This window comes from Ahaetulla prasina, chromosome 5, assembly GCF_028640845.1.
Source record: "Ahaetulla prasina isolate Xishuangbanna chromosome 5, ASM2864084v1, whole genome shotgun sequence".
Classification (NCBI taxonomy): Eukaryota; Metazoa; Chordata; class Lepidosauria; order Squamata; family Colubridae; genus Ahaetulla; species Ahaetulla prasina.
Window position 1 is genome coordinate 136,618,432 of NC_080543.1, and position 72,089 is coordinate 136,690,520.

The window sequence follows — 72,089 nt, forward strand, 5'->3', positions numbered from 1 at the left end:
AGTGACCTTTTATGACCTTTCTTGCCGGAGTTGTTAAGCGAATCACTCCAGCTGGTAAGTTGTAAAGTGAATCAGGCTTCCGCATGGACTTTGCTGGGCAGAAGGTCGCAGAAAAGGGGATCGTGTAACCTTGGGACATTGCAACCGTCCTAAGTACATGCCAGTTGCCAAGCATTCGAAATTTGATCATGTGACCACCGGGATGTTACAACGGTTGTAAGTGTGAAAAACGGTCATAAGCCACTTTGACAGTGCTGTTTTAACTTTGAACGGTCACTAAAGAAATCGTTGTATGTCAAGGACCTGTCTGTATAGTTTATAATTACTAAATACGCATACCCACACATGCACACTTCAGAAATTGTGCTTCCTTTTTAATTTGCATCAGCAAGCTGATGAGGCTGGCTTGCTGGCGAATATATCAGACAAATACATCGAAATATCTTAATTTTGTTGAGGGAAATTCATACTCTCTCAACAGCAGGCTGTATTGGCAAAGCACTCAAAAAATAGCTGATTATTTTCTCACTTGGCAGCCAATGAATTCTTCTCATTTATTTCATGTAACTTTTGGTCAGCCTCCCTTTAAAATATTTTTCCTTTCTGTGTTTGTTGGTGTGAATACATGAACCCTCCCAACGTAATGATAGGAAGGATCATAGACAGAGGAAAAACAGTAAGTAATATATCTACAGGGGAGATTTTAAAGAAGAGATTGGACAACCATTTCTTCGAAACGATACAGGGTTTCCTGCTTGAGCAGGGGGTTGGACTAGAAGACCTCCAAGGTCCCTTCCAGCTCTGTTATTCTGTATGTTTTGATATCCAATGCACTAACTTATTTTTAAAAAATGAGTATTTTGTATCGTATCAGATTTGCTCAGAGGGTGGCAAATGTGTTTATTTTTTAGCAAAATCTGCAAGACACATAAGTCGGTTTCAGATTCTTTTGATAGGTTGCCCTAAGATATAGGAAAGCAAAACTCACCCAGTCCTCTGAATTTTCTTTGAGTTTTTAGCTTGCTTCACCTCTTGAATCAACGGAAGTAGCAAATTTGGGGGCTTTTGAACGGACATCCGTTTGCCCCTAAATACCAGTATCCAAGATCCAAGGGGCTGGTGGTGCCAAAACCAGGGGGCATCTCCCTTCAAACTGCCACCTTTTTCTAACGGTTGAATTTCACAATGCCAATATTCTGTTTAGAACAGCTTGGCTGGCTGGGGAATTCTGGGAGTTGAAGTCCACACATCTTAAAGCTGCCAAAATGGAGAAACGCTGGAGTAGAAGTTTTAAAAGAGGGGTTTGTTTTTTTTTTACACCGACTTTAAACTGCTCTCCTTTGCAGGCTGGCATTGCATTGCCATGTTTTATTTATTTATTTATGTATTTATTTATTTTATTTATTTATATTTATTTATTTATTTATTTACTTACTTATTTATTTATTTATTTAGTCACAACAGTATATATAAGCACAAGCATGAAAGTAACTATATAATATATAAGCATATATATATATATATATATATATATTTGTTTTCTGAGGTTTTCACGGGTGTTTGTATGTAGGTCTTTGGTTGTTCGGGTTTTCTCCCGTGTAAAATTGGAAGTGTCTTGGCGACGTTTCGACGAAGTCTCATTCGTCATCTTCAGGCTTCAGCTTCGTGCTTCTGGGAGCAATGTGTGATCGCAGCTGTTTCTTCCTTTTAACTGCTAGTGGGGGTTTGAACTGATTGGGTGGGAGCTTGGCTGTGCTCTGATTGGCTGGGTTTTTTTTTGTGCTCTGATTGGCTGGGGGGGTGTCCTGTTTGGGTGGGGGCTTGGTTGTGCTCAGTTTAGTCTGTGTTGCAGGGGAATTTGAGCTGGTGAGCTGCATAGCTGTTGTTTGGCTTTGTGGTCGTGCTACATCTTCATAGTGGGTGTCAGTCTGCTGCATGTATGGATTGGAGGGGTTTGAAATGGCTAATGTTGCAGCTGCGGTCTGGCTTCTGGTCCTTGGTCGTGCTTCCTGATCAGTGTGGGTTTGGGTCTGCTTTCTGGGTGGATGTGCGGTGGTGACATCCTGTGTGGACCTCGTGAGTGTGGGTCTGGTGTCATTCCTCGTGTTAAGGACTCGTTTGTCAATAAGGGCGGGTTTCCAAATGGCTGGTAGGCGGGAGGTATCATCAATCACACATTGCTCCCAGAAGCACGAAGCTGAAGCCTGAAGATGACGAATGAGACTTCGTCGAAACATCGCCAAGACACTTCCAATTTTACGTGGGAGAAAACCCGAATAACCAAAGACCTACATATATATATATATATATATATATATATATATATAAATATATATATATATATATATATATATATATTGTTTTCTGAGGTTTTCACGGTGTTTGTATGTAGGTCTTTGGTTGTTCGGGTTTTCTCCGTGTAAAATTGGAAGTGTCTTGGACACTTCCAATTTTACGCGGGAGAAAACCCGAATTGAGAGTTGGAAGGGACCTTGGAGGCCTTCTAGTCCAACCCCCTGCCCAGGCAGGAAACCCTACACCATCTCAGTCAGATGGTTATCCAACATTTTCTTAAAAATTTCCAGTGTTGGAGCATTCACAACTTCTGAAGGCAAGTTGTTCCACTTATTAATTGTTCTAACTTATATATATATATATAAGTTAGAACAATTAATGCTTATATATATTATGCTTATATATATTAATGCTTATATATATTATATATGCATGCAATAACTATATTAATTGGATATAATGAAAGAAAACAATAGGACAGGAATGGTAGGCACGTTTGTGCTCTTATGCACGCCCCTTACAGACCTCTTAGGAATGGGGTGAGGTCTATGGTAGATAGTCTTTGGTTAAAGCTTTGGGGATTTTGGGAAGAGACCACAGTCAGGTAGTGCATTCCAGGCATTAACAACTCTGTTACTGAAGTCATATTTTCTGCAGTCAAGATTGAAGCGGTTAACATTAAGTTTAAATCTATTATTCACTCTTGTATTGTTGCGATTGAAGCTGAAGTAGTCTTCAACAGGAAGGACATTGCAATAGATGATTCTATGAGTTAAACACAGGTCCTGTCAAAGGCGGCGGAGTTCTAAGTTTTCTAAATTCAAGATTTCAAGTCTGGTGGCATAAGATATTTTGTTGTATTCAGAGGAGTGGAGAACTCTTCTTGTAAAATATTTCTGGACACGTTCAATTGTATTGATGTCTGAAATGTGGTATGGGTTCTAGACAGGCGAGCAAGAATTCAAGAATTGGTCTAGCAAATGTTTTATAAACTCTGGTAAGTAGTGTAGTGTTTCTGGAGAAGAAGCTACGTAAGATTAGGTTTACAACTCTTAAAGCCTTTTTTGCAATGTAGTTGCAGTGGGCTTTGGCACTTAGATCATTGGATATGAAAACTCCAAGGTCTTTGACAAGAATAATATATAAAATGTTACAAGAATAATATATTCCTCCTGGAAACTACAGGTACAACCACCTCAACATACGACCAATTTTCCGGTGCTGTTGTAACTTTGAACGATCACTAAACAATCTGTTTTAAGTTGAGGACGGCCTGTATAGTCCTGGAAAATATATCTTTTCCTTCGCTCCACACCCATAGAAATCATTGCTTTCTGGCAAAATTCTTCATTTCCAAAATCTGTTTTCTCTCGAAAGGTCATTTAAAATAATTATTTAATTGGCAATAAAAATATACTGAACTGTTTATTCATTCTGAATAATGGTATTCATGGATCCTGCCTGAGCAGGGGGTTGGACTAGAAGACCTCCAAGGTCCCTTCCAACTCAACTCTTCTTTTCTCATCTCCTTCCCTCCCCTCCTATCTTCTTCTCTCCTCCTCTCCCCTCCCCTTCCCTCACATCCTATCTTCTCTTCTCTTCTCTTCTCTTCTCTTCTCTTCTCTTCTCTTCTCTTCTCTTCTCTTCTTCTCTTCTCCTTCCCTCCCCTCCCCTTTTTCTCTTTTCTCTTCTAGTCCTCTTTCCTCCCCTTTTCTCTTCTCTTCTCTTCCCTTCCCTTCCCTTCCCTTTCCTTCCCTCTCCTCTCCTCTCCTCTCCTCCTCCCCTCCACTTTTTCTCTTCTCTTCTCTTCTCTTCTCTTCTCTTTTCTCTTCTTCCTCTTACTCTGCATTTATTCCAGATATCGTTGCCCAGGAAAAGAAACCCCCGTTCGGTTCAGGATATAAATGTAGACCAAAAACACATCCCTGGAATTTTATTAGCACTAATATGGACAAAGTTTGCCTTGGGTTTTTCTAAGTGATTTTTAAAAAATTATTTCAGCCTACCCTGGGAATTTCTTGATGATCTTCCATTCAAGAACTAATCAGATCTGACCTTGTATCAATTCCTGAGATCAACCAAGGTAAATTTTGCTGTCAATGGGGGCTTCTCAGCAGTGAGACCCTGGTTCTTAGGATGCCACAGTGAGGTCTTAGTTCAGGGGTCTCCAACCTTGGTCCCTTTAAGACTTGTGGACTTCAACTCCCAGAGTCCCTCAGCCAGCAAAGCTGGCTGAAGAACTCTGGGTGGAATCACAAAAGACATGAGACCTGGTCACTCTTTTGCATGCTTTTGGCAATGGGCCAAACCATTATATTTCCTCAAATTCAAGTTTTATTTTAAATTAAAAGAATTACTTACCATATTTCCTCAAATTAAAAAAAATATTTTACAAATATTAAAATGTGCACTGTTCCAAATGGGTAGATCTGTCTGTCATCTCTCTATCATTTATCTATCTATCTGGGTGATTCAGATATAACTATTGGAATATATATATATATATACATACACACATACGTAGGTCTTTGGTTATTCGGGTTTTCTCCCACGTAAAATTGGAAGTGTTTTGGCGATGTTTCGACGAAGTCTCATTCATCATCTTCAGGCTTCAGCTTCGTGCTTCTGGGAGCAATATGTGATTGCAGCTGTTTCTTCCTTTTTTCCCTTCCTTCCCTCTCCTCTCCTCTCCTCTCCTCCTCCCCTCCACTTTTTCTCTTCTCTTCTCTTCTCTTCTCTTCTCTTTTCTCTTCTTCCTCTTACTCTGCATTTATTCCAGATATCGTTGCCCAGGAAAAGAAACCCCCGTTCGGTTCAGGATATAAATGTAGACCAAAAACACATCCCTGGAATTTTATTAGCACTAATATGGACAAAGTTTGCCTTGGGTTTTTCTAAGTGATTTTTAAAAAATTATTTCAGCCTACCCTGGGAATTTCTTGATGATCTTCCATTCAAGAACTAATCAGATCTGACCTTGTATCAATTCCTGAGATCAACCAAGGTAAATTTTGCTGTCAATGGGGGCTTCTCAGCAGTGAGACCCTGGTTCTTAGGATGCCACAGTGAGGTCTTAGTTCAGGGGTCTCCAACCTTGGTCCCTTTAAGACTTGTGGACTTCAACTCCCAGAGTCCCTCAGCCAGCAAAGCTGGCTGAAGAACTCTGGGAATTGAAGTCCACAAGTCTTAAAGGGACCAAGGTTGGAGACCCTTGTTTTAGTTCACTCTTTTGCATGCTTTTGGCAATGGGCCAAACCATTATATTTCCTCAAATTCAAGTTTTATTTTAAATTAAAAGAATTACTTACCATATTTCCTCAAATTAAAAAAAATATTTTACAAATATTAAAATGTGCACTGTTCCAAATGGGTAGATCTGTCTGTCATCTCTCTATCATTTATCTATCTATCTGGGTGATTCAGATATAACTATTGGAATATATATATATATATACATACACACATACGTAGGTCTTTGGTTATTCGGGTTTTCTCCCACGTAAAATTGGAAGTGTTTTGGCGATGTTTCGACGAAGTCTCATTCATCATCTTCAGGCTTCAGCTTCGTGCTTCTGGGAGCAATATGTGATTGCAGCTGTTTCTTCCTTTTTAACTGCTAGTGGGGGTTTGAACTGATTGGATGGGAGCTTGGCTGTGCTCTGATTGGATGGGGTTTTTTTGTGCTCTGATTGGCTGGGGGTGTGTCCTGTTTGGGAAAGGGCTTGATTGTGCTCAGATTAGTCTGAGTTGCAGGGGGATTTGAGCTGGTGAGCTGCATTGCTGTTTTTTGGCTTAGTGTTCGTAGTCGTGCTACATACACACACACATACATATATATACACACACATACATATACATACGTACATACATACATGCATGCATATACATACATACATATATCCAATTCTGCTTAGAATCAACCATTCTGGGCAAATGGATTAGAATGATTACAAATGTGTCTTAAAACATTCATTTGCATTTAATGGGGCTCAAACCCATATTACAAAGAAGAACAGGAATAAAAGAAAGATTGTTAACGTAATTGGTGTTTTTAAATTGGTGTTGGTAATTTATATTAATTTAAACGGGTAATTTAATTGGTTTTAAGAAACATATTCTCAAGTGTTTAGAATGTGTTGCCTTAAAACCAATTAAACTGCCCATTTAATTTAAATTAATCTAAATAGAAATAGAATCCAAACAAATCACTTTCTGCAACAGACGCCAATAAGGAAAGGCAGTAGTCCTGGCATTCTAAATCACGTCGAGCTTCGCTTGCTGCTACTGCGCATGGGCGGCATCATCGGGCAAAACCGCGTTCCAAGGCAGAAGAACGCCCGAAATCCCAGCGAGACTTTCGCAGGGTCATTAATTTTGTCCTTTCTGACCTTCCGTAGGTCTCTCTTTCTCTCTTTTTTTCCCCCCTTCCTTCCCTTTGGGCTAACAACGATGGAGCGGGCCGGGAGTTCCGCGGAGTCTCTTCGCTACGCGGAGTACGTAGGCCGGAGCCGCGGAGACAGCGGTGGCCGAGGACCGGACATCAACTACGGGCTGGTCAGTGTCGGGAGGTTGCCTTAGAAAGAGAGAACCGGCCTATCGTTTAAAGCGTGGAAATTGCCGGTCTCTCTCGAGCATGCGCAGTCGTGTCTCTGAAGCGGCTTGGCGACTGCGTGCTGGCGCCGGGCAACGGGCTGGCAGATCGCTTTCTTTGGCGCATGCGCAGAGGGCTTCATTTAATGTCAATTCAGTGGCATCTTGGTGCTAAAGTCAGACCAGAATTTTTCTATTAATCAATACGAGTTATCTTCTTATGAAGATTCACAGGAGGCAATAGTGTGATTTAGGTATTTTAGATTTATTGTATTGTGCTTTAAAAAAGAAGAAGCAGCAGCATAGCCAGGGTCCGATCTGGTTGAAAGGTGGATGGGAGACCACCAGGCGATGCCCAGACTGAGAAATTGAAAAACGTTCCCAAAGGTGTGGTGACCATTTCTGTATTTATGGATGATACCTACGCCACTTAAGAGTTACCTCTGCTTGCCTATAGATCAGGTATAAACAATTATAATGCAGTATGGTCATTGAACTGTTGTATTAAACTTTACGCATACAAGAACCCATCGTATGTATGTGTAATTGCCGTTGGTTTCTTTTCCTTTCCTAGGGTTTTTATCTAACTTTGTTTTATTAAAGAAGTCATAACAATTGACAAGTTTGACTGGTCTCAGAAAGCAAAACGGGATCAGATATACTTCACTGGGTGTGGAGGCTTGATTGGGATGTAGAAAAAAATCATTTTGTAGGAGATGACATTGCAAAATTGTATTGCTTGTAAAAAGCGCTGAACTATATCCACGTAGTCTCTGGGACTAAAAGTCTGCTCTGAGATGATTAGATTTGACCCTCCCTCCCTCCCTCCATCTTTTTCTTTCTTTTTCCTCCCTCCCTCCCTTCCTCCCTCCCTCCCTCCTTTCTTTTTTCTTTCATCTTCCCTCCCTTCTTCCATCCATCCATCCATCCATCTTCTTCTTTCTTTTTCCTTCCTTCCTTCTTTCCCTCCCTCCCTCCCTTCTTCTTTCTTTCATCTTCCTTCCTTCCCTCCCTCCCTCCTTCCATCCATCCATCCATCCTTTTCTTTCTTCTTTCTTTTTCCTTCCTCCCTCCTTTCCCTCCCTCCCTTCTTCTTTCTTTCATCTGCCTTCCTTCCCTCTGTCCCTTCTTCCATCCATCCATCCATCCATCTTTTTCTTTCTTCTTCCTTGTTCCTCCCTCCCTCCCTCCCTCCCTCCCTCCCTTTTTTCTTTCATCTTCCTTCCTTCCCTCCCTCCCTCCATCCATCTTTTTCTTTCATCTTTCTTTTCCTTCCCTCCCTCTCTTCCTTCTCCAGTCCTATTTCAAGTAAGGGGGCAAAAACCTTCAATTTATATATGCCTGTAGGAATTTAGCACCCACCCCCCTCCTAGAAGAATGAAATATTTTAGAAAATAGTTAAAAGGCAGAATATATTTCCCTGAATGAGGAATGGTGAAACATGATTTAATGACAAAGCAGCTTCCTGACCCCCCCCCACCTTTGTCAATGGGCCATTAAAGCCTCAGCCAAGCTCACTCATTTCCCCCCACCTTTGTCAATGGGTCAGAGGTAGAAACTCATTCTCCCCACCTTTGTCAATAGGCCATCATCATCTGCAACATAATAGGACCCATCTAGCAACTGAAACTCACCACATGACACCTGGGAAGATGACATCAGCCAGCAAGGCTAGCTAAGACCCCCACCCCCTGGGAGTCTGACAGCCAATCAGGGTACTCTTCCTGTGATCCAGGAATTTCAAAGCTCAGAAAAAGCATAGAATAGAATAGAATAGAATTTATTTTATTGGCCAAGTGTGATTGGACACACAAGGAATTTGTCTTGGTGCATGTGCTCTCAGTGTACATAAAAGAAAAGATACGTTCATCAAGGTACAACATTTACAACACAATTGATGGTCAATATATCAATATAAATCATAAGGATTGCCAGCAACAAGTTATAGTCATACAGTCATAAATGGAAAGAGATTGGTGATGGGAACTATGAGACGATTAATAGTGGTGCAGATTCAGTAAATAGTTTGACAGTGTTGAGGGAAATATTTGTTTAGCAGAGTGATGGCCTTCGGGAAAAAACTGTCCTTGTGTCTAGTTGTTCTGGTGTGCAGTGCTCTATAGCGTCGTTTTGAGGGTAGGAGTTGAAACAGTTTATGTCCAGGATGCGAGTGATCTGCAAATATTTTCACGGCCCTCTTCTAAATAAAGCCAGGGAGCGCACAGGATCTCAGCCCCTTTTCTGTTCAGGAACTCAAGCCATGTGATCCTGACCATCATTAAACCATCTTTCCAAGCAGCCTCCATGTTTCCAGTGTCTTTGTCCCCACTTGGAACTGAACCCAGATGGATATTTCTTCCAACATGCCTAAGGAATTTTGTGTCACGGGGCTGAATGTTGTCTGTGATATAACGTGTTGTGACCCAGGTTCCTGGACCCGGACTCCTGGACTCGGATGATTCAGAAAGTGAGGGAGAAGACCTGGCAAGCCCTGTTTCTCTTGAGCCCTTTCCCTCCCTGGCACCCACTCAAAGGGAGGAGGAGGGGCCGGCAAGACCTGCTTCCCTGGAGCCTCCTTCTGATTTGGCAACGCCCCAAGAACAGTTTTGGAGTGATGCAAGACTGCGCAGACGTGATCGGCGTGCGCAGCAGCGGAAGAGTTGGGGGAAAGCCAAGTCATAATTGTCATGCAGTGACATCTGCAGAGACTATAAATAGGAGGCGGGACTTCCTGGTTTTTTGTCTTGGACAAAGCAATGAATTGGCGCGGGCTAACTGTCTCAATGGAGGGAAGAATATATTCGTGAGTAATTCTGGCCTTATCTATAATTTCCTCGTTATCTCCAGAAACTTGGCAGGCCCGTGGGTAGACGTGGCCAGGGCATTTCCTTTCCCCTCCTTTGCCCTGCCATTTCCCCCCCCCTCTAATCATGGAGAAGCTGCTGCTGATTTCCGCTGGGATTTTTGCATTGTTTCATCCAGACATCTGTACTTCTTGTTTTAGTTTCCAGAGAGATTGTCCCGTTAATTTACTGCAAGGATAGCAAAAAAAAAAAAAAAGAAAGAAAAGAAAAAAAGGGAAAAAAAAAAAGACCTGGCATGATAAATTCCAATCCACAGAAAAATTAATGATTAAAAAGGGCTTAATCCTTCAGATGCCTGTAAGCTCTTTTTAAGCTGTTTTGCTGGATTAGCAGGATCTGTCTATCCCAGCATTTCTCAACCTTGGCAGCTTTAAGACCTGTGGACTTCAACTACCAGAATTCCCTACATTGAGAAAAAACGGGTCTATCCTTATCATCACCAAGATGATTGAGAAGTGGGATTAAAGAGTGTGTGTGTGTGTGTATTAGATTTTCATTTTTGGTAAATATGAACTTTTCAAGAGGCACGTCTTTCAAAACATGTCAAGCCTACTCTAAACTTTGCACAATTATTTTCTTGTTTTCCACCAGAAACGTAGGAAACCTTATGAAGGTTGGGTGGGGAAGTAGGAGACTAGTTCTGACACCCTTTCCAAATGGGGCTGTAGTGAATGACAGCTGGGGAGTGCCCTAAATGCAGGCAGTCCTCCACTTAGGACCACAATTGAGCCCAGGACTTACGTTGCCAGGTGAAAAATTGGTTAAGCGAGTTTTGCCCCATTTTTTTTTTATTTGCATTTATATCCCGCCCTTTTCCGAAGACTCAGGGCGGCTTACACTGTGTTAAGCAATAGTCTTCATCCATTTGTATATTATATACAAAGTCAACTTTATTGCCCCCAACAATCTGGGTCCTCATTTTACCTACCTTATAAAGGATGGAAGGCTGAGTCAACCTTGGGCCTGGTGGGACTAGAACCTGCAGTAATTGATGGCAGCTGCTGTTAATAACAGACTGTCTTACCAGTCTGAGCCACAGAGGCCCTTTTTACGACCTTTTTACGACCTTTCTTCCCCCGTTGCTAAGTGAATCGCTGCGGTTGTTAAGTTAGTAACGGGTTGTTAAGTGAATCTGTCTTCCCCATTGGTTTTGCTTGTCAGAAGGTTGCAAAACGGGGATCACGTGACCCGGGGGGCACTGCAACCGTCATAAGTACATGCCGGTTGCCAAGCATCTGACAGTGAGAACAATTAACCAGTGGAACAACTTGCCTGCAGAAGTTGTGAATGCTCCAACACTGGAAATTTTTAAGAAGATGTTGGATAACCATTTGTCTGAAATAATGTAGGGTTTCCTGCCTGGGCAGGGGGTTGGACTAGAAGACCTCCAAGGTCCCTTCCAACTCTGTTGTTGTTGTTGTTGTTGTTGTTGTTATCTGAATTTTGATCACGTGACCATTGCGATGCTGCAACAGCTTCTAAGTGTGAAAAACGGCCGTGAGTCACTTTTCTCAGCATGGTCGTAACTTCAAACGGTCACTAAGCGAATGGTTGCAAGTCAAGGACCACCTATAATGTCAGTAGTTTAAGTTTTGATCTTCAGGCATCGTGGAATCTTGATTATATTTCCTAAAGCGGAGATGGGCAATCAGAGGCCCTTGAATTATTGATGGACTACAATTCCCAACATCCCTCACCACTGGCTGAGCTTGTCAGGAGAAGGAGGGGTGAGCGATCCCCCCCCTTCCATCCTTAATATGAGATATGGACCCGCATCTCCAGATAACACTGATAAGTGTGATTTGTTGTGGAGAAGGTCAACCTTCTGTGGGAAGCCTCCCCCACAAAGAATGAAATATTTTGGGGGGGTTATTAAAAAAAGGCAGAATATTATATTTTCCTTAAAGAAGAAGAGGATAAATTTGCAGAGATTCTCCGTCATCCAGGTCATGGTTGTCTCAAAGGTGCTTTTTTTCAGGAGGCAACTGGACTTTCTTTGTTTTTTTTCTTCTTTTGAAGGCGTCTCGCTTCTCATCCAAGAAGCTTCTTCAGCTCTGACTGGATTCCCCAACCATCCAGTCAGAGCTGAAGAAGCTTCTTGGATGAGAAGCGAAACGCCTTCAACAGAAAAAACAAAGAAAATCCAGTTGCCTCCTGAAAACAAGCTCCTTTGGGAGAGGAGAAGAAACATGTTCTTAAAGGCAGAAAGCAGCCCCAGTCTGCCCTGCTACATGAAAACAGCTTCATGCTGAACGCTGGAGGCTTTAGAGATGGATATTTTGTACCCATTTTTTAAAATTTGCATTTATATCCCACCCTTCTCCAAAGACTCAGGGCGGCTTACAGTGTGTAAGGCAATAGTCTTCATCCATTTGTATATTATATACAAAGTCAACTTATTGCCCCCCCCAACAATCTGGGTCCTCATTTTACCTACCTTATAAAGGATGGAAGGCTGAGTCAACCTTGGGCCTGGTGGGGCTTGAACATGCAGTAATTGCAGGCAGCTGTGTTAATAACAGATTGTCTTACCAGTCTCAGAGGCCCTAAGAAAGCCAGGCCGTCCTATTCATAAAAACACCCCCTTCAGCCACAACTCCCACCGAAGGCTGGAGCTGATGGGGATTAAAAAGTAGGAAAACAAAGAATAGCATAGCATAGCATAGCATAGCATAGCATAGCATAGCATAGCATAGCATAGCATAGAATAGCATAGAATAGCATAGAATAGCATAGAATAGAAGGGTTAGGGTTAGGATTAGGGATAGGGATAGGGATAGGGATAGGGATAGGGATAGGGATAGAATAGAATAGAATAGAATAAGAATAAGAATAAGAATAAGAATAGAACAGAGAAGAGAAGAGAAGAGAAGAGAAGATGGAGTGGAATGGAATGGAATGGAATGGAATAGAGTAGAATAAAGAATAGAATAGAATAGAATAGAATAGAATAGAATAGAATAGAATAGAATAGAATAGAATAGAATAGAATAGAAGCGTTAGGGTTAGGATTAAGGATAGGATAGGATAGGATAGGATAGGATAGGATAGGATAGGATAGAATAAGAACAGAACAGAGAAGAGAAGAGAAGAGAAGAGAAGATGGAGTGGAATGGAATGGAATGGAATAGAGTAGAATAAAGAATAGAATAGAATAGAATAGAATAGAATAGAATAGAATAGAATAGAATAGAATAGAATAGAATAGAATAGAAGGGTTAGGGTTGGGATTGGGATAGAATAGAATAGAATAGAATAGAATAGAATAGAATAGAATAGAATAAGAACAGAACAGAGAAGAGAAGAGAAAAGAAGATGGAGTGGAATGGAATGGAATGGAATGGAATGGAATAGAGTAGAATAGAATAGAATAGAATAGAATAGAATAGAATAGAATAGAATAGAATAGAATAGAATAGGTGTTGATGAACGTCTTTAAAGCGCTCCATGGCATAGGGCCGGGTTACTTACGGGACCGCCTGCTGCTACCGAATACCTCTCACCGACCCGTGCGCTCTCACAGAGAGGGACTCCTCAGGGTGCCGTCGGCGCGACAGTGTCGTCTGGCGACGCCCAGGGGAAGGGCCTTCTCTGTGGGGGCTCCCGCCTCTGGAACGAACTCCCCAGGACTTTGTCAACTTCCGGACCTCCAGACCTTTCATGAGCTTAAAACTCACTTATTCACCTCGCTGGACTGGGTTAGTTTTTAAGTTTATGGGTTTTTAATGGGTTTTATTTCTAAATTTTAATTTTGGCCAATTTAATAAGTTTTTTAATTGTATTTTAATTGTATTTATAGTGTATTATGTATTTTTACTTGGCTGTGAACCGCCCTGAGTCCTTCGGGAGAAGGGTGGTATACAAATTTAAATAATAAATAAATAAATAAAATAGAATAGAATAGAATAGAATAGAATAGAATAGAAGGGTTAGGGTTAGGATTAGGGATAGGATAGGATAGAATAGAATAGAATAAGAATAGAACAGAACAGAGAAGAGAAGAGAAGATGGAGTGGAATGGAATGGAATGGAATGGAATGGAATAGAGTAGAATAAAGAATAGAATAGAATAGAATAGAATAGAATAGAATAGAATAGAATAGAATAGAATAGAATAGAAGGGTTAGGGTTGGGATTGGGATAGAATAGAATAGAATAGAATAGAATAGAATAGAATAGAATAGAATAGAATAGAATAGAATAAGAACAGAACAGAGAAGAGAAGATGGAGTGGAATGGAATGGAATAGAGTAGAATAGAATAGAATAGAATAAGAACAGAACAGAGAAGAGAAGATGGAGTGGAATGGAATGGAATAGAGTAGAATAGAATAGAATAGAATAGAATTGAATTGAATTGAATTGAATAGAATAGAAGGGTTAGGGTTAGGATTAGGGATAGGATAGGATAGGATAGAATAGAATAGAATAAGAATAGAACAGAACAGAGAAGAGAAGAGAAGATGGAGTGGAATGGAATGGAATGGAACAGAGAAGAGAAGAGAAGATGGAGTGGAATGGAATGGAATGGAATGGAATAGAGTAGAATAAAGAATAGAATAGAATAGAATAGAATAGAATAGAATAGAATAGAATCTCAGTGTACATAAAAGAAAAGATACTTTCATCAAGGTACAAAACTTACAACAACACTTAATGATAGTCTCCTAAAGACTCCTAAACTCTATATCCCCCCACCCAACTCCAAGGACAGGGCATGACCACCCAGCCACAAAGGGGGGGGTCAGGCAACGATAATTAGAATACTAAAAAGGCACCCTCAAGCACAGGTCAAAGTACATTTCACAACAAACAGGCAACTCAACCGCAGAGCCCCCAAAAACCGTATAAAAGCTGGCCTACTCTCAACCCCCTTTTGTCAGCCACCCCATAAACAGGCTACGGCCCCTGAAGTTCCTGGCATCCAAATAAACAGAGGCCGTCTTTCATTGCATTTTATTTCCAGCATCTTTCTCCCAGCTTGGAACTGGACCGTTTTTTTTTTCTTCCATTCCTTCTGAAATTAGTTTAAAATCAATGTTAAGTTTATTATGAGAATTTGCAAAAAAAAAAAAAAAGCTTGTTATTCATCTTTCTGCATTGGCTAAAACATTTGCTTTTATTGCTCCGGCATTCATTAACAGATCCAGTAACAATTCAGCGAGGTCCCGAATTTCCAGGATCAATTCCTCCTGAGCCATTTTGGAGCCTAGCCAAATAAATTAAACTAGAAACCCAGAAAATGAGCACGGAGAAGAAAAGACACTCGTTGTGGCATCCTTGATGCCACCTGAAGCAGAGCTCAGACTGAGCATCATTTGCAAACAGGGCAGCTGTAGAGGATTCAGAGAGCCATTCCATGTCCTTGGTTTTGTTTTGCTTTTATCTTCTATTTTTTTAGTATGTGCTATCACTGTGATGGCAAACCTTTTTGCCAACACGTGCCAAAAGTGGGGGGAGCGAGGGCGAGTGGCGCATGAGCATGCCCACACCCATAATTCAATGCCCCTCGCCCCCCCCATGCATGTGTGCGCTCCCACCCACCCACCCGCATTTTCCCTATTTTTGGCACGCGATGGCACGGTGGGCCCTGTTCTGTCCCCCCACCTCAGTCCGGCAGGCACGTGAACTGACTCAGTTAGCCAGCAATTTAGTCCACGGAAGCTATCAGCTCTGGCAGCAGACCAGCGAACGTCTGCCAAGGTTTTCCCTGATGTTACCGGAGCAATCAGAAAGTCAGGAACAAACAGCAATCCAGGCCAAATGCTCAGTCAAATAGTTCAGCTCAATTTTTCTCCAGTCAGTTGGTTTGTCCGTCACGAAGTAGTAGAGCAGCCCCTCCTGCTTTTATACCCTGTGGGGTGTGGCTCCGTGACTCAGCACTCTCTAGTCCTGCTCCACCCCTTCTTCTGTTGTTCCCACCTTGTCTTGTCTATGAAACCAGGACTGATTGTCCACAGCTGGGTCTGGAAGCATTTCCTGGGCGGGGGGGAGATACAGGAGACAGAGGCCTCGTCACCACCTGGCCTGCCTGTGGCTCCTGGAGCTAAGCCAGAGAGGCCGGCCCTGCAGAGGGGAGCCCTGACTGCCCTTCCCTCTCATTCTCTGAGTCACTTTCTGGCAGGGGGCCAGGCCCGGGAGGGGTGCTGGAGCCACAACAGGCCCAGTAGCCCTGTTTTTCTCCCTCCCCAGGCTCCAGAGACTTCCTTGGAGCCTGGGGAGGGTGAAAACGGCCTTCCCCGTCCCCCAAGAGACCCTCCGGAGGCTGGAAATGTCCCCTTTTTTGACTTCCGGTGGGCCCAGAAGGCCTGAAAATCAGCTGGCTGTGCGCAGATGTTGTTGTGCCTCGCTCGCCCCCTCCCCCCCCCCCCGCCGCAGCCGGGCCCTTCTCATCTCCTGCCAGATACTGATAGTACAGGAGAATGTCCTGGCATGCCTCGAGCCCCCAGTCCTGGCACCATGGCCGGAGAAACTGAGCAAACAAACCTCCCTCCGATAGCATGTGCGCCTGAAGCCAGCCACGAGCTGGGATTACCTGCAGCTGGGGACGAAATGATGCAATGGACAGATCCTCGCTTCCGGAGAATGGAGAGGCGACGTCAGCAAAAGGAAGGGAGGGGCAGGCCTGGATAAGTGCTGAGTCATGGAGCCACACCCCATGGCCTATATAAAGGATCTGCTTTCTGGCATTCTCTGAGTCAGGCAAAGTCTAATCTGGATTGCTGAAGTCACACCTTGGATTCCTGCCTGCCCTGAGGACTCTGATAGGACTTTGGCAGAGCTGCAGAGGCACGCTTGATACGGACTTCCCCGACCCGGCCGTCAGAGGAGGAGTGGGACACGACAGATGTGCACTGGAGCTGAGCTAGGGCAATGCTTGCGTGCCCACAGATATGGCTCCACGGACCACCTGTGGCATGCATTCCATAGGTTCGCCATCACGCTGCTATCAGCTCTTCAGGGAAGCATCAGCAGAAAGGCTATGGAGATGGGAAAAGATTCATGTGCCCAGTTCTGAGTTTAATGCTGTCTGGTTTTTTTTTCTTATCTGTTTCCTTTTCCCCTCTAAACCTTAGAAATTCGGTGTCCTTTCCTTTGCCCCCATAGCTTCTAATTGAGGTTGTTTATGGAGACTTGCAGGCAATTTCGCATAGCCTGGTTATTTTATACAGGACTCGCGTTATTTATGTCTCTGGCAAGCCAATTTTGCAAGTTTAGTCAAGTGTTTCGAGAAAGGCTTTGGAAAAATTTAAAGGGACCTCGGAACTGTCAGCATTTGCTGCCATAATAACTGTAAATTTCCCAAGAGGTTTTGAGGATAATTGCCATCACACTTAATGTATATCTTCTGACGGTAATGCTAAATATTATGCCGATGGTTCGATTTTTTAATTTTATATTTCCGAAAAACACGTCAGTGGATTCTCACATCACCACTTTTAAACAAACAAGCGAAGGAAAAGAAAATATGTCCGTTGCAGTTTTTCCATTAGCCTAGTTAGGGTTTTTTTTTTTCCCCTTTTCTTTTTTTTAATATTAGGAAAAGAGCTTCATTCGAAGTAATGGAATAAAGTGCTTGTTTGTTTTCACCCTACAGGGAAGTTTCTTCGTTAGGATGATATCTCAGGAAGGCTTTCTGTGATAATCTACTGCTGTGTCGGAATAATTTGTAAGGAATCGGGTAATGAAAACGCCAGTCCCCAATTAAAATACGGGGAATGCGTATTTTAGGAATGCATTAGAGGAAGGCATAACAAGTTTTGAAAATGATTAGCCGTGCAGCAATACAACGTTAATCCACTTTTTAAAAAAAATTTTAGTAGTAAGGGGTTTCTCACGGCTATTGTATAAAGCAAGTGGGTGCATTTTTCTCTTTTGTTGTTGTTAGTTGTGAAGTCGTATCCAACCCATCACGACCCCATGGACAGCGTTCCTATCCTCTACCATCCTCTGGAGTCCATTGAAGCTCACGCCGACTGCTTCGGTGACTCCATCCAGGAACCTCGTTCTCTGTCGTCCCCTTCTTCTTCTTTTGCCCGCCATCACGGATCCAGGTTTTCAAACTTGGCCATTTTAAGATCTGTGGACTTCAGCTCCCAGAATTCCTCAGCTAGGAAGGTCACGTATTTTCAAATTGCCAAGTTTGAAACGTTGATCAAGGAGAAAAGGGCCATGTGTTTTTCCAGTCGCCATTCTGGTCTGAATTTGGGATAATCAAGATTGTAATATTTCTATTCCTTCACCAGATAGGAGGGCAGACTGAAGTGAAATGCTTAACGTATGAGCTGACGTGACTTTTCTGGGGAAACTTGACATTTTACAATTGCAATTTGTTTTAAGCAGCTTTCAGCCCTATGGGTAAGGGAACACGGAAGTGTGTATTAAAATGTGTATATTTTGTGCGTATTAAAACGTGCAAAACTTTTGTGCTGTTTGGTTCGTGCAAGCAAAGGACCGTAAGTTGGATTTTTAAAATGTGATTTTTGGGGGGGGGGGAGAATTTGAGAAAAATATGCACCACTCTTATTCTTGATATAATTTTTAGAAAATCACGTTTTCTAAAGTCACTCAAACCACGTTTAGTGGTTTGAAGACCATCTGCTTGGATTTTGTGCCACCAGAGTTGGTCATAATAGGCCAGCTTCTTCCGGACGAATATAGATAGATAATCCCTTTTACTCTGTGCATGAAGTACTCTGGAGCACATAGTACAAAAATCACAGATCTCTCTCTCTCATTTTGGGTGCGCGTCTTGCATGGGCGAGCAAGAGCAACAAACATCACCTTCCCCCATTAACGAAATAAGCAGTCTAATTACTGTGTGTCTTGTATTGTGAGAATTAATGTTTGTAAACTTACTTCAAGAGGCTTAGATTAAAGATGCTGTACAAGTGGAAAGAATTATTCTTGAGAATGAGGAGTTGGGCCTCTTGGAACAAGGCAAAACATGACAAGAATTCCAACAGTGAACTGTAATCACTTGAAGTGGCGCATCAGCTGGGCTCTTAGGAATATTAATGGGAGTTCGTACAGAACGAAAAGCGTGGCTCTGAATAATGTGCAGCACCTCGGTTGAGCACTGTGGAATAAGCTGGCGCTGCCGTCAGCCCTCGCTTCGACTTCATTTGTTTTTCTGTGCATCCATATGTTGGCGTTCAGGGTGGTTCAGAGTCGCCTCTGTTGAGAGGGACAGCGCATAAATTGGATGGATGGATGGATGGATGGATAAACAGACAGACAGACATCATAGATTAGAAGATAGATAGATGATATGAGAGAGAGAGAGAGATTGAAAGATTTTAGAGATAATGATAGATGGATAGATGGATTACAGAGAGAGAGAGAGAGAATAAACATGAACAGACATGATAGATTTGGATAGGATAGATAGATAGATAGATAGATAGATAGATAGATAGATAGATAGATAGATAGATAGATAGATAGATGTATATGTGTGTGAGAGAGGATAGACATAAAGAGACATGATAGATTAGGATAGATAGATTGAAAGATGATAGATAGATAGATAGATAGATAGATAGATAGATAGATAGATAGATAGATAGATAGATAGATAGATAGATAGACAGACCGACCGACCGACCGAAAGACAGACAGACAGATAGATAGATATTGGACATAGAGATAGAGATAGATAGATTTTAGAGATAATGATAGATGGATAGATGGATTAGAATGAGAGAGAGAGAGAGAGAAGATAAACATAAACAGACATGATAGATTTGGATAGATGAGATAGATAGATAGATAGATAGATAGATAGATAGATAGATAGATGATAGATTAGGATAGATAGATAGATAGATAGATAGATAGATAGATAGATAGATAGACAGACAGACAGACAGATAGATGTGTATGTGTGTGAGAGAGGATAGACATAAAGAGACATGATAGATTAGGATAGATAGATAGATTGAAAGATGATAGATAGATAGATAGATAGATAGATAGATAGATAGATAGATAGATAGATAGATAGATGATAGATAGACAGACAGACAGACAGACAGACAGACAGACAGACAGATAGATAGATATTGGATATAGAGATAAAGATAGATAGATTTTAGAGATAATGATAGATGGATAGATGGATTAGAATGAGAGAGAGAGAGAGAAGATAAACATAAACAGACATGATAGATTTGGATAGATGAGATAGATAGATAGATAGATAGATAGATAGATAGATAGATAGATAGATAGATAGATAGATAGGAAGGAGAGACCGACAGACACACACACACACATTTTTCACAGGTCCTTCTCACCAGCTGCAAGCAGAGGTTTTCTCATGGCCTTTTGCACATGCTCAGAAGCCCTAACCTTACAGCACCATCTGAAACCAATACATCACCTTGACTTTTTCCAAAGCTTTTGTTGAGTTTTGAGCTCAACGGTGTCATAATTCCCAATGCAGTCGAATTAGAAGTCCAAATTTTTATTGTTGGCATCTGAAGTTTGTTTTTTTTTGTTATTTGAAAAATTGCATCTCAATCATTGTGCAAGCAACGTTTTCATTTTTCTAGTGTCAAATTGCTAAATTTCTTCCTTCTTCTTCTTTTTTTTTAATAGGCCAAATCTGTCATCGGAGTTGGCCTGGGCATCGCAGCCGTTGCTTTTGGAGGTTAGTATAAATACGCTTCAGAATAAAATACCGTATGTTAACATAACACAATTTCTTAAGCAAAAAAGAAAAAAAAAATCAGGAATGCTACCTTTCATATCCGGCGAGATTACCAATCCACCAGTATATAAAAAAGTAAACTTCCCTTTGAGTTGACTCTGGCTTCTGGTGGCTGTATTGAGTGGCCTGCTGATTTGAGATATAATCAGGGACGACTTTAATTTTGAATAATTTGTCAATTGCTGGAGGGATTTTAAATCCTCCCAAATCACAGTATAGTATTGTTTGACAATAAATTAAAAAAACAAAACAAAACCATTCCCAAATTGACACAATGATCTATCTGGGCTTTGACCTAAATATAGTAATGGCCAAAATTGTGGAAACCTTTTGGAGAAAGTGCATTTTTGAGGTTTGATGGCTAATAACACCTTTTTTTTTTTTTGAGTTTCAAGATAATCCTATTCCCCTGCTGGAATGGCCTGGGAATAGCCCAGATCTTTAACCCAATTGAAAATCTATGGAGCCGACTAAAGAAACTTGTTACTCAGAAGCGACCCAGCAATAAAATCCAATTAATAGAAGCCATCATTCAATCTTGGTTTCACATTAGAACAGCTGCAGAACTAAAAGTTTACTTCATGGGAAGACGTTGTAAGGCCGTAGTTCATGCTAAAGGTTACCCAATTTAGGATTAATCCAACTAAGGATGAATTGACATGATGATAACTTTTGTATATCTCATTTTTTCTATGATTGATTGATTGATTGATTGATTGATTGATTGATTGATTGATTGATTTATTTATTTATTTATTTGAATTTATATCCCGCCCTTCTCCGAAGATTCAGGGCGGCTTACATTGTGTTAAGCACTAGTCTACATCCATTTGTATATTTATATACAAAGTCAACTTTTTATTGCCCCCAACAATCTGGGTCCTCATTTTTTCTACCTTATAAAGGATGGAAGGCTGAGTCAACCTTGGGCCTGGTGGGACTTGAACTTGCAGTAATTGCAAGCGGCTGTGTTAATAACAGACTGCTTTAGTCTGTTGAGCCACCAGAGGCCCTATGATGATCATTTTTGTATATCTGATTTTTTCTACGTGTTTCCCTTTTCTTCTTTATACTGTAACTGCTATTCTAATAGCAAATCCTTCATAAAGGGGTTAGGGTTAGGGAATGAAGACTATTGCTAACATAGTGTAAGCCGCCATGAGTCTTCGGAGAAGGGCGGGATATAAATGCAAATAAAAAAAAAAGTTATAGCATTACATTCCTGATTCAATTAGCTTTCCACTGATATATAATTTTATGGTATTACTCCCAAAAAACCAGTGGTGTTATTAGCTAGTTTTAGAAAATACACTTTTCTACAACTTTGGCCACTACTGTACAGGCAGCCCTTGACCTACGACCATAATTGAGCCCAAAATTCTTGTAGTAAGGCTTTTCTTACCATATTTCTTAAATCAATCGCTGACGTTGTTAAGTTAGTCACACGGTCGTTAAACGAATCTGGCTTGCCTGTTGACTTGGCTCATCAAAAGGTCACAAAAAGGGATCATGTGACCCCTGGGAGACTGCATCCGTCATAAATACGAGTCGGGTTCCCAAGAATTTTGGGAATCATGAATTTTGATCTCATGACCATGGTGGGTGCCTCAACGGTCGCAAGTGTGAAAAACGGCCCAGAAGTCCCTTTTTTCCGGTGCCGTCGTAACTTCGAACAGTCACTAAACGAATGGTTGTAAAAACCTGAGATTCCTGCCCTCATTTTTTCCTGAAATAAGTTAATACACAGCATTGCTTTCTGTGAAGTTCATTGAAGAGATGGATTTGGGAGAAAGAGAGCCAGACGTTAAAAAGAGTTTAGTATCAGTGTAATATTTTTGTGAGGGATGCAGTAGCTCAGTGGCTAAGATGCTGAGCTCGTCGATCAAAAGGTCGCCAGTTCAGCGGTTCGAATCCCTAGTGTTGCCGTGTAACGGGGTGAGCTCCCATTCCTTGTCCCAGCTTCTGCCAACCTAGCAGTTCGAAAGCAGGTAAAAAATGCAAGTAGAAAAAATAGGGACCACCTTCGGTGGGAAGGGAAGAGCGTTCCGTGCGCCTTTGGCGTTGAGTCATGCCGGTCACATGACCACGGAGACGTCTTCGGACAGCGCTGGCTCTTCGGCTTTGAAACGGAGATGAGCACCGCCCCCTAGAGTCGGGAACGACTAGCACATACCTGCGAGGGAAACCTTTACCTTTAATATTTTTGTGATGAGCAAGTAGTTTCTGAAAAAGATATCTTTTCCCCCTATAACACTGTAAAAACGAAGACCGATTTCACCTGCCAATTTTTCCTCCTGCCGGACTGGGCCTGCCTCCAAAACCAGCCGCCGGGGAAACCGTCTAAATCAAAAAAAAGGGCAACAGCTAATGAAATTGGGGGGAGGGGGGGGCGAAGAAAATTAAATACTCGGATTTCTGGCCGAAAGTGCTAGTGCTGCATATACTTCTATAGCAGTTATTCAGATGTTAAGTTGCCTTTGGTTTCAATATTTTATAGGTCGTTACGCCTTCCAACTCTGGAAACCTTTAGAAGAAATCTTCTCCCAGGTAGCAAAGAACATTTCAGCGACTGTAAGTTGAAATCTTAGATCCTTTTTCGTAATGTTAGAAGGGGGGGAAAAAAACCCACATCTTGATAGAGTTGGAATTGGGTGTGTCTAGTTTGATGAAAAGAAAGAGCAGGGGAGACACGATAGCACTTCCGATATCTCAGGGGCTGCCCCAAAGAAGAGGGAGTCCAGCTATTCTCCAAAGCACCAGAAGGCAGGACAAGAAGCATTGGATGGAAACTAATCAACCTTCCTAACAATGTGGACAATTAACGACTTGCCTGCAGAAGTTATAGGTGCTCCAACACTGGAGGTTTTTAAGAAGAGATCGGACAACCATTTGTCTGAAATGGTATGAGGGTTTCCTGCCTGAGAAGGGGGTTGGACTAGAAGACCTCCAAGGTCCCTTCCAACTTATATTCTATTCTGTTCCGTTTTATCTATTCTATTCTATTCTATTCTATTCTATTCTATTCTATTCTATTCTATTCTATTCTATTCTATTCTATTTTATTCCTGTTCTGTTCTATTCTATTCTGTTCTATTCTATTCTGTTCTGTTCTGTTCTGTTCTGTTCTGTTCTGTTCTGCTCTGCTCTGCTCTGTTCTGTTCTGTTCTACTCTACTCTACTCTACTCTACTCTACTCTACTCTACTCTACTCTACTCTACTCTACTGTCATGCATAGCTTCACAGATACACACACACACACACACACACACAGAGGTAGTATACAGCAGTGGTGAAATCCAAATTTTTTTACTACCGGTTCTGTGGGCGTGGTTTGGTGGGCGTGGCAGGGGAAGGATACTGCAAAATCTCCATTCCCACCCCACTCCAGAGGAAGGATATTGCAAAATTCCCATTCCCGCCCCATTCCTGGGGGAAGGATACTGCAAAATCTCCATTCCCTCCCCACTCCTGGGACCAACCAGAGGTAGCATTTGCCGGTTCTCCGAACTACTCAAAATTTCCGCTACTCGTTCTTCAGAACCTGTCAGAATTGCTGGATTTCACCCCTGGTATACAGATATATGGTATATACAGATAGTCCTTGAGTTATAACTGTTCATTTAGTGACCTATAGCTATAGCTTCACACACATACAGTACATAAACACAGAGATCCGTAATCATATTAAGCTTTTCTGTCTGTCTATCTGTCTGTCTGGTAGGATCTGTTTGCTGTGCAACTTACTTCCTTTTGAGGGCTGGGGAGGGTGCAAAAAGCGAGACCGGCCCCTCCTATTGGCTCTGGTGCGAGACAGAAGCTCCCCAGCTCCATCTATTATTAAAATCCTATTTGTCTCTGACCTAAATCCTCCCCCTCCCCTCCTCCCCCTCCCCCTCCCCGTTGGTCTCTTTGTGTCTGCCTAATCTGCCTCCGCTTGGCTGGCCTGCTCCTTTCCTTTTATTCCTCTCCCCTTCCATTCGCTCCACTCCCACTCCCCAGCTTTTATATACACACATTTTTCATACATATACAACGACAATAACAACAACAGCCCCACAGCCTTCTATTATCTATCCCTTGCCTATTTCTGTTTTGAATGAGTGGGTCTGACCGAGAGTTTAGCAACCCCGAGCATGGATTTGATGGATCGCTGCCTATTTTTTTTAATCTCCCACTCGATTCTGTAGGCGGTAGCTGTAGCTCTCAGAAATGTTAGACTAAAATTAGTTTCGTATTATATCAGTAAATGCGAAGGTGCTCAGAGGGATGGTTGATGTTGTGGCCTGGCCCCTCCACCAGCTGAATAAGAGGAGGAGGCGTGGGAGTCAAGGTCAGCATCAAGGCAACCTGAGAGCTCCGAGGGGGGAAGAGAGAATAGAGCTGTCAGAGAGAGAGAGAGCCAGAGCCGGGGCCGTCCGTCAGCCCTCAGATGGAGAGTCAACAGCCCCCAGGTCTAGAGGTGGCTGATGAGGAAGAGGAGGAACAGCTGGGTCCAGTGCCTGACACGCAGATATGCAGATACGCAGAAGGCAGAGGAGAGGAGAGCAGTGGAAATCTATGGGCCGGTCCTTGGGACGGAAGAGCCACTGCTGCTAGCGAAGCCTCACCCTAGCTCTGGGGATAAAAGGCAGGGGGTGGAGATGAATATCAGACAACTCTTCATGTCCCTGCCGGATGGACTTGTTAGCCTGCAGTGAAACTTTTTGCCAGGGCTATATAAAGGAATCTTTGAGTTCACTTCAGAGGGTTTGTCGTGTTCGGGGAGCTGGGTCAGAACAGTTGAGGAGCAGCAAGCAGTTCACAGTGTGTCTTTGACTGGGAAGATAAATGAGGATGGAGTTTCCTTCTCCGAGCCTGTGGGTCGGTTTGCGAACATTTCGTTACCAGCCTAGGTAACATCTTCAGCAGAGTTGAAGGGGTGACAGTGTTCCTCAGCTTATAAGGGCTTTGTGTGGTCAGTAGGTCTTGTGATGGGGAGGTCACTTCAGGTGAAGGTCTTGTGATGGGCCTTGAGATGGGTCAGGTGTGGGTCATGTCAGGTATGGGTCTTCTGATGGGCTTTGAGATGGGTCAGGTGTGGGTGTGTCATGTGAGGGTCTTGAGATGGGTCAGGTGTGGGTCACATCAGGTATGGATCTTCTGATGGGCTTTGAGATGGGTCAGGTGTGGGTGTGTCACGTGAGGATCTTGAGATGGGTCAGGTGTGGGTCACATCAGGTATGGGTCTTCTGATGGGCCTTGAGATGGGTCAGGTGTGGGTGTGTCAAGTGAGGGTCTTGAGATGGGTCAGGTGTGGGTCATGTCAGGTATGGGTCTTCTGATGGGCCTTGAGATGGGTCAGATGTGGGTGTGTCAAGTGAGGGTCTTGAGATGGGTCAGGTGTGGGTCACATCAGGTATGGGTCTTCTGATGGGCCTTGAGATGGGTCAGGTGTGGTTGTGTCAAGTGAGGGTCTTGAGATGGGTCAGGTGTGGGTCACATCAGGTATGGATCTTCTGATGGGCCTTGAGATGGGTCAGGTGTGGGTGTGTCAAGTGAGGGTCTTGAGATGGGTCAGGTGTGGGTCACATCAGGTATGGGTCTTCTGATGGGCCTTGAGATGGGTCAGGTGTGGGTCACGTCAGGTATGGGTCTTCTGATGGGCCTTGAGATGGGTCAGGTGTGGGTGTGTCAAGTGAGGGTCTTGAGATGGGTCAGGTGTGGAGCATGTCAGGTGAGCGTCTTGAGGTGGGTCAGATGCAGGTCACGTCACTTGAGATTCTTGTGATGGGTCCTGAGATGGGTCAGGAGTGGGTTGCATCAAGTGAGATTCTTGTGATGGGTAAGATGGGGTCACAACATTTCACTTATAACAGAATAACAGAATTGGAAGGGACCTCGGAGGTCTTCTAGTCTAACTCCCTGCTCAAGCAGGAGACCCTACACCATTCTGGACAAATGGCTGTCCAATATCTTCTTAAAAACCTCCAGTGTTGGAGCATTCACAACTTCTGGTGGCAAGCAGTTCCACTGGTTAATTGTCCTCACTGTTAGGAAGTTCCTCCTTAATTCCAGGTTGCTTCTCTCCTGGATTGGTTTCCATCCATTGCTTCTTGTCCTGCCTTCAGGTGCTCTGGAGAATAAGTTGACCCCTTCCTCTCCGTGGCAGTCTCCTTAGCTGGCTTTATTTATTTAGCTTGTTTTCTTATTTCGCTCGCTTTGCAGCTTCTCGTTATTAGAAGCTCAACCCCAAAAGTACTTCGGACAGATGTCACTCTTGCAGCTCTCGCTGTTATTAATTCCTGGCCACAAAATCAGTTTTATGCAAACCGCTTCCTGTTCTTAAATTTATGACTATCCGGAGGGAGGCCGACCCTCAAAGTGCACTCTTTCGGGACACCGGAGCAAAACAAAAATAAAATGAAACGGAGAAAGTAACTTGGGATTTGTCAAATGAGCATTTTCTTTGATGGGCACTAATTTGGAGAAACCCTTATCCAAGCGGCTTAGATATCCTGCTTTGCAAGAAGGCCGATGCGCCAGCTGTGAGCTTTTTAAAAATTAAAGAAAGATTTCGCTTGGTTTTGCCCAAGGCAGGTATAACACCCTCAAAAACGATGGGGATTCTGGGTGTCAAGCAGGAAAGAAAATGCCGTGAACAGCCTTTTTTTTTTTAATAGAATAGAATAGAATAGAATTTTATTGGCCAAGTGTGATTGGACACACAAGGAATTTGTCTTGGTGCATATGCTCTCAGTGTACATAAAAGAAAAGATACGTTCATCAAGGTACAACATTTACAACACAATTGATGGTCAGTATATCAATATAAATCATAAGGATTGCCAGCAACAAGTTATAGTCATACAGTCATAAGTGGAAAGAGATTGGTGATGGGAACTATGAAACGATTAATAGTAGTGCAGATTCAGTAAATAGTCTGACAGTGTTGAGGGAATTATTTGTTTAGCAGAGTGATGGCCTTCGGGAAAAAACTGTTCTTGTGTCTAGTTGTTCTGGTGTGCAGTGCTCTATAGCGTCGTTTTGAGGGTAGGAGTTCAAACAGTTTATGTCCAGGATGCGAGGGATCTGCAAATATTTTCACGGCCCTCTTCTTGATTCGTGCAGTATACAGGTCCTCAATGGAAGGCAGGTTGGTAGCAATTATTTTTTCTGCAGTGCTTCTGTAATTTTTTTTTTTGTAAGGTGGGACAAGGCTGATGGGTCTGGTCTCTCCAAATATAAATATGAATATATAAATCATATAAATATGATTAAATAAATATAAATAAATAAATGGCTAAAATTTGGAATGAATTGGAAAGAAGCCGGATTTTTTCCTAAGTCAAACTAATTTACGGCTTAATGAACAACTACAGCGATTCACTTAATGGTGGCAAGAAAGATTGTAAAATAAAAGGGACAAAACTCACGCGTCTCATTTAGCGACATAAAAATTTGGGCTCCATTGTGGTCGTAAGTCCGGGACTACCCGGGTATATTGCCCATTTATTTCTGTTTATATTCTTTGCTTCTTCACCAAAAGACCCCAAGCAGCCCCAGATGAAAAAACAGGAGTCATTTACAACTTAACAGATAGCCCTCGAGTCACAACTGACTCATTACTAAGCAAGACATTTGTTATGCGAGTTTTGTCCCATTTTACAACCTCTCTTGCCGCGGTTGTGAAGCGAATCACTGAAGTTGCTAAACGAGGAACATGGTCGTTCAGTGAATCTGGTTTCCTCGTTGACTTCGCTGGACAGAAGGTCGCAAAAGGGAATCACGTGACCTTGGGACACCGCGACCGTCATAAATATGAGTCAGTTGCCAAGACTCTGGATTTTTGATCACGTGACCCTAAGGATGCTGCAACGGTCATTAAATGCGAAAAACGGTCGTGAGCCCCCCCTTTTCAGTGCCGTTGTAACTTTGAACGGTCGCTAAGTGAACTATTGTAAGTCGAGGATACCTGCACAGTGAAACTCAGAGGGTTTTGGGTGAGGAGGACGACATCTCAGCACAGACTTCACCCTCTGCCTAATTATGGTCGTTAACTTCATTTGCACCACTCCCGCAATTGTCTAATTTCACAAATGAACAAAGGGACGCCACTGACTAAATTACATCTATTACCGCATAATGTAAATTAAGTTAATTATGTAAAACAAAAAAAGATCCCATTTCGTGGGTTATTAATGGACACCTGTTTCTCCTAAGTGCTCGGTAAAAATTGGGGTTTTATCATATGAGAGAGTCTATAGTCTTTTTCCCACCCAGCCAAGAAGTGGGGGAAAAAGAACATTTCTCTTTTACTCTCTGATTCCTGAATGGTCTTCCCCCAGATTTGAACCGGCCCAGCGAGAACTTTGAAGTCTCTCATTGAAGGAATAAAAAAGGTTTTCTTCCAGTTGGATATAGGAGGAATAGAATAAGAACAGAACAGAACAGGAATAAAATGGAATAAGGAATAGAATAGAATAGAATAGAATAGAATAGAATAGAATAGAATAGAATAGAATAGAATAGAATAGAATAGAATAGAATAGAATAGAATAGAATGCAGAATAGAATAGAATAAGAACAACAGAACAGAACAGGAATAGAATGGAATAAGGAATAGAATAGAATAGAATAGAATAGAATAGAATAGAATAGAATAGAATAGAATAGAAAATATGGAATGGAATGGAAAAGAAAATATGGAATGGGATAGGATAGGATAGGATAGGATAGGATAGGGAATAGAATGGAACAGAACAGAACAGAATAGAAAATATGGAATGGAGTGGAATGGGATAGAATAGAATAGAATAGAATAGAATAGAATAGAATAGAATAGAATAGAAAATATGGAATGGAATGGAAAAGAAAATATGGAATGGGATAGGATAGGATAGGATAGGATATTTAATAGAATTAAATATTTTATTTAAGATAATTTATATGGCTAGTAAATGAAAACAACAACAACCCAGTTTTAAAGGAGTCTCACTAAATGCTAATAAACAGCGTCCCAGAGATCAGAGGGACAGGTGGGGATTCAATTATTTAGGAAAAGAAGAGAGCATCCCACAAGAATGGAATGGAATGGAATAGAATAAGGAATAGGATAGGATAGAATAAAAGGAATGAAGAATGGAATAGAACATAATGAAATATTTTATTGTCTCTACTAGATAACCTGAAAAGACATGATGGGATATAAGTTAAATACACACACACACACACACTCTTAATGATGAGATTTCCGGTCTCAGTTGCAATCGTAAGCCAAGGACTCCCTGGTGTAGATACTTTTCCAATACCTGCTGCCATGGGTCAAATAAAATATTCTTTTGTTGTTATTCCCATGTCCTGTTTCTGCCTCTCTTTGCCGAAGGCAGATGGCAGGATGCAAACTTTAGTCTACGTTGTTTTGGGGCTTTTTTTAAAAATTTATTTAAAAACAACAACCACCTAATTAGCAGCCCCAGATGGCCAGCTTGGAGATTGGAGGACACGCGCTCCAGGTAAAGTTATTTAATTTTTAACTCGGCTGCTTTTTCCAAATATAAATCCCGCCCCCCTGCTCCCCATCTAGGCTTCCTGCTTCTTTCTGCAGAACGTAGTGGTTTCTGATTATTATTCTGGAACCGCCATTTTGTTGCTTCAAAGCAGAATTCTGTCCATACGATGGTTCTGATGCTCTTGTGCTCCTTCTAAAATTCCCCTTTTATTTTGTTCACAGACCGTTTCTTCGTATTACAAAGGCGGATTCGAATCGAAAATGAACGTTCGGGAAGCTAGTCTTATTTTAGGCATAAGGTAAGCCTTTTGTCTTTTTTTTTTTTAATGAACAATTTTTATTAGTTTATACTGTAATGTATAAAAAATACAAAAGCAAATAGTAAGAAAAATAGGGGAAGGGAAAAGTGTGGAAAAGAAGGGGGGAAAGAAAGAAAAAGTGTTGACTTCTTACTCCCTTTGGTACAGGAGAATAAGATAATAACATCCAACCTCAACTTTTTACTTTTACATAATAGGTTAAACCAGCCATTTTTAGAACTATAAATCTATTGAATTGGTCAAACCCAAAATCAACGTTTCATTTTTTTCCCACCTTAAGCACAAAGTCCAGAAACGGTTTCCAAGTAGGAATAAAAGTATTTATACTTTTTTCGTGGATCAAAGCAGCCCATTTAGCCATCTCTGCCAACTCCATCAACTTTTGCAGCCCTTTATCCATTATGGGGATCGAAATGTCCTTCCGTTTTTGTGCCTAAAATAATCTTGCTACCGTCAACGTATATAACATCAAAGTTCCAAATTGTTTTCCAAGTCAAATAGAGTAGAGTAGAATAGAATATTGGAATGAAGAGTAGAGTAGAGTAGAGTAGAGTAGAGTAGAGTAGAGTAGAGTAGAGTAGAGTAGAGCAGAATATTGGAATGAAGAGTAGAGAACAGAATAGAATAGAGTAGAGTAGAGTAGAGTAGAGAACAGAATAGAATAGAGTAGAGTAGAGTAGAGTAGAGTAGAGCAGAATATTGGAATGAAGAGTAGACCAGAGTAGAGTAGAATAGAATATTGGAATGAAGAGTAGAGTAGGAATAGGAATAGAATAACTTTATTGTCACTTTAAACGTAAACTAATTGGCATACATTAAAAATGAAAGTTCAGTGCATACAGCTCTTAAAGGGTCACCATCTCTAATTTTACACTGCATAAACATAGGTAGGTAGGTAGGTAGGTAAGTAGATAGAGATAGATAGATAGACAGACACAAATATGTATATAAGGTAAAGGTAAAGGTTTCCCTAGCACATACGTGCTAGTCGTTGCCGACTCTAGGGGGCGGTGCTCATCTCCGTTTCAAAGCCGAAGAGCCAGCGCTGTCCGAAGACGTCTCCGTGGTCATGTGGCCGGCATGACTCAACGCCAAAGGCGCACGGAACGCTGATACCTTCCCACCAAAGGTGGTCCCTATTTTTTCTACTTGCATTTTTTACCTCGTTATGCGGCACTAGGGATTCGAACCGCTGAACTCTTGACCCTTTGATCGACAAGCTCCGTGTCTTAGCCACTGAGCCACTGCATCCCATTATGTATATACCCACATATATTATATTTTTTTCCATTAAGCCCCAAAGAAAAGTCTCTGGTTTTCTCTTTAGGTTCACTTTAAGAATTTTCTGTATTAGGATATGAATCCTATACTCCCAATATTTCTTTGCTTTATCGCACGTCCACCATAAATGATAAAAGGTCCCTTCCTTTTTTTACATTTGCATTTCCAACCTTGCATGTGAAATACCTTTACACATTCTTGACGACTTGTCTGAAGTTAAATACCAAAAGGTAAGCCTTTTGCCTTGAAAAGAAGATTTATCTGAAAGAGAGACGGTGCAGAATTTACCGGCAGAACTTCCTGCTCGACAGCTCTAGGACCTTCGGAAAATAAATGCCATTTTATAGCTTTTCCTCCTGCACTTTGGAAATCCAGTTAAGTTTTGTGTCTTTTTATACACTGCCTTTTGAATCTGTTATTCAAGATATGCTGCAAAATAAAATAATAGCATTGAAACAGGATAAGAGGAATTGAGACGGAAAGGGAGGAAACATTCATGTCATTTAGTGACTGAGTTATAGCGGCAATGAAAATATGGACTTATAACCATTTTTCACGCTTACAACCATTGCCGCATCCTCAGAGTCACGTGATCAAAATTCAGATGCTTGGCAACTGACTCATATTTATGACGGTCGCAGTGTCCCGGGGTCACGTGATCCCCTTTTGCGACCTTCTGACAAGTCAAGTCAATGGGGAAGCCAGCGTCACTCTAGTAACTTTAACAACGGCAGAGATTTGCTTAATGACCGTGGCAAGAAAGGTCATAAAATGGGGCAACGCTAATCCCACAACTGTCTCGCTTAGCAAGGGAAAGGATTGGGCTCAATTGTGGTCGTAAGTCGAGAACCACCTGCATAGTTACATTTGTATCTTTTTATACAGTGTCTTTTGAATCCGTTATTCAGGGCGCGTTACAAAATAAAACAATGGTAAGAGGAATGGGAATGGAAAGGAAGCATGAGCAAATGAGTAATACAAGTGTTCTGTCCCCGTCCCCACTTCACAGAGCAAACACAAAGACGCGTGTCTCCCAGTCTTTTTATTTGCTACAGACCTGATTTTCTTCAGCTGAGGAACTACTTGGCGGTGACCGTGCGGAGACCTGCCAAGTTCTGAGTCCGTTATCTCGTGTCCAAGATCCGTTGCCAAAAACTCATTAACAAAGTCCTTTAACCCTCCAACAACCGAGCTGCAGTGCACCCTTGGTAGCTTTTTTGTCCGCCACAAGGGCCACATGGCAGCTCCACCCACTTCTATACCCTGTGGGGTGTGGCTCAGTGACTCAGCAATCTCTGAGCCTGCCACACTTTTTCCTCCGCTGCGCATGCTTATCTCTTCGTCGCTGCGCCGGATCAATCCAGGATTGATCGTCAGCAGCTGGGACTTGAGGCGTTGCCAGGGGGGAGGAGGGTGCGGGAGAGGGAGGCTTTGTCAGCTCCTCCTCCTGGCCTGCAGCTGGAACTTCGGGCGGTGCCAGCGAGGAGTGTCCTGGCGAGGGAGGCCTTGCTGGCTCCTCTCCCTCACTCCCCGAGTCACTCTCCTCCATGAGAACAGGCTCGAGGCCCTGAGTCACAACAACAAGTTTTATATATTAATTTAGAATAGTGAGTCTGATAGTATTTAAAATGTGCACAGATTTAAATGGAACACAGAAATTATGATACTTCATTCAAGAAAAAAATGGAGCACGTAGAAATTTCCCTATTGTGCAGTTGAGTATTAAAATATCCCAAATATTCTATTCTATTCTATTCTATTCTTCATTCCAATATTTTCTATTCTGTTCTATTCTATTCTATTCTATTCTATTCTATTCTATTCTGTTCCTATGCTATGCTATTCTATTCTTCATTCCAATATTTTCTATTCTATTCTTCTATTCTATTCCTATGCTATGCTATGCTATTCTATTCTTCATTGCAATATTTTCTATTCTATTCTATTCTATTCTATTCTATTCTATTCTATTCTATTCTATTATTTTTCCAATGTTTTCTTTTCTATTCTAGTTTATTCTATTCTGGTCTAGTCTCCCAAGTTTTTTTTAAAAAAATCTGGAAAGGTGTAGTACACTCTTTCACCACCAGATGGCAAAGACCTCTAGAATTTTATGCTTTCTGAAGCAATGCAAATTTGCTAGTTTTCCGCCTGCAAGACTCCTGATTTATGCTAAGCGCTCCAAATATATATTTTACAGTCCATCTGCTGGCAAGGCCAAGATTAGAAATGCTCACCGGAAAATCATGATTCTGAACCACCCAGATAAAGGTATGTTTTGTGTTTCGGTCAATATTTGTTGGCTCGGAGACATCCAATGTCTCTCTCTCTCTCACATTACCCTTTAATTAATCTCAGTCACATCGTTTGCACCCCATTTCAAAGCAAACCTGAAAACGTTCGCATAAAATGCTTGAATAAAAAAGATTTAGCCTTCTAAGTTAACAACAGCTGTCTTTTGGTCATTCACAAAATCGTAGCCCTAACTACTATGTTTCCCCAAAAATAAGACCGGGTATATTAATTTTTGCCCTTATTTTGCCAAAATTAGGGCTTATTTTGTCTTTGGTTAGGTCTTATTTTGGGGGAAATACAGTACTAAATGTATCCATCTGGCTCACAATCTTAACTGGGGCTTATTTTGGGGGGTAGGGCTTATATAACAAGCATCCTGAAAAAATCATGCTAGGACTTATTTTCCGGTTGGGTCTTATTTTCAGGGAAACAGGGTACCGAATTTCCGGACCTGATACGTCGAACTTAGGTTTGGAAAAATAATGCTGTTTATTTGAGCAGAATCTTTACAGCCATAAATAAGGGGGAGAAATTTTTTTGTGGGGGGAGAGAAATGTGTTATAAAATGACAAATTTGTATTAGTTTTTAGTGCTGCGAAAGACTCTATAGCTTGTCAGAGATGCTTTAATGAGCCGAGTTTTTAATGCAAACAGATCTCCCTCCCCAAAAGCTCTTATTATAACTTTAACTACACTACAGCTGGTTGAAAAGGAAGCCCATATGTTCATTGATGTACTCTGTACTTTAAAACAACAGATGGTTGAGAGTTACTCAGTATTTAAAAAGCCCGAAAAAGGGGAGGGGGGAGTGAAGTTTTTTTTAAAAATCTGACAGATTTATTATCTGTTCCTTTTCATTTCAGGAATATAAAATGAATTCTGACCTCATTAGGGTGAAAGGTGCATTTTGCCGGATGGTGCTTATTTAATAAATGACATTATGGGGAGTTTTGTATGCGTCGGGCTTGGTGCAGGCACAGACTAAAATCAATTTGGATGTAAACAGTGATGAGTTTCATTAAACAATGATCTAAATAATGCCACTCTGGTTTAATGCGGCAGGCTTGGATACCGTGAGATCTCCTGAGCGGAGTGAGGGACTTATGTCTAGTTGTTTTAAAGAGGCTGCCTTCCAATTAAGTGCAGTACAATGTAGGAAGCAGAGGGTGGATTTTGCTTATTAGATTTAATAACTCTGGAGCCTGGTCTTTTTATTTCTTTATATCTGTGGAATTATATCTGGAGGATCCTTGGTGAGCTTGGTTATTTTCTTGTAGACATCTATCGAGATTCTTAGTCATCCAGCTCATGGTTGTCCCAAAGGTGTTTTTTCAACAGGCAACTGGATTTTCTTTGTTTTTCCTTGAAGAGGTTTCACTTTTCATCCGAGAAGCTTCTTCAGTTGTGCCTGAATGGTGGAGAATGGAAGGATTTATATTCCGCGCAGTCATCTGGACGTTAGTGCTCCCTCTGAGAGTCATTGAGACCACTTGGAGGTTTATCTGGTCATCTGTCTAAGTGGCCTCAATGACTCTCAGAGGGATGAATATAAGTCCTTCTGTTCTCCACCATTCAGGAAGAACCGAAGAAGCTTCTTGGAGGAGAAGGGAAACGACTTCAACAAAAAACAGAGAAAGTCCAATTGCTTCTTGAAAAAGTACCTTTGGCTTCTCTTGTAGATGTTTCCTTACCTGACTAGATAATATCATCAGTTAGCAGTTGAGTAATTAAATACCTGCAAGGAAACTACATACATACATACATACATATATATATATATATATTACACACACATAAATACACATATAGAAATGTATGTGTGTGTATGTATATATGTATGTACACATATACATACATATACATATGTATACATGTACACACACACACACACACATATATATATGTAGGTTTTGGCATACATACATACCTACATACCTATACCTGTGAAAACCTACGAAAACAAATATCTATATCTATCTATCTATCTATCTATCTATCTATCTATATATATGTTTTCGTAAGTTTTCACGGGTGTAGGTATGTAGGTGTTGGCATTTTCGGGTTTTTTCCCGTGTAAGGTTGAGAGTATCTTGGCGACGTTTCGACGAGGTCTCACATATATATGAATGAAGGGACACGGTGGCTCAGGGGCTAGGAGGTTGAGCTTGTCGATCGAAAGGTCAGCAGCTCAGCGGTTCGAATCCCTAGTGCTGCCATGTAACGGGGTGAGCTCCTGTTACTTGTCCCAGCTTCTGCCAACCTAGCAGTTTCGAAAGCACGTAAAAATGCAAGTAGAAAAAATAGGGACCACCTTTGGTGGGAAGGTAACAGCATTCTGTGCACCTTTGGTGTTGAGTTATGCCAGCCACATGACCACGGAGACGTCTTCGGACAGCGCTGGCTCTTCGGCTTTGAAACGGAGATGAGCACCGCCCCCTAGAGTCGGCAACAACTAGCACATATGTGCGAGGGAAACCTTTACCTTTATATATATATGCTCCCAGAAGCACGAAGCTGAAGCCTGAAGATGACGAATGAGACTTCGTCGAAACGTCGCCAAGACACTTCCAATTTTACACGGGAGAAAACCCGAACAACCAAAGACCTATATACAAACACCCGTGAAAACCTCAGAAAACAAATATATATATATATATATATATATGTGTATGTATATGTATATGTATATATATATATATATGTATATGTATATATTTATACATATATATTATATGTGTGTGTGTTTTTTCTGAGATTTTCGCAGGTGTTTGTATGTAGGTCTTTGGTTATTTGGGTTTTCTCCCGCGTAAAATTGGAAGTGTCTTGGCGATGTTTCAACGAAATCCCATTCATCATCCAAGCCCCACCCCAAACAGAACACACCCCCAGCTAATCAGAACACAGCCAACCCCACCATCCAATCAGAGCACAGCCAAACCCCCAACCAATCAGAACACACCTCCACCCAATCAGAACACAGCCAAGTTCCCAATCAATCAGTTCAACCCCCCACTAGCAGTTAAAAGGAAGAAACAGCTGGGATCACACATTTCTCCTAGAAGCACGAAGCTGTAAACACCTAGCCTGAAGACCTACATATATATATATATATATATATATATAAGAAAATCAAGGAGTATATGAAATCCCATGCACCGCCTGCCCCACCACATACATTGGACAAACCAACAGAAGAATAAGTGCACGCATTGAAGAACACAAGAACTCATTCAAAAAAGAGGAACCAACTTCTTCCCTGGTCCAACACTTTAAAGTCACAGGACATGATATTGACTTTAAAAAGACCAGAACTATCGCCAAAACTGAACACTTTAACAACAGAATAATCAGAGAAGCCATTGAGATAGAAAACGCCCACACAGCATGAACAAACGAGATGACACCTCCGCCTACCAGCCATTTGGAAACCCGCCCTTATTGACAAACGAGTCCCTAACACGAGGAATGACACCAGACCCACACTCACAAGGTCCACACAGGATGTCACCACCGCACATCCACCCAGAAAGCAGACCCAAACCCACACTGATCATGAAGCACGACCAAGGACCAGAAGCCAGACCGCAGCTGCAACATTAGCCATTTCAAACCCCTCCAATCCATTCATGCAGCAGACTGACACCCACTATGAAGATGTACGACCACAAAGCCAAACAACAGCTATGCAGCTCACCAGCTCAAATCCCCTGCAGCACAGACTAGACTGAGCACAACCAAGCCCCACCAACACAGGACACACCCCATCCAATCAGAGCACAGAAAACCCCATCCAATCAGAGCACAGCCAAGTTCCCAATCAATCAGTTCAACCCCCCACTAGCAGTTAAAAGGAAGAAACAGCTGGGATCACACATTTCTCCTAGAAGCACGAAGCTGTAAACACCTAGCCTGAAGACCTACATATATATATATATATATATATATATAAGAAAATCAAGGAGTATATGAAATCCCATGCACCGCCTGCCCCACCGCCTGCCCCACCACATACATTGGACAAACCAACAGAAGAATAAGTGCACGCATTGAAGAACACAAGAACTCATTCAAAAAAGAGGAACCAACTTCTTCCCTGGTCCAACACTTTAAAGTCACAGGACATGATATTGACTTTAAAAAGACCAGAACTATCGCCAAAACTGAACACTTTAACAACAGAATAATCAGAGAAGCCATTGAGATAGAAAAACGCCCACACAGCATGAACAAACGAGATGACACCTCCCGCCTACCAGCCATTTGGAAACCCGCCCTTATTGACAAACGAGTCCCTAACACGAGGAATGACACCAGACCCACACTCACAAGGTCCACACAGGATGTCACCACCGCACATCCACCCAGAAAGCAGACCCAAACCCACACTGATCATGAAGCACGACCAAGGACCAGAAGCCAGACCGCAGCTGCAACATTAGCTATTTCAAACCCCTCCAATCCATTCATGCAGCAGACTGACACCCACTATGAAGATGTAGCACGACCACAAAGCCAAACAACAGCTATGCAGCTCACCAGCTCAAATCCCCCTGCAGCACAGACTAGACTGAGCACAACCAAGCCCCCACCAACACAGGACACACGCCCAGCCAATCAGAGCACAGAAAAACCCCCATCCAATCAGAACACAGCCAAGCTCCCAACCAATCAGTTCAAACCCCCACTAGCAGTTAAAAGGAAGAAACAGCTGCGATCACACATTTCTCCTAGAAGCATGAAGCTGTAAACACCCAGCCTGAAGATGACGAATGGGATTTCGTCAAAACGTCGCCAAGACACTTCCAATTTTACGCGGCAGAAAACCCGAATAACCAAAGACCTACATATATATATATATATATTCACTGTTCATTCTGAATGCATAGCAGAAAAAGGAAATTTGAGAATTTGAGAAAAGTTTAATGCACAAACCTCAGGAACTAAACCCTGGCTTGGCTCTCCCAGGGCTTCCAAAGCACTTTGGATAAACCGCACATTTCATCTAAACCAGGTCTAACATTGATTAGTCGTGCTCCCTTCTTTCTCCCGGCATTGTTTCCCTGAACAGATGCTTAGGAAAGACGGTTTGTGACATTCGGTGGTGGGCGACACTTTTGCGCTGACAGGGTGGGGGGAGGTGTTACTGCGCGGCGAACTCACAAACAGCGGAGCTTTCCAATGTTTTCGGCAGCAAGAGGCAGATGGTTATCACTTGGGGGAAACGTTAAAAAATGGGGGGGGGGGACTCCAGATTCCAGACTACTGAACTGTAATCAAATGGTTAGATGGACTGGAAAGAAGCCGCGGCGTTGAAGACTTGGGGAGTTTTCGTCTGACATTCCTGGCTGGTTCATGCAAGGCGCAAAAACCTCTGTGCACATGACTAACTTAAACAACTGCAGTGACTCAGTTAAGAAATGTGACCAAAAAAGTCGTAAAACAGCACCAAACTCCCCTGACAAATGTCTCACTTAGCAACACTAAATTCTGGGCTCAATTGTGGCCGTAAGTTGATGAGTACCTGTCGTGTCCCACTCTTCCGCTGACGGCCGGGTCAGGGAAATCCGAATCAGGCTTGCCTCTGCAGCTCTGCCCAAAGTCCTAGCAAAGTCCTCAGAGCAGGCAGGAGACCAGAAAGTGACTTCAGCAAGATATGTTCAACTTTGCCTGACTCAGAGAATGCCAGAAAGCAGATCCTTTATATAGGCCATGGGGTGTGGCTCCATGACTCAGCACTTATCCAGGCCTGCCCCTCCCTTCCTTTTGCTGACGTCGCCTATCCAGTCTTCTGAAGCGAGGGTCACTCCAGTCTGCAGCTGTTGGCAATTGACCTTCCTCAGGTTCACATGCTGTGGGGGAGGGGGAGGGGTCTAGTTGCTCCGTTTGCCTGGGCATGGAGCCAGAGCTGGGGCCGGGGGGTGCTCCCTCCTCTGCAGCCTGCTTGGGCATGGAGCCAGGGCTGGGACCGGGAGGTGCCCCCTCCTCTTCAGCTTGTCAGGGCATGGAGCCAGGACTGGGGCCGGGAGGCATACATTCCTCCGTGTTCAGGAGCAGATAAGAAGGCCCCGGCTGCTGTGAGAGCGGGCAAGACACAACAGTACCTGTATATAAGAGCTCTTTCCCACAACTAATGACTGTAGGTTAGATTCCGGGATCTAATTTCTTCTCTGATTTCTCTCTTTTTTTTCCTCCTAAGGTGGGTCACCATACCTGGCAACCAAAATCAACGAAGCCAAGGATCTGCTGGAATCAAGCAGGAAAAATTAAGAGATTTTCATCACACCTCAGAAACTTTTTAGAGGCCACACAAAAACTCCTTGCTTTCCCATTTGTAGGGGAACCACAGCACAGAAACCAAACTTTGGGCATGTTTAATAAAGTTTCAGCAAATTTGGAGATGCCGTTTCAGGGAGTTCATCATCGAATCCGGTCTCCATGCTTCAAATGTCATTTATGGCCTCAGGGGCATATTATCCTGGAGGTGTAAAACCGCGATGCAGAAAAAATTAGGATTGATATTTTCTTTTAATACGTCAAATCCAGGTTTTTAGTTTTTCGTCAGCAAAAAAAAAAATTGCTTTGGTTTCCTTTGAAAAACCAGAAGTGTTGTAATTTATAATGATTCATCATCAGCTTTTAATGACCCCATAATCCCGTGCGAGGTGGAGTGTGGGCAACTGAATGGAGCTGAGTGATCACAGGCCGGATACCCTTCCTGTCACCAATGAGGAGTTATATTTGGCAGATAATATTCTCATCGTGCCCAGAGAGAGAAATTTCTGCCTCTACCTAGGATCGAACTCACAGGCTCCGGATTGTGAGGTGAGAGCTCCACCTCTAGGCCACCGCACCACTCTGTATATTATAATGATTATACTGTTCAGATTCGAACTCCTGGTCCACCCTGAAAATTATGAAATGGATGCTTTAGACATGTGAATTTACCCCTGTCTTATTTTTAATTTTAAATATTTTAAAGATATTTCTATTCCTGAGATGTTTTTGACAACATCCAGTGACTTTTTTTCTGGTGGCATGTTTTTGGTCTCGGTCCCGAGGTCTTAACTTGGATTAAAAGTTGTCCTCCCTTCAGCGAAAGGTACAAATTTGACATGTTGATTGACTTTCACTAATGAGGCAGGTGTAACAGGCGGGGGGGGGGGGAACCCGTTGCGTTATCACCATGCGATCTGCCTTCTTTGCCCCAAAGCAAAATTGCTCTATTAAGCCATGAAAATATTTATTTTCGCTCGACTGTGCGAGACGACGCGAGCCGCAAATTCCCCGTTGAATCCTTGCTCGTGTTGAGGGAAACGGTGCGTCTAAAGCTGAGGTAAAAATGGAAACAAACGTATATAAATATTGTTGCCCTTCCAACATTCCTCTTTGTTGACCTTCTGTTACACGTATGTAAGTATGTATGTATGTATGTATGTATGTATATGGTCTTGGAATATTTGGGTCTTTTCCCATGTAAGGTTGAGAGTATCTTGGCAACGTTTCGCCAAGGTCTCACTCATCATCTTCAGGCTGGTGCGTTCGGCTTCGTGCTTGTGCGAGCAAAGCGTGGTCAGAGCCGCCGTTTTGCTCGCACAAGCACAAAGCCGAAAGCACCAGCCTGAAGATGAAGAGTGAGACCTCAGTCCCCGTTTAAATTAGAATAAGCTTTAAAGCAGGGCTCTCCAACTTTGGCCACTTTAAACCTGGCGGACTTCAACTCCCAGAATTCCCCAGCCAGCTTTGCTGGCTGGGGGATTCTGGGAGTTGAAGTCCGCCAGGCTTAAAGTGGCCAAGGTTGGAGAGTCCTGCTTTAAAGGATCTCCAGTTACTCTCCAAAGATTGCTTTAATTAGTTTTAATTTCTCGTCACACGAGTTGTGAAAAGGAGTCCCGAGCCTAAAAGCAAAGGCGCTTTTTTGCACGAGGAATAAGAAACGGCCAACGCAAAGCAAGGAATGGTGACATTAATTTAGAGTGTTAATGTCATTTTACGGCAGAAATCACCTGCTTTATTAAAACTATATTCAGCCTTTCCACTACAATTGATGACCAAGGTTGTTTGCTAACAGTCAAGGACGGGGGAAAAAAAACCCAAAAAGGAAAATTAAATAAATGCCAAATTTCTACTGAAATAAAAGCGAGTCACTTGAAACCAAACAAAATTTGCAATTCCTTTTAACGGCCGTCGAGCGGAGTCAAAATTCCTTTCTTCGCAGAAGGCAAAATATTGAAATTATAGAGCTGGCTTAGAGCGGTAATGTTTGAGAGGCCTCAATTACCTGACAAAGGCAACGTAGGTTGTTTTTAGTTCACGCCATCAAGGTGACACCGTGAACTTACATCTGGGAAGCCGTCGTGTTGCTAGTGACGGGGTGGCAGATCCCCGTAGCCGGGGTGGCAGATCCCCGTAGCACGGGGTGGCAGATCCCCGTAGCACGGCATTTTGATGGGTGCTTACAGTGTGCTACTGGAGTTGTGATTATGGCGGTGTTGCCGTATCTGGGCCTGCAGTTGATGAACTGCAAAAGAACTCCTGGTCGCCAGCTTTGCTGTCTGGTAAAATACAGCTGAGACCTCAAGGTGTCTTCCCCTGGCAAATAATACCAAAAGATGCATGGAAATTGGGTGATTTTTTTTCCTTTAATCAAAGCAACAAAACAGTTCATCTCAGAGAGAAAGAGAGAGAGAGATAATAAATGACAGATAGACTGTTGTGACTCCAGCCCCCAAACCTGGCCCCATGCCCTAAAGTAACTCCGAGAGTGAGGGGGAAGGGCCGGTAAGGCTTACCTCGGGAGCACCGATTCCTTTGGCTCGGCTCCAGGAGCCAGAACCAGACCAATCGGAGGACGTAATGAGGCCGTCATCCCCTGATTCCTCCCTTCCCCAGGCTACGCCTTCAGACCCAGCTGATAATAATAATAATCAAGCTTGGCTTGACCAGCGCTTCAGAAGATTGGAGAGGCGGCGTCATCAAAAGGAAGGGTGGGGCAGGAGCCCCACTCCACAGTATATATAAGGAGCTTTGGGACTGCTCTCACTCCACGGGAAGCAAGGTTTAGCTGATCTGTTTCAAAAAGAGCTGAAAGTCTTGCTCCGTGAGTCCTTTGTTTGAACTTTGGCAGGCAGCTGTGATTTCTCTGCCAGGACTGATAGGAGCCGTGAATCCACTGGCTGAAGGCCAGCTCGGGGGTCCGAAGTGGGGAAGGAGACAGAACATAGATAGATACAATATAGATAGAGAAAAAGGATGGATGGATGGATGGATGGATGACAGACAGACAGATAGGTAGACATAGATAGGATGATGGATGGATGGATGGATAGATAGATGATAGAAAGATAGATAGATAGTGACGGATAGATAGATACGATATGGATACAGAAAGATGATGGATGGATAGATAGATGATGGATAGATGGATAGATAGGATATAAATACAGAAAGATAGATGGATGGATGGATGGATGGATGGATGGATGGATGGATGGATGGATGGATGGATGGATGGATGGATAGATAGGCGGACACTTAATAGATGGATAGGCAGGCAGATGGTAGATACATAGAAGGACAGACAGACAGGGTAGATAGATGATAGAGGATAGGTGGATGGATGGATGGATAGATGATAGATTAGAGAGAGACATAAATGATAGATGATAGATGAGAAAGAGGATAGGTGGATGGATGGCTGGATGATAGACAGACAGACAGACATAGATTGCATTATGCCTGATATTAACTACTTTCTCCTGACCTTCACAATCAAGATTATCCTCTGAGCTCTTCTTATTTCAGGATCATTGTGACCACGGAGTCCTCCCACTACATCAAAACCCTTAAAATCCAGAATTGCCCCACTCAAACGTCTCAAAATCCCTTCCTATCCAATCTGAATATTGCCCCCGAGCAGCGTGGAATGGAAACGAAATAAACAACCGGATGAGTGGGTACCTCCAGCCCTCGCAATTAATCCTTTATCATCTAGAACACAGGTCTCCAAACCTGGCAACTTTGAGACTTGTGGACTTCAACTCCCAGGATTCCCCAGCCGGCTGAAGAATTCTGGGAGTCGAAGTTCACACACACCAGTGGTGAGATTCTACCGGTTCTACCCGGTTCGGGTGAACCAGTGGCGGCGGCGGAGGAATACCACTACAGGTCCACACAACTTAAAAGTTGCCAGTTTTGGAGACCCCTGACCTAGCATAGTAACCATGGCTGGCTGGGCTTTGAAGAAAACCTCAGCAGATGATAGACAGGTCTGTGGATGGAGCCTGAAGAGAGGCGATTATGGAAACCCATTTCCCTTGAGAGAACAATCCAGCTATAGTTATTTCTCAATAATTTTGCAAAGTGAAGAAAAAACCGTTCAACCATTTGTCTGGGAGTGAGATGCACAACAGAATTCTCCTGGTTGATCAGTAAACTGCTGGTTGGTGTAAATTGCTTTGGGGGACAAATTGATCCAGTAAGTGAGGTGTGAGAAATTTGAGTCTTAAGGTTATAGACTGCGGTTCACATCCCTTCAGTTAAATGATGGAATATTGTGTTTGTCCTTCAGGCGCAACTCGAGATGAATTTGTTCTAGAGACATTTCTTTACAGAAAAAATATGACTTAATTAGTGAACGTGTTTCTATTGATTTCCTTAGTTTCCTGGGTACAAATTGGGATGCATCCCATCTTACCTACCGGCAATGACAATCAATCAAGGATCTACCAGACCGACCATCCATATCCCAAAATCCAGAACAAGCCAATAACTTACGGTAAAATCCTGAGCCACCTTAGGAATACCCAGGCGTGCTTAATTGGGTTAAATTTAATTTTGTCTTTGGACAATACAAGGTTCCCTTCCTTCCTTCCTTCCTTCCTTCCTTCCTTCCTTCCTTCCTTCCTTCCTTCCTTCCTTCCTTCCCTCCCTCCCTCCCTCCCTCCTTCCTGCCCTCCCTCCCTCCCTCCCTTTTTCTTTCTTTCACTGATATTTTTTATTTATTTCCAAGATTAAAATACAATGCTCCTTCCTTCCTTCCTTCCTTCCTTCCTTCCTTCCTTCCTTCCTTCCTTCCTTCCTTCCTTCCTTCCCCCCTCCCTTCCTCCCCCACCCTCTTTTTCTTTCTTTCTTCCTCCTCCCCTTCCTTCCTTCCTTCCTCCCTTCCTTATTCTTTTTACTAATAAGGCCATGATAAAGATTAAATAATAGTTAAGAAGTCAGTTAATGATTATTGTAAAAGTGCTTGGCTGTTAAGATGAAAAATCTTTATTTTCAATATGAATAGTTCTAATTTATTCTGCTGATATTTCCTCAAGATGTGGGAGCTTCATCCCTGGAAGCTTTCAAGAAGAGACTGGATGCCATCTGTCGGAAATGGGGTAGGGTCTCCTGCTTGGGCAGGGGGTTGGACTAGGTGACCTACAAGGTCCCTTCCAAGTCTGCTATTCTATTCTAAGATGGAAATATTTCCAACCTGCATTTGACATTCACATTTTATATGTGGTTATGACCAGTCAAGATTTCTGGGTTGCTCCCAGGAGTGAAAAACAAGGAACAATTTCCCCAGAAGTGTTGTGAAATCTGTTATCCTCTTTAATTTCCTAAGCAGAAAGTAACTAATCTTGATTTCCCAGGTCGCCTGGAAAAGAGATAACACAACTTCCTAAGCTCTCCCAAATGCAGCTTAATAGGCCAACGAAGCAGGCACTTTTCAAGTTTTCTTACGTCCAAATTCAGCTTGCTTTTTTAAAATATCAAGTGATTCACCGGTTGCCAAAGATTTTTGGGTAGCTTAAGAACCAAATGGATCTTGACCGACTTGAACCCTGGGCCCTATCTAACAAAATGAAATTCAGTGTAGAGAAAAGTAAAGTCTTTCACTTAGGCAAGAAAAACCAGAAGGACACATATAGGCTGGGAGAAATGAGGCTTAATAGCAGTCACTGAGAGAGGGAACTTGGAGTCTTAATGGACGACTAGTTAAATACGAGCCAGCTGTGTGCAGCGGCAGCCAAAAAACCCAATGCAATCCTAAACTGCATTAACAGAGGGATACAATCAAGATCAAGGGAGGCACACTTAGAGTACTGCACCCAGTTTTGGTCACCACACTGTAAAAAAGATGTTGAGACTCTAGAAAGAGTGCAGAGAAGATCAACCAAGGTGATTAGGGGCAGAGGTGAGTTCTACTTAACTTTACTACCGGTTTGCAATGGGATCGTGCCTGCTTCTGCGCATGTCTGTGTGCTTCTTCATACACACGTTTATGATGAAATCCAGGTAGGTGGGTGGGCAGACCAAACTGGGGGCAACCCACCACTGATTAGGGGACTGGAGGCTAAAACATATGAAGAACGGTTGCAGGAACTGGGCATGGCTACTCTAGTGAAGAGAAGGATCAGGGCAGACATGAGAGCAGTCTTCCAATATCTGAGGGGCTGCCACAGGGAGGAGAGGATCAGCCTGTTTTCCAAAGCACCTGAAGGCCAGAAAAGGAACAATGGATGGAAACTGAACAAGGAGAGATTCAACCTGGAAATAAGGAGAAATTTTCTGACAATGAGAGCAACCAACCCATGGAACAGAAGTTGCCCTCAGAGGTTGTGGGAGCTTCATCATTGGAGGCTTCCAAGAAGAGACTGGACTGCCATCTATCAAAAATAGCGTAGGGTATCCTGCTTGTGGGGGGGGGGGGTTGGACTAGATGACCTTCAAAATCCCTTCCAACTCTGTTAATCTGTATCTAACCAACACTATCCAGAGTGTAAAGATTCAAAGACACCACAATTCTCACTGTGGTTTTGTACTGAAAGGGAAAACAGCAGGTGTGACCAAATACCTTTCACACCTAACTAAAGAAACATCTTGGACGAGAAGCGAAATGTTCTCAAAGGAAAAATAACCAAGAAAGTCCAGTTACCTTTTGGGAAAAAGCACCTTTTGGTTTCACACCTAATATGTACCCTATTATTTCTGAGTGTGGAAAGACTTGGAAAGTTTTTTTGCGAAGTTTCAAGCTTGGGTGACTCTTGAATTGGCAAAAAATGACAATATGGCAGGACAATAGGAAATATGTCCATTTCCTCCTCCCCTTTCCCTTCTCCCGTTTTGTGCTATTCTTTATTTTTAGGGATGGTTTGTTTAGCTACAGATTTCTCATGGATATCCAGAGAGTTCACACTCTGGGGCCTTGTTGTGTCTCGCCCGCTCCCCCTGCCGCAGCCGGGCCCCTCTTATCTCCTGCCGGACACTGATAGTTCGGAAGAATGTCCTGGCATGCCTCCAGGCCCCAGCCCTGGCACCATGCCCGGACAGGCCGAGCAAGACGAAGGGCCTGACGTGCCTTCAGCCCCCAGTCCTGGCACCATGCCCAGGCAAACGGAGCAACTAAACCCCTCCCCCACAGCATGTGAGCCTAAAGAATGTGGAAACTGATCAAAGAAAGAAGCAACTTAGAACTAAGGAGAAATTTCCTGACAGTTAGAACAATTAATAAGTGGAACGACTTGCCTTCAGAAGTTGTGAATGCTCCAACACTGGAAATTTTTAAGAAAATGTTGGATAACCATCTGACTGAGATGGTGTAGGGTTTCCTGCCTGGGCAGGGGGTTGGACTAGAAGGCCTCCAAGGTCCCTTCCAACTCTGTTGTTATGTTATGTTATGTTAATGTGAGGCCAGTCATGAGCTAGGATTGCCAACAGCTGGAGGCTGGAGAGATCCTCGCTTCCGGAGAATGGAGAGGCGACGTCAGCAAAAGGAAGGGAGGGGCAAGCCTGGATAAGTGCTGAGTCATGGAGCCACACCCCATGGCCTATATAAAGGATCTGCTTTCTGGCATTCTCTGAGTCAGGCAAAGTCTAATTTGGATTGCTGAAGTCACTTCCTGGTCTCCTGCCTGCCTTGAGAACTCTGATAGGACTTTGGCAGAGCTGCAGAGACACGCCTGATACGGACTTCCCCGACCCGGCCGTCAGCGGAGGAGTGGGACACGACAGGCCTTTCGCACACATCTTAACAATTTTGCCTTCTCTGTGGCTTAATTCACCTTATCTGGTGGACGAATGAGCAAAGTTGAGAATTCTAGATTTGACTGATGGGTAAAAGGAAAGAGAGGACGATGAGTGGATCCTTGTAAACAGGCTCTGGTAGAAATCCATCCACTTCTTCACAAACACTTGGAAAACTGAATCCAGTTTTGGTCACCATGATATTAAAAAAAAAGATGTTGAGACTCTGGAAAGAGTGAAGAGAAGAGCAACAAAGATAATTAGGGACTGGAGGCTAAAACATATGAAGAACGGTTGCAGGAACTGGGCATGGCTACTCTAGTGAAGAGAAGGATCAGGGCAGACATGAGAGCAGTCTTCCAATATCTGAGGGGCTGCCACAGGGAGGAGAGGATCAGCCTGTTTTCCAAAGCACCTGAAGGCCAGAAAAGGAACAATGGATGGAAACTGAACAAGGAGAGATTCAACCTGGAAATAAGGAGAAATTTTCTGACAATGAGAGCAACCAACCCATGGAACAGAAGTTGCCCTCAGAGGTTGTGGGAGCTTCATCATTGGAGGCTTCCAAGAAGAGACTGGACTGCCATCTATCAAAAATAGCGTAGGGTATCCTGCTTGTGGGGGGGGGGGGTTGGACTAGATGACCTTCAAAATCCCTTCCAACTCTGTTAATCTGTATCTAACCAACACTATCCAGAGTGTAAAGATTCAAAGACACCACAATTCTCACTGTGGTTTTGTACTGAAAGGGAAAACAGCAGGTGTGACCAAATACCTTTCACACCTAACTAAAGAAACATCTTGGACGAGAAGCGAAATGTTCTCAAAGGAAAAATAACCAAGAAAGTCCAGTTACCTTTTGGGAAAAAAAGCACCTTTTGGTTTCACACCTAATATGTACCCTATTATTTCTGAGTGTGGAAAGACTTGGAAAGTTTTTTTGCGAAGTTTCAAGCTTGGGTGACTCTTGAATTGGCAAAAAATGACAATATGGCAGGACAATAGGAAATATGTCCATTTCCTCCTCCCCTTTCCCTTCTCCCGTTTTGTGCTATTCTTTATTTTTAGGGATGGTTTGTTTAGCTACAGATTTCTCATGGATATCCAGAGAGTTCACACTCTGGGGCCTTGTTGTGTCTCGCCCGCTCCCCCTGCCGCAGCCGGGCCCCTCTTATCTCCTGCCGGACACTGATAGTTCGGAAGAATGTCCTGGCATGCCTCCAGGCCCCAGCCCTGGCACCATGCCCGGACAGGCCGAGCAAGACGAAGGGCCTGACGTGCCTTCAGCCCCCAGTCCTGGCACCATGCCCAGGCAAACGGAGCAACTAAACCCCTCCCCCACAGCATGTGGGCCTAAAGAATGTGGAAAACTGATCAAAGAAAGAAGCAACTTAGAACTAAGGAGAAATTTCCTGACAGTTAGAACAATTAATAAGTGGAACGACTTGCCTTCAGAAGTTGTGAATGCTCCAACACTGGAAATTTTTAAGAAAATGTTGGATAACCATCTGACTGAGATGGTGTAGGGTTTCCTGCCTGGGCAGGGGGTTGGACTAGAAGGCCTCCAAGGTCCCTTCCAACTCTGTTGTTATGTTATGTTATGTTAATGTGAGGCCAGTCATGAGCTAGGATTGCCAACAGCTGGAGGCTGGAGAGATCCTCGCTTCCGGAGAATGGAGAGGCGACGTCAGCAAAAGGAAGGGAGGGGCAAGCCTGGATAAGTGCTGAGTCATGGAGCCACACCCCATGGCCTATATAAAGGATCTGCTTTCTGGCATTCTCTGAGTCAGGCAAAGTCTAATTTGGATTGCTGAAGTCACTTCCTGGTCTCCTGCCTGCCTTGAGAACTCTGATAGGACTTTGGCAGAGCTGCAGAGACACGCCTGATACGGACTTCCCCGACCCGGCCGTCAGCGGAGGAGTGGGACACGACAGGCCTTTCGCACACATCTTAACAATTTTGCCTTCTCTGTGGCTTAATTCACCTTATCTGGTGGACGAATGAGCAAAGTTGAGAATTCTAGATTTGACTGATGGGTAAAAGGAAAGAGAGGACGATGAGTGGATCCTTGTAAACAGGCTCTGGTAGAAATCCATCCACTTCTTCACAAACACTTGGAAAACTGAATCCAGTTTTGGTCACCATGATATTAAAAAAAAAGATGTTGAGACTCTGGAAAGAGTGAAGAGAAGAGCAACAAAGATAATTAGGGGACTGAAGGATAAAACATATGAAGAACAGTTGCCGGAATTGGGTAGGTCTCAGTGGTGAAATCTGAACCGGTTTATTATCGGTTCGCTGGCTGCGCATGCAAATACAAGGTGTGTGAACAGTGCACACCAAATGAAGGTATGGAGTAAGTAGAACAGCGGGGGGAGGATGATCAGCTGTGGTACGCGATCTTTTTTTTTACTTTTAAAAGCATTTTTTAAAAAACAAGACAAGACATACAACATTTATATACATACCACTGTTTATCAGCTATTCAAGGCAGCTATTTAATGTGTTTAAAATAAAAAACTATTTAAAAAAGCATTTTTTTTACAACCTTTTGGCTGAACAGGTTGTAGAAAAAATGCTTTTAAAAATTAAAAAAAAAGCGCCTCTGACGATCAGGCAGCTCAGCTGGAAACGTTAAAGCCTTTTTTTTACCTTTTACAACAGGGGTCTCCAAACTTGGTCCCTTTAAGACTTGTGGACTTCAACTCCCAGAGTCCCTCAGCCAGCTGGCTGAGGAACTCTGGGAGTTGAAGTCCACAAGTCTTAAAGGGACCAAGGTTGGAGACCCCTGTTTTACAACCTCGGCCGAAGAGGTTGTAAAAAAATGCTTTTAAAAGTAAAAAAAAAAAAAGGCTCTGACGATCATGCGGCTCAACTGAGTGGGGTGGGGGAGGGATTTTTGCTACCGGTTCTCCGAACCATCCGCCGCCATCGCTACCGGATCGGCTGATCTGGTCTGAACTGGGAGCATTTCAACCCTGTTACGTCTAGTCTAGTGAAGAGAAAGAGTGACATGATAATGACATGACATGAAAGAGGAGGGGGCCAACCTATTCTCCAAAGCACCAGAAGGCAAGACGGATAGATGGAATCAACCTAGAACTAGAACTAAGGAGAGACTTCCTGACAGTGAGAACAATTAACCAGTGGAACAGCTGGCCTCCAGAAGTTGTGGTTGCTCCATCACTGGAGGTTTTTAAGAAGAGACTGGACATCCACTTGTCTGAAATGGTAGAGGGTCTCCTGCTTGAGAAGGGGGCTGGACTAGAAGACCTCCAAAGTCCCTTCCAATTCTGTTCTGTTCTATTCTGTTCTCCAAAGCACCTGAGGGCAGGACGAGAAGCAATGGGTGGAAACTAATCAAGGAGAGAAGCAACCTAGAACTAAGGAGAAATTTCCTGACAGTTAGAACAATTAACCAGTGGAACTACTTGCCTCCAGAAGTTGTGGGTGCTCCAACTCTGAAGGTTTTTAAGAAGGGACTGGGATGGTATAGGGCTTCCTGCCTGAGCAGGGGGTTGGATTAGAAGACCTCCGAGGTCCCTGTTATAGCCGTTAAGGTGTCCAACGTGAGTCCAATTTGAAACACAAAGCAGCAGGAACAACAGCAGGGCTTTAAATTTGCCCGCTATGATCTTTCCATGGCAGTGAAGGGCATTTCTCTGGAAACAACTGCATACATCTCCACATCTGCTTCTCGCCCTGCATAAATAAGCACAAGGATATAAATCCCCTTCGCATCGTGCCTTGGGAAACCTAAACGGTCCCTCCCTACATATGGTAAGCGAGACCCCAGTGGAAAACATCAACAAAACAAAACAAAAATTTCTCCCGATTTTCCCAGCTTAAATATAAAAAGTGAGGTTTGCTCCAAAACATCTTGGCTGGGAGACCATCCCCACTTTCGTTCCTCCTCCCCATTTAGGAACAAGAGAGTACGTGGACACATGAAAAAGGCCCTGGGAATTACAGGCTGCACATCAGCTGCAAAACAGGACAGCTGGAAGTTGTTTTCATGCTCAATTGCAACCTGCATTTGCTGAGGATGTGCAGTGAAGCTTCTCGTCTCCTGTATCGTGTTGGTTCAGATCACATGCGCTTCGTCATAAGGCGTCGTGGGCTACAGATGTTTCCACAGCTCCCGTCTTGTCTTAGGGATGAACTGGGTTTGCAAAACAAAACATCCAGAAATGTGCTTCTCTGCCTGTAAGGTAGAGCCTCTGGTGGCTCAGGCTGCTAAGACAGTCTGTTATTAACACAGCTGCTTGCAATTGCTGCAGGTTCAAGTCCCACCAGGCCCAAGGTTGACTCAGCTTTCCATCCTTTAAAAAGTAGGTAAAATGAGGACCCAGATTGTTGGGGGCAATGAAAGTTGACTTTGTATATAATATACAAATGGATGAAGACTATTGCTTAACACAGTGTAAGCCGCCCTGAGTCTTCGGAGAAGGGCGGGATATAAATGCAAATAAAATAAAAAAAAGGTGCATTCCCGTCTGTAGGATGCAGGGTAGGATGCAGAAATGAAGAAGCGCCTTGGATGCGTTGGGAGAAATATCCATCTGGTTCAGTTCCAAGCCAGGAGGGAAAAACACTAGAAACATGGAGACTGATTGGAAAGATGGTTTAATGGAATAACCGGTTGACGTCGCGTCGAGAACGGCGGGAAAATAGTGGGCTCCGCCGAGCCTTGCGAAATCCAGGCTGTAACCACTGTCGGGAGACCCTATGGGCTAATAGCAGAGGTGGGTTTCAGTAGGTTCTGACCAGTTCTGGAGAACTGGTAGCGGAAACTTTGAGTAGTTTTTTTTTTTATTATTATTTTTTTATTACTTTTTTCCAACAAACAAAAAAGAAAATACATTATTACACCCTTGTGCTATACATAAAAAAAAAAGGAAGATTTGGGTCTTCGGATATATCCTCATGACTGCCAAAATCCATGTTCTCGAGGTACAGGTACCGAAGCGTCCAATTTTCCAAGCGCATAGTCCACGAATGGTTTCCAAGTCTTCCAGAAAATATCTTCTTTATACACACCACTTCTAATTTTAATATCACATGTCATTTTATCATTTAAGGCTAATTTCCACATTTCAGAATTCCACTCTTCTATTCTAAAAATCACATCTAATTTCCAATATCTAGCTATTATAATTCTACCTATTATAATCATAATTCTAATCAATTCTTTTTCATATTTTGTTAATTCTATTTCCTTAATTACCAACAATAATATAGTTTCCACTCTCAATATTATTACTTTCCCCATCATTTCAAATATCATTTTCTCCAATTGTTGCCAAAACTTTTTAACCTTATCACATTTATACCACATATGTTCATAAGTCCCCAATTCCATCTCACATCTCCAACATTTTTTACTAATTTTTTTATCCATTTGTGACAATCTTACTGGAGTCAAATACCATTTCCAAACAACTTTATAATTATGCTCTTTAATCCTTATAGATAAAGTTCTCATAATTCTACTATTCCAATTCACATTCCAATCTGAACTTTGAGTAGTTTGGAGAACCGGTAAATACCACCTCTGACTGGCCCCGCCCCCATCTATTCTCTGCCTCCCGAGTCCCAGCTGATCGGGAGGGAATGGAGATTTTGCAGTATTCTTCCCCTGCCACGCCCACCAAGCCACGCCCACCAAGCCACACACACAGAACTGGTATTAAAAAATTTTTTGAATCCCATCACTGGATCATAGCTGCCAATAAGGTAAAGGTAAAGGTTCCCCTCGCACATACGTGCTAGTCATTCCCGACTCTAGGGGGCGGTGCTCATCTCCGTTTCAAAGCCGAAGAGCCAGCGCTGTCCGAAGACGTCTCCGTGGTCATGTGGCCGGCATGACTCAACACCAAAGGCGCACGGAACGCTGTTCTCTTCCCACCAAAGGCGGTCCCTATTTTTTCTACTTGCATTTTTACGTGCTTTCGAAACTGCTAGGTTGGCAGAAGCTGGGACAAGTCACGGGAGCTCACCCTGTTACACGGCAACACTAGGGATTCGAACTGCTGAGCTGCTGACCTTTTGACCGACAAGCTCAACATCCTAGCCCCTGAGCCACCACGTCCCTTATAGCTGCCGATAGCTGCATATAAAATATTAAGGATTAGAAATTGTGAGCATTTTGAGATACACTCCCGGGAATGATTAAATATTGTTCATATTTGGCTTTATTAGTAATCCTATTCTCAGTCATCCAAGTCACGGTTGTTCCAAAGGTGCTTTTTTTTTGAAGAGGCAACTGGACTTCCTTGTTTTTCTTTGAAGGCGTTTCGCTTCTCATCCAAGGAGCTTCTTCAGCTCTGACTGGATGGCGGGGGAATGGAAGTCCCAGTCAGAGCTGAAGAAGCTTCTTGGATGAGCGATCTGTTCGCAGGCTGTTTTTAAGGACAAACTCCGTCCTGACTCTTGGCTCAAGCTCTGCCATGCTAAGGCAAATTTGAAAGAAAGTTTTAAAGAATAAAAAAAATTAAATCAGTTCCAGCTTTGGAAGCAGAACGGATAATAAGTATTGGGGAAAAGATTGCACTACATCATCATCATAGGTGTGAAATCTAAATTTTTTTGCTACCGGTTCTGTGGCTTGGTGGGCGTGGCTTGGTGGGTGGGTGGGTCATGTGACTGGGTGGGCGTGGCTATGTAACCATATGACTGGGGGATCAAAACACAGAAACTCACTAACAATGTCCTGCTGGAGCAGGGTTGGACTAGATGGCCTCCAGGTCCCTTCCAGCCCTGGATTATCCTCTGAAGCTGCCTCTAGTGCCAGATTTGTACTCCTTCTTTACTTCCTCTCCTCCTTCCTTCCTTCCTTCCCTGTCTTTTTTTGGCCGAAGAAAAAATGCTTTTAAAAGTAAAAAAAAAAAACCTCTGATGATTACGCGGCTCAGCTGGGCATGGGTGGGGTGGGGGGCAGGGATTTTTGCTACTGCTTCTCCGAACCACCTGCCGCCCGGACCAAACTGGGAGCATTTCACCCTTGCATCATCATCATCATCATCTTTTAACGACTCCCTAATCCCGTGCAAGGTGGAGTCTGGGCAACTGAATGGAGCTGAGTGTTTTACTGGCCGGATGCCCTTCCAGGTCGCCAATGCGGATTTTTGTCCCACAGAGATATTCTCATTATGCCCAGAGAGAGAAATATCTGCCTGTAACCTAGGATCGAACTCATAGCCTCCGGATTGTCAGGCAAGAAAAGACTGCTCTGGATGGCTGTTTAAAATCAAGTTAACACTAAGCACATCGTGAATGTGTTGGGCTGCTTCCCACTGGCACAAGAAGAACCTGGCAACCTCAGAACTGTGATTAAGATGATTTTGCTCACATCCAGGAGAGCTCGGGAAAGTAACGCAAACAATATTTGCAATTAGGAGCTCATCTGGCCATGAAGAACCAACTCGCCTGCAATTCAGAGCCAACAGATTTCCCTGGTTTGTGATCCTTTGTCATTAAATATTGCGTGTTTTGCATGCCAACCGCGGGCTTTTGGGTACAGCACAGCCTGTTCCCTGTTTATAATCTTCCTATTAGAGAAGAGGACCGGATATATAGTAAGTCCTTGACTTACGACCGCAACCAAGCCCCATGGCTAAGCAAGACAGTGAAGCGAATTTTGCCCCGTTTTACAACCTTGCTCGCCATGGGAGTGAAGTGAATCGATGCAGTTGTTCAGTTAGTAACCCGGTTGTTAAGTGAATCTGGGTTCCCTCACCGACTTGGCAAGTCAGAAGGTCGTAAAAGGGGATCGCATGACCCCAGGACATGCGACCGTCATAAATATGAGTCAGTTGTCAAACGGCTGGATTTTGATCGTTGTAAGTTTGAAAGCTTCACTAAACAAACTGTTGTAATCTGAACCTATATTGTTTTGGGGTGTTGTTGATCTGGCTCTGTTGATATGATGATGCTGTTAATATGGCTCTGCACTACATCCTACAGCATCTTGAGTCTCCAAAGACCTATGCAAGGGTCCTTTTTGTAGACTTTAGTTCAGCATTCAACACCATCATTCCAGACACTCTTCTAACTAAGCTAAACCAGCTACAGGTACCTGAACAGACTTGTAAGTGGATCACAAGCTTCCTAACAAACAGGAAGCAGCAGGTGAAGCTAAGCAAGATTACATCAAATACCTGTACAATTAGCACAGGGGGCCCCCAAGGCTGTGTGCTCTCCCCACTTCTCTTCTCTCTGTATACCAATGACTGCATCTCCAATGATCCATCTGTTAAGCTACTGAAGTTCGCAGATGACACAACAGTGATCGGTCTCATTCGAGATAATGATGAATCTGCATACAGATGGGAAGTCGAACGACTAGCCTTGTGGTGCGACTGGAACCATCTGGGTGTCTAGTTTAATGAAAAGAAGGACTAGGGGAGACATGATAGCAGTGTTCCAATGTCTCAGGGGTTGCCACAAAGAAGATGAAGTCAAATTATTCTCCAAAGCACCTGAGGGTAGAACAAGAAGCAATGGGTGAAAACTCATCAAGGAGAGAAGAAACTTAGAACTAAGGAGAAATTTCCTGACAGTTAGAACAATCAATAAGTGGAACAACTTGCCTGCAGAAGTTGTGAATGCTCCAACATTGGAAATTTTTAAGAAAATGTTGAATAGCCATTTGTCTGAAGTGGTGTAGAGTTTCCTGCCTGGGCAGAGGGTTGGACTAGAAGACCTCGAAGGTCCCTTCCAGCCCTGGATTATCCTCTGAAGCTGCCTCTAGTGCCAGATTTGTACTCCTTCTTTACTTCCTCTCCTTCCTTCCTTCCTTCCTTCCCTGTCTTTTTTGGCAAGAAAAATGCTTTTAAAAGTAAAAAAAAAACCTCTGATGATTACGCGGCTCAGCTGGGCATATGGGGGGGCAGGGATTTTTGCTACTGATTCTCCGAACCACCCGCCGCCCGGACCAAACTGGGAGCATTTCACCCTTGCATCATCATCATCATCATCTTTTAACGACTCCCTAATCCCGTGCAAGGTGGAGTCTGGGCAACTGAATGGAGCTGAGTGTTTTACTGGCCGGATGCCCTTCCAGGTCGCCAATGCGGATTTTTGTCCCACAGAGATATTCTCATTATGCCCAGAGAGAGAAATATCTGCCTGTAACCTAGGATCGAACTCATAGCCTCCGGATTGTCAGGCAAGAAAAGACTGCTCTGGATGGCTGTTTAAAATCAAGTTAACACTAAGCACATCGTGAATGTGTTGGGCTGCTTCCCACTGGCACAAGAAGAACCTGGCAACCTCAGAACTGTGATTAAGATGATTTTGCTCACATCCAGGAGAGCTCGGGAAAGTAACGCAAACAATATTTGCAATTAGGAGCTCATCTGGCCATGAAGAACCAACTCGCCTGCAATTCAGAGCCAACAGATTTCCCTGGTTTGTGATCCTTTGTCATTAAATATTGTTCATATTTGGCTTTATTAGTAATCCTATTCTCAGTCATCCAAGTCACGGTTGTTCCAAAGGTGCTTTTTTTGAAGAGGCAACTGGACTTCCTTGTTTTTCTTTGAAGGCGTTTGCTTCTCATCAAGGAGAGAAGAAACTTAGAACTAAGGAGAAATTTCCTGACAGTTAGAACAATCAATAAGTGGAACAACTTGCCTGCAGAAGTTGTGAATGCTCCAACATTGGAAATTTTTAAGAAAATGTTGAATAGCCATTTGTCTGAAGTGGTGTAGAGTTTCCTGCCTGGGCAGAGGGTTGGACTAGAAGACCTCGAAGGTCCCTTCCAACTCTGTTATTATGTTATGTTATGAACACACTCAGAACTGTAGAAATGGTGGTAGACTTTAGGAGAAACCCTTCCATACTTCCACCTCTCACAATACTAGACAACACAGTATCAACAGTAGAAACCTTCAAATTTCTAGGTTCTACTATATCGCAAGATCCAAAATGGACAGCTAACATCAAAAACATTATCAAAAAAGGACAACAAAGACTGTTCTTTCTGTGCCAACTCAGAAAGCTCAAACTGCCCAAGGAGCTGCTGATCCAGTTCTACAGAGGAATTATTGAGTCTGTCATCTGCACCTCCATAACTGTCTGGTTTGGCTCTGCACTACATCCTACAACATCTTGAGTCTCCAAAGACCTATGCAAGGGTCCTTTTTGTAGACTTTAGTTCAGCATTCAACACCATCATTCCAGACACTCTTCTAACTAAGCTAAACCAGCTACAGGTACCTGAACAGACTTGTAAGTGGATCACAAGCTTCCTAACAAACAGGAAGCAGCAGGTGAAGCTAAGCAAGATTACATCAAATACCTGTACAATTAGCACAGGGGGCCCCCAAGGCTGTGTGCTCTCCCCACTTCTCTTCTCTCTGTATACCAATGACTGCATCTCCAATGATCCATCTGTTAAGCTACTGAAGTTCGCAGATGACACAACAGTGATCGGTCTCATTCGAGATAATGATGAATCTGCATACAGATGGGAAGTCGAACGACTAGCCTTGTGGTGCGACTGGAACCATCTGGGTGTCTAGTTTAATGAAAAGAAGGACTAGGGGAGACATGATAGCAGTGTTCCAATGTCTCAGGGGTTGCCACAAAGAAGATGAAGTCAAATTATTCTCCAAAGCACCTGAGGGTAGAACAAGAAGCAATGGGTGAAAACTCATCAAGGAGAGAAGAAACTTAGAACTAAGGAGAAATTTCCTGACAGTTAGAACAATCAATAAGTGGAACAACTTGCCTGCAGAAGTTGTGAATGCTCCAACATTGGAAATTTTTAAGAAAATGTTGAATAGCCATTTGTCTGAAGTGGTGTAGAGTTTCCTGCCTGGGCAGAGGGTTGGACTAGAAGACCTCGAAGGTCCCTTCCAACTCTGTTATTATGTTATGTTATGAACACACTCAGAACTGTAGAAATGGTGGTAGACTTTAGGAGAAACCCTTCCATACTTCCACCTCTCACAATACTAGACAACACAGTATCAACAGTAGAAACCTTCAAATTTCTAGGTTCTACTATATCGCAAGATCCAAAATGGACAGCTAACATCAAAAACATTATCAAAAAAGGACAACAAAGACTGTTCTTTCTGTGCCAACTCAGAAAGCTCAAACTGCCCAAGGAGCTGTTGATCCAGTTCTACAGAGGAATGATTGAGTCTGTCATCTGCACCTCCATAACTGTCTGGTTTGGCTCTGCAACCCAACAAGACAGACACAGACTTCAGAGGATCATTAGAACTGCAGAAAAAATAATTGCTACCAACCTGCCTTCCATGGAGGACCTGTATACTGCACGAATCAAGAAGAGGGCCGTGAAAATATTTGCAGATCCCTCGCATCCTGGACATAAACTGTTTCAGCTCCTACCCTCAAAACGACGCTATAGAGCACTGCACACCAGAACAACTAGACACAAGAACTGTTTTTCCCCGAAGGCCATCACTCTGCTAAACAAATAATTCCCTCAACACTGTCAAACTATTTACTAAATCTGCACTACTATTAATCTTCTCATCGTTTCCACCACCTATCTCCTTCCACTTATGACTATAACTTTGTTGCTTGTATCCTTATGATTCATATTGATATTGTTTCCTGATTGCTTATTTGTACCCTAAGACTATCATTAAGTGTTGTACCTTATGATTCTTGATGAAGGTATCTTTTCTTTTATGTACACTGAGAGCCTATGCACCAAAGACAGATTCCTTGTGTGTCCAACCACACTTGGCCAATACAAAATTCTATTCTATTCTTACCCTCAGAGATGTCCTTTTGCAGGCTGTTAAAAGTCAGTTATTTTATTTTGATTCTCACCTGTGACAAATGTAATGCTCCCCCCTTTTTTTATTGAAGTGGATTTTACGGGGGTTTTCATTGATTGGCGAAATTTTGCAGTAAAGCCCCTTGAGTTGGATGGTTGAAATATGTCCACAAAGTGAAAATCAATTTTAAAACAAACAAACAATAGCCAAAAAAGATCCAGAATAAAAGCTGTAACTCTTCAGTATGGCACGCTAGGTTTCCTTAAGGTTTGGAAAACAGACCATAATTCTCTTGCTAGGGATTCATTAGTTTCTCTCTCTCTCTCTCTCTCCCTCTTCCTTTCTTTCACTCTCCCTCCCTCCTTCTTTCTCTCTCTCTCTCTCCCCTTCGTTTGTTCGTTCCTTCCTTTCCTTCTTTCCTCCCTCCCTCCCTCCCTCTCTCCTTCCTTTCTTTCACTCCCTCCCTCCTTCCTTCCTTCTTTCTCTCTCTCTCCCCTTTCCTTCCTTCCTCCCTTTCCTCCCTCATTTTTTCTTTCTCTCCCTCCCTCCTTCCTTCCTTCTTTCCTTCCTCCTTCCTCCCTCCTCCCTCCTCCCCTTCCTTCCTTCCTTCCTTCCTTCCTTCCTTCCTTCCTTCCCTCCCTCCTTCCTTCCTTCCTTCCTTCCTTCCTTCCTTCCTTCCTTCCTTCCTTCCTTCCTTCCTTCTTTTTTCTTTCTTTTTACTAATAAGGAAGGCCATAATAAAGTTCAAATATTATTTGGCTGTTAAGATGAAAAATCTTTAACCTGTATTTTCAATGTGAACATTTCTAACTTCTTCTGTTCGTCGGATTTAAACCCTTTCCTTCCAGGACCTAAAAAACCCAACATATTTCGCCTGTCCTCCTCTATAAAATTCCCCCCATATCGGTCTTGAGAAGTAGGTTGGGCTGGGAGACAGTGGCGGCTTCAAATTCACACCATGAGCTTCTCTAACTGAGGGCTGACAGGTTTTAGCCCAAGAATTTAACCACAAAAGGCAACAGCCTTAGCAAACTTTATCCATCTGCATCTGGTCATTGGTATTCCTCAGAAAATGTTTAATAATGGTACAAACGGCGGCCTATAATTTTCAGCGGTGGTAAACCACTCAGGATTGGCTGGGCACAAAGCAAAAACCCTGTTCATTCCTGTGTTAAATTATAAATTGCCAGCTGGGAGAACTCACAACGTTCTTCTGCCTGACTGAACTGAATAAATTCCACTACCAAAAGTGGTAAAAAAAAAACAAAAAACAGGAATAAAACCTGCTGACTTTTTAAAACATTACCATAAAACCTGGATCGCCTAGCATGTCCTTAATCCGGAATGGGGCAACAACTTGGTGCGACCCCCTCCCGCCTCCCTTCGTGTGCCAACTCTCCACGGCCCACTCTCAGAGGGACAATTCAACAATTCAGTTTAAATATTTAAAATGATTTTTTAAAACGTATTTTAATTTTTGTCGTTCATGTTTCCTTCTTGTCCTTCCTTTGCATGTGTTGTGCCTCGCCCGTCCCCCTCTCCGCAGCTGGGCTCCTCTCATCTCCTGCTATCTCAGCCAGAGACTGATAATGAAGACGAATGGCCTGGCATGCCTCCATCCCCCAGTCCTGGCACCATGCCCGGACAGACTGAACAAGACGAATGGCCTGGCATGCCTCCAGCCCCCAGTCCTGGCACCATGCCTGGACAAACTGAGCAAATAAACCTCCCCCCCACAGCGTGTGAGCATGATGAGCATGAAGCCAGTCACGAGCTAGAATTGCCGGCAGCTGGAGGGTGGACAGATCCCCGCTTCCGGAGAATGGAGAGGCGACGTCAGCAAAAGGAAGGGAGGGGCAGGCCTGGATAAGTGCTGAGTCATGGAGCCACACCCCATGGCCTATATAAAGGATCTGCTTTCTGGCATTCTTTGAGTCAGGCAAAGTCTAATCTGGTTGCTGAAGTCACACCTTGGATTCCTGCCTGCCCTGAGAACTCTGACAGGACTTTGGCAAAGCTGCAGAGGCTTCATGGCCACGCTTGATACAGACTTTCCAGACCCGGCCATCAGAGGAGGAGTGGGACAGGACAGCATGCTTTCTTTAGTGCAGGGGTCTCCAACCTTGGCAACTTTAAGCCTGGAGGACTTCAACTCCCAGAATGCCCCAGCCAGCAAAGCTGGCTGGGGCATTCTGGGAGTTGAAGTCCTCCAGGCTTAAAGTTGCCAAGGTTGGAGACCCCTACTTTAGTGTGTCTGTCCCACCATTTCTTCGGTATTGCTGTAACACTTGTACTGTGCAAGTTGTTCCACACCGAGTTGGCCGTACTGAAGTGGCCACGCCGAGTTGCCCTCGACAAGTTCTAACAAGCCAAGGGATGAATTAAGTTCTTCCCATTGGGAGCTCAAAGTATCAAGATAGCAGCCCTTGCCCCTCTCTATATAAATACATTTATATATTTATAAACATATAAATAGATGTATGCATGTAGTAGTCATCATATTTACGAACGCTCACTTAGTGACTCTTTGAAGTTACGACAGACACAAAAGGAAGGAACTCAAATCCCAGATCCAATGGCCAACTCCCTGGTCACACGAAAATGTTTTTGGCAACTGGCAACCGGCTCATGAGGTTTCTGTCTTTTCTTTTCTTTTCTTTTTTTTGCCGGCTGTTGAGGTTTATTTCTGATTTTCGTCAAGAAACACCCATTTGCAGCCAAAGGGCTTATATCAACGACCAGGTGACTTGTTTAACAACCGCTGCAAAACAAATAAAGTTGAGTCAGACACATCGTGACCTAGGTGGCTCGGTGTCTAAGACACTGAGCTTGTCGATCAGAAAGGTCAGCAGTTCAGCGGTTCGAATCCCTAGTACAGGTCTCCGGAATGAGCAGGGGGTTGGACTAGATGACCTCCAAGGTCCCTCCCAACTCTGTTACTGTTACTGTGACCTGTTTAACAACTGACCTGAGTTTCTCTCTGAAATTCTAGGCTGCATTACGGTCATAAATTAAGGACTATACTTATAGATCATCATCATCATCTTTTAACGACTCCATAATCCCTTGCGGTGTGGAGTCTAGGCAACTGAATGAAGCTAGCGGAGTGTTTTAATGGCCGGATGCCCTTCCTGTCGCCAATGCGGAGGTTTTTTTCAGCAGATATATTCTCATTGTGTCCGGAGAGAGAAATAGCTGCCTCTACCTAGGATCGAACACACCGCCTCCTGATTGTGAAGCGAGAGCCAAGGACTGTAGTTATAGATGCCATACGCTAAACAAGTGAAAATAAAACCGGGGCAAAAATTTTGCAAATTTCTTTTGCTCCTGGGAATTTTTTCCCCCTCCTCCTCCTTCTTCTTCTCCCTTTCTCCCTCTTCTGACTCACAATCTGTTTTAGCAGCCTTTTAAAGGAGAGAACAAGAGAACAGCCTTTTAAAGGAGAGAAAATTTAGGAGAACAAGAATTCCTCCTTCCCGCTTCTCATGCTAAAGGCGTACAATGAATCATTATTTTCCTTCAACTTTTCATGAGAAACAGCGGCGGAGTTGGGGGGAAGAAACCCCCCCCCCAGCAAACGCGCCTTGCGAAAAATGAAAACGTATAATGAAGCCGAATGTCACCCAACTGCTTTTTTATTCTTAAGGAGATGAAATTGCTAATGGAGGCATTAATGTTGCTTTCGACGGATCGCCCCCCCCCACTCCCGGTTGCCATGGTGAGGTAGTTTTCTGCCACCCTGTATCCAGAAGACGGGGACCATGTGCCCCTGAAGATAGTTTTGCGACTATCGATGTCTCAATTGCAAGATTTTATCCCGGCTGAAAAACATGGAAATAGAGACGTCTTCACTTACCGTTAACTGGCTGGCAAGCTTTTCAGACGGCTTAACTTGTGCATTTTTTCAGTAGGAGAATAAAAGAGTAGGTTTTGCTTTTGAAGATTAGACTGGGGTTTAGATCAATGGGATCTCGTTCAGACCAGTGGTGAAATCCACATTTTTCTACTGCTGGTTCTGTGGGTCTGGCTTGGTGGGCATGGTATGGTTTGGTGGGTGTGGCAGGGGGAGGATATTGCAAAATCCCCATTCCCACCCCATTGCAAAGGAAGGATACGGCAAAATCCCCGTTCCCACCCCACTCCTAGGGAAGGATACTGCAAAATCCCCATTCCCACCCCGCTCTTGGGGGGAAGGATATTGCAAAATGTCCATTCCCACCCCACTCCTGGTGGAAGGATATGGCAAAATGTCCATTCCCACCCCACTCTGGGGTCAGCCAGAGGTGGTATTTTCCGGTTCTCCGAACTACTCAAAATTTCCGCTACCCGTTCTCCAGAACCTGTCAGAACCTGCTGGATTTCAGCCTCGATTCAGACCACCAAAGTTTTTAAAATCTGTGGACCACCAGGACATCCGCAGAATGACTGTGTGTGTATCTGCATGTCAAAAAAAAACAAAAAACAGTCACGACAGCTTTGTGCATGTCCCAAACGGTCTTTAAATTGGTACCTTGGCCCCAAATTATTCCCCCCAAAATACTTTTTACAATCTTCCACAAGCTTTCCTCTCTATGTCTATGAAGATTCTCAGTCCTCCAGCAGGGGTGAGTTTCACTTCATTTTACCACCAGTTCGCCATGCACCCACGAGCTCACTTCACATTGCCTGGCCTCGATAGGGCAGCTTAGAGTCAGGGCACGGGGTGGGCCCACCAGCGATCTCCGCTACTGGTTCACCCGAACCACTCCGAACCCGCTGAATACCACCTCTGTCCTCCAGGTCTTGGTTGTCCTCAAAGTGCTTTTTTTCAAGAGGCAACTGGGCTTTCTGGTTTTTCTTTCTCATCCAAGAAGCTTCTTCAGCTCTGACTGGATGGTGAGGAAGGGAAGGATTTATATTCCTTGCATTCTGTTCCTCTCTTCTTCTTTTTTTCATAAAAAAGTTTTATTTTTACAATCATATCAAACAGCTCATCCAACGTACAGTTATATACAATTAGTTGGGCTTGCCCAGTCACCCCCCCCTTTAACTCTCTTCCCTCTTCTACCTTCTTCTACTTTCCAGACCTTCCTCTCCTTCTCTTATCTACATCCTCTCCTCCCTCCACCCTACACCTTCCTTCTCCCTCTTCTACCCCTCTTCCTTCCTCTTCTCCTCTTTCCTACCTCCTACTTTCTCCTCTTTTCTCCCTCCCCACCGTTCTAAAATGGTAACTGGGCAGACCCGACCCTATATTAATTATATTTATACATCTTCAATAATCCCTGTACATTAACCATCACTCCATCCTCTACCCTCAACCCCCAATTCCCTCCCCTTACCCCCACCCCACCCCGACTTCCCAGAACAAAATGCAGGGTATCAAAACTAACAATCATAATCCAAAATAAATCCTAAATTATAATCTCTAGTCACTCCACACATAATCACACTCTCAATTCCCCTCTCCTTCAAAAATATATCTAATACAAAATATCATTCTGTTCCTTTGTTCCTTAGCAGAGGTTGGTTGCGTATAATTTTACCGCTGGTTTGCCGTGCACCAAAAATGTGAGCGCGTGCGGCTTAGAAAACATGACTAAATAGGACAGCATAGCCCTGGGGCGGCCAAAACGGTCCGAACTGGCTGAATTCCACCACTGGTCATTAGCACTCATTTTGAGAGTCGTTGAGGCCACTTGGAGGTTTCACTGTTTATCTGTCCAAGTGGCCTCAATGACTCTCAGAAAGAGCGCAAACGACCAGCTGTCTGCCAGGAATATAAATCCTTCCATTCCCCACCATTCGGTCAGAGCTGAAGAAGCTTCTCGGATAAGAAGCAAAACATCTTCAAAGAAAAACCAGAAAGTCCAGCTGCCTCTTGGAAAAAAAAACTAGTAACCTAGTAGTTGGTTGGATCAGTAGACTACCAGAAGAGTCTAGAAAAGTTAACATTTTATGTAAAACATACAGGTGGAAGGGAAGAGTTTCCCTCTATACCTTCCTGACAATTTTCTGGAATATATTTAAATCGAATTCCAAGTCACTGAGAAATCTCTCAGTTTTTCTTTGAAATTTTTCAAATGTATTTCTGGTGTTTGGTACAGGAGTTTTAAATACTGTAGCACTGATAAAATCTGCTAGTTTTCAATGAAATAAATATGCAGTATTTGTTCAACGATCGTTAATAATTGAAACTGATAAGATGGTGGAAGCTTATAAGAGAATAATTGAACTGATTTCATTTAAAACCAGGTTGAAATCAGAGATAACTCTTCTTCTTCTTTTTATTTTTGCAAAAATCTATTCAACTGTCATAAGGCTTCCAGCAATAATCAAATACCTCATTCTGTAAAATCACTCTCTGTAAATACTTATTCTTCTTATTTTGTTCAGTCTCATTACAGAAACATTAGCACAAAATAGCCAGGAAGAATAAGAGTCTTCAAGGTCATAGGACCAAGGAGAACACTGTACAGCTAAATCTATTTGCAAATGACATGATCATTTCCCCCCTAATATCCTAATAGACATACGATAATTGCAGTATGAATTAAATCTATGTCATGCAAGTGTAGCAAGTTAATAAGACAACTTGTATGTAGGCCAATCCATCTATGGTAGTGAGACGGGGTGATGTAATGGTTAAAGTTGGGAGTAACTCCGAAGAAAAATGAGTAGTTGTGGTGGGCCAGGAGGAGTAGCGGTTAAGAAGGCGAAATAACCAGTAAAGGTTAAGACACGGTCAAAAGCCTGCCGTTCTTTTACTTGTGTTACTGTTGTGGTCCATCAGCAGCCTACAAAGTTGGCAACGGAGTCGGACAGCGATGAGGCTGAGGTGAGGCCAGGGCCATCGGGAAGTGAGGTGCGGACTCCAGAGACTGATAGTAGTGAGGCAGAGGAACAGGAGGAGCCTGTTCCTAATGCATGCATGAGAAGAGCTGCCAAAAGGCAAGAGCAGCTCAAGCAGAGAGGACAACTTGGGAGTAAGGCCAAGAGATGATTGGCCCTTCCCATAAGGCTTAAAACAGACCAGCACTGGCATTTGGACTCTTTGCTGGAAAACAACATTGGTATCTGCGTTTTCTGCTTCGTCTACGTCTTTATTTTTGTGGCTTCTGGACGTTTGCCAGGAAGGGCCTTTGGCAGTTTGCCTAATTGGACCAAGGTTTGCAAGAGAACTGAGGAGTTTGTGTTATATTTTGAGTTGAACGACAGCTGGGAATGAAGGAATTCCCAGCTGTTCGAATAAAGTTTGTTTTTCCACAGACTCAGTTTATTGCTACCTACTTGGGCCTGGCTCACAACAGTTACTTTTTAAACTTCTCTCTGGGGATACACCTCACCTGTTGAAGGTGATTGAGTACAGATAAAAAGAAATAATTCCTTAGAGGGCCCAGAGATAAAGAAAGTGAATTGATTGGCTGCCAACTGAAAGAGGTTTGAAAGAAACCAGGTTTATGTATTTATTTATGAGATTTGTGTGCTACCTGTGTTGTCTGGAGGTGACTCCAGGTGGCTTACAAACATTAAGACCAGCAAACATTAGAAGGATGCAACACTAAATAGCAACAATCATGATAATTTACCATGAAAAGATGGGGGAGCATGAAGAACACGGGGAAAGGTGGGGAGTCTTCTCTTCACCTCCAGCGATAGCCCACCCAGCTTTGTTCTGACCCCAAGCCAACTGGCAGAGCAAGGTCTTCAGGCCCGGAACTACGGAAGGTCAGGAGGGTGGTAGGAAAATTAATGGAGGCTTCTGTGGTGGCAACCTAAGAGAAGGAAGGTTTCAGCTCTCAGACAGTAGTAACTAGAGAGCAGCTATGGATCTCCTATCCTGCATGTCAGCTTCATGGGAAGGAAGGTAGCCAATCTGGGAAGAGAGATACTGTGATAAAGTAGTTAGCTGGGACTCTGAAGGCAGATTATAGATTATAGCTAGGAGTGAGTAAGTGAGTGAGTGAGGAAGAGAGAGAGAGAGAGAAATATGGATAAATAGATGGATAGACTGATGAATGGATCGATGTATAGAGATAGATACGATAGATAGGTGATATATAGATATTTATAGAGAGATAGATAGATGGATAGATGATAGATAGAGTAGTGTAGAGTAGAGTAGAGTAGAGTAGAGTAGAGTAGAGTAGAGTAGAGTAGAGTAGAACAGAATAGAATTTTTTATTGGCCATGTGTAATTGGACACACAAGTAATTTGTCTTGGTGCATACGCTCTCAGTGTACTGTGTATAGATAGATAGTTAGACAGATAGACAGACAGACAGATAGACAGATAGATAGATAGATAGATAGATAGATGATATGCTAGATAGACATGAGAGAGAGGCAGAGATAGACATGATAGATATAGACATATAGGATATTTATATAGATGAGATACATATAGATGATAGATAGATGATAGATAGATGAAATATACATGGATGGATGGATGTATAGATGATGCAGTGGTGGGATTCAGCCAGTTCGCACCACTTCGGGAGAACCGGTTGTTAACTTTCTGAGCAGTTTGGCAAACTGGTTGTTGGAAGAATTCATTAGGGCAGAGAGCCGGTTGTTAAATTACTTGAATCCCACCACTGGATAGATGTATAGATAAATGGATAGATAGATAGATAGATAAATGATGGATAGACAGGTATGTGATAATAGAGAAATAGATATAAATAGATGATAGATACAGAGATAGAAAGAGAGAGAGAGAGAGAAATACAGAAATACAGAGATTCAAAGATGTAGATATATATATAAATAAACTGCTCAGGTGTGGATAGAAGTGGAGAAATTACCTCACAATCATGGATAACAATATTGTGTTTCCGGCAACTGTCTTGGGCCTGATCAAGTTTCTGAATCAACCATGATCCACCCGGAGGGCCTCCCCGCCAGAAAGTTTGACGTTCTTCAACGTGCCAGGAAGTTGGGGAAGACGTTCATTCCTCATGAGTTTAATAACTGTCGGCGAGCTGCCTTTCATTTTTTTCTCCGCCAATTCACGGCGTGCATTTTACATCCGTGTTTATGGGTTTCCCGTCGCAATTGCCCGCTCCTTACTTTCTCTGCAAATCGTACGCTTGGCCATTTATATGTAAATTTTCCCTCTGTGGAACATTGTCATTATACATCTTTTATTATGTGGGTTGATAAGATGATGTTCCCCACCCACTGTTGCAATTCCTTTCACCCAGAAGACTTCCAGTAAAACAAACACAAATCACATAATGAACTAATTAAAGGCGCTACGTACGGAAAAACAACGAGGTGCCAAAAGACTAGAAGTTACACACGCCAGGCCAGGGATCCGTCTTTGGGCAAAAAAATGGATTTTTTCCTTTCCTCTTTCTTTTTGGCTTGGATCAGGATCTCCCCGAGTGGGACGAAGGAGATGTTTTAACAGTTGACTGAACAATTTGAACATCAGGTTCATGTTTTCTTCCTCGGATACTCTTTGCGCCATGTGGCGGACATAAGCCAAACAAAAGCTAGTGAGAGAGAAAAATGGCTCTCGGGACATTTGAGCTGGGCGGAGAAGCGGGAATTGCTCCGAAGATACTGTCGCTTGAAAATTAGAAACTGCCATTTAGGATTAACGGTTCATCTGGAAGTCAGCTTTGAGCCCCTAGTTAGGAAGGAGATGGATGGATGGAAAGTAATCAAGGAGAGAGAGAGCCGACCTAGATCCAACAAGGAGGAAATCTCTTGATAAAAATTAATTGGTGGAATGGCTTGTCTCCAGATGTTGTGGAGGTTTTGAAGAAGAGATTTTGTTTAGATTTAGAATGACAAGAGTTGAAGGGACCTTGTAGGTCATCCAGTCCAACCCCCTGGCCAAGCAGGAGACCCTACACCATTTCTGACAGATGGCAGTCCAGTCTCTTCTTGAAAGCTTCCAATGATGAAGCTCCCACAACTTCCAAAGGCAACTTCTGTTCCATCAGTTGATTGTTCTCATTGTCAGGAAATGTCTCCTTATTTCTAGGTTGAATTTCTCCTTGATCAGTTTCCATCTATTATTCCTTGTCTGGCCTTCGGGTGCCTTGGAAAATAGCTTGACCCCCAATTCCTCTCTGGGGCAGCCCCTCAAATATTGGAAGATGCTATCCTGTCTCCCCTGGTCCTTCTCTTCACTAGACTAGCCAGGCCCAGTTCCTGCAACCATTCTGCGTATCTTTTAGCCTCCAGTCCCCTCATCATCTTGGTTGCTCTTCTCTGCACTCTTTCTAGAGTCTCCACATCTTTTTAATTGGCTTTTTTGGCTGTCCCCACACACCGTTGGCTCATATTTAATTGGTTGTCCACTAGGACTCCAAGATCCCTCTCTTGGGATTGAACAACCATTGATCTGAAATAGGATTTCTGTCTGAGCAGGGGTTGAATTAGAGGACCTCAAAGGTCCCTTCCAACTCTGTAATTCTCTTCTGTTATTCTGAGAAAAGTTTCATTCCAGGGTGACTAGAAGCAAAGAATTAACATCGCTCTGGACCAGTGGTGGGTTTCAAAATGTTTTACTACAGGTTCTGTGGATGTGGCTTGGTGGGCGTGGCATGGCTTGGTGGGTGAGGCTTGGTGGGCATGGCAGGGGAAGGATACTGTAAAATCTGTATTCCCACCCCACTCCAGGGGAAGGTTACTGCCAAATCCCCATTCCCTCCCGATCAGGGAGGCAGAGAATAGATGAGGGTGGGGCCAGTCAGAGGTGGTATTTACCGGTTCTCCAAACTACTCAAATTTCCGCTATCGGTTCTCCAGAACTGGTCAGAACCTGCTGAAACCCACCTCTGCTCTGAACCCCAAAAGTATATCTCTTCTGTAATAATTCTTCTTTTTGGAATGTGGTTCTCTCCACCCACTCCAAGATCCAGATGGACCCACTCTGCTGGGGTTTAGAAGAGCTGTGAAGACCTGGATCTTCACCCAGACCATTGGTGAAGGAGAAGGAGCCCTCTCACTTTCTTTCTTTCTTTCTTTCTTTCTTTCTTTCTTTCTTTCTTTCTTTCTTTCTTTCTTTCTTTCTTTCTTTCTTTCCTGCCTGAGCAGGGGGTTGGGCTAGAAGACCACCAAGGTCCCTTCCAACACTGTATTCTATTCTATTCTATCCTACTCCTACTTCTCTTCTCTTCTCCTTTTCTCTTCTCTTCTCTCCCCTCCCCTCCCCTTCTCTTCCCTATTCCATTCTGCATTCCATTCCATTCCAATCTCTCCTCCTCTCCTCTCCTCTCCTCTTCTCCTATATATTCTCCCTCCCCTCTTCTCCTCTCCTCTCCTTCTCTCCCTTCTTTCTCTCCTCTCCTCTCCTCTCCCTTCTTCTCTCCTCTCCCCTTCTCTCCTCTCCTCTCCCATCCCCTCCTCCCCTTCTTTTCCCTATTCTGCATTTTTTATTCTATTCCATTCCAATCTATCTTCTCCTCTCCTCTCCTCTTCTCTCCTCTCCTCTTCTCCTCTCCTCTCCTCTCCTCTCTCCTCTCTCCTCTTCTTTTTTCTCCTCTCCTCTCCTCTCCTCTCCTCTCCTCCCCTCCCTTCCCCTCCTCTCTTCTCCTCCCATGCCACGCCATGCCACACCTTCCCATCCCATCCCATCCTAGTCTTCATTCCACTCCTCTCCCCACTCCACTCCACCTGGTAAGAAATAAATAATTTTGAAAACGGGCAGCTCCCGGTGAGGTCTGGGGATAGCAGTCCAATAAAATAGATGGATGAGAACACAGCAGATGCCCGTAGAAAGCAGGGCCTGCACAGTGCATCTGGTACCCTTATTCTGCATAGCCCACGCTCTGCGGTGAACGAGACACCAGCTTTCCAAATTGCACATTGGAAAATTAATGAAAAAATGAAAAACATTCCCCCCCGCCCACCCTTCCCTTCCCACCGGTTCCCATCTGCCATCTGGCTTCATTTAATCAAATAGGTCTCATTGTGTGGAAGGTTCTGCTCCCTCTCAACATGCCCATGGCGGAACCGCCATCATCGGGTTATTAAAATAAACCACAAGGAAAACCCAGCATTTGGCAGACCGGGAATGTCGTGTGATCCTTTTACACTCGGTGATATTTCCTAGGAAAACACGAAAGCCCTTCTCTCGCTCTCTCCTGATAGATTTGAGTGACGGAATTAGCAAAGGGAATACAATAAAGTATAAAAGGCACAGACAATAGAGAGAGGATTGGAATTACAAAAACGCTTCTATCATCTTGGTGGAGGATGATTTAAAGCAGCAGAAAATCCTGGACTTTGTTCGGGAGGAGGGGGAATTAAACTAAATTTTATCCAACCCCTTGTGCACTCTGCAACTTCATGAAAAGTCTCCACCTGTCCAGTTTTGCATCCTGAAGGAATAAGAGAATGTGCAATTTGATATATATGTGTGTTTTCTTAGGTTTTCATGGGTATAGGTATGTAGGTCTTGGTGTATTCGGGTCTTTTCCCGTGTAAGGTTGAGAGTATCTTGGCGATGTTTCGACGAGGTCTCACTCATC

At 43.2% G+C, this 72,089-nt stretch overlaps 1 protein-coding gene across 1 annotated transcript; it reads left to right on the top strand.

The window, feature by feature from the left end:
• Nucleotides 1-6,688: 6,688 nt before the first annotated feature.
• DNAJC15 (DnaJ heat shock protein family (Hsp40) member C15) lies at nucleotides 6,689-40,428 on the top strand. Its single transcript, XM_058186583.1, has 6 exons — nucleotides 6,689-6,849; nucleotides 20,351-20,402; nucleotides 22,960-23,033; nucleotides 30,173-30,249; nucleotides 33,752-33,822; nucleotides 40,043-40,428. The coding sequence occupies exons 1-6, from the start codon at nucleotides 6,745-6,747 to the stop codon at nucleotides 40,111-40,113; spliced, it is 450 nt and encodes a 149-aa protein (XP_058042566.1). The 5' UTR covers nucleotides 6,689-6,744; the 3' UTR covers nucleotides 40,114-40,428.
• The last annotated feature ends 31,661 nt before the right edge of the window (nucleotides 40,429-72,089 follow it).

Bases quoted from the DNA above. Each gene is read 5' to 3' on its own strand.
- DNAJC15 (XM_058186583.1), top strand. From the start codon at position 6,745: ATGGAGCGGGCCGGGAGTTCCGCGGAGTCTCTTCGCTACGCGGAGTAC. The intron at 6,850-20,350 runs GTCAGTGTCGGG...TTTTTTTAATAG, and splicing joins CGGACATCAACTACGGGCTG to GCCAAATCTGTCATCGGAGT. The intron at 33,823-40,042 runs GTATGTTTTGTG...TTTCCTCCTAAG, and splicing joins TCTGAACCACCCAGATAAAG to GTGGGTCACCATACCTGGCA.